Genomic DNA, 72,089 nt, shown 5'->3' with positions numbered 1-72,089 from the left:
TACGTTATCTAAGTGCTGGGTTTTTGCATTTCAGTCGCCCGTAGAGCGCGCACTGCCCTGATGTTGACAGTTTGCAGACTCAATGTCAATCCAGCCCTGGAACTATTACTTACTGCCTCCTCCAGCACCTGTATGTAGTTCTGCGGACAAGTAGATATTTTTAGAGGACAAGTAGATTTGAGAAGCAACCTGTCCCAAGGACAAATAGATATTTTATTAAATTCCACACCCCTGACTAGGGATACTCTTGATGTAGAATGCATTTCCACTACACCCTCATGAAATACGGTTAAAGAGTGAGGGATGTTGTACTTATACATCCGGTTTGCATACCTAATTCAGTCATATCTTACAGGTAACTTATTTAAAAGTGGGGTGTAAAAACCATGGAGAAGGTATTGTTTTTTTCTACTTTCTCGATGACCATTCTCAAGCCCCTCCCCTGGGACAACCAGCCTACCTAAAAAAAAAAACAAAGCAGAAATAATGCAGAAAGTTTACTGTACAGGCATATTATTTTTCACATTAAGTATCCTTGGTATTAAATGTCTGCAGATTCTCTTTTTATGAAGCAGTGGTTTATTGCTGCTTTTAAACTTTTTAGTCTGCATATTTGACTTACGCGTGACCAGTGCCTGTGCAAGGCTGGTGGACATATAAGGAGTATCAGAGCTTCAGAAGATTGCAGTCTAGCCTAGAAGCGGCTGCTGTAAGCAGTTCTGCAGCACATTCCTGCTATGTCAAGTCCACACAGCAGATTTGCCAGTTGTGTGCTAAAAGCAAGCCCATCTGCTGACGGGACTGGAGGCCTTTCATTATGCCAGTTTTAGAAGATACTTGTTCAAAAAAGTCTTGGCATTGCAGGCTTCAACCCCTTCAATCTCTCTTGACTAACAAATGACCATGAAAAGAGATGGTCTTTTTGTTGTTTCCACAGCTGATCCCAAGGCCTTAATAGATTCCCTATTTAGCCCTAAGATAAATGGAGCTTAGTTAAGCACTTGTTCCATCATGAAACGTAACATTTATATATTGTGAGACGCGACTGTCAGCCAGAGCGCCAGGATTGAACAGATTAGATAGAGGTGACTCAAAGTGAGCACCCTGAAGGTTTAGATCTTTAAAGCACAAACCTTACATGGACCCTGCAGTGATTCCTGATTACTGAGTGACAGTAGTGCCTGAGGATTTTTGGGTCAAGTGTTAGGCTGATTTTTTTCACAGCTATACATATTGAGGTTACACATATTCAGAGAATAATTTTGTATGGTCCTGAAGAAAACCTGCTTGTACTTTCTTCTGAAGGGTCATGAAAGGGCTGAAACATGTCAACCTACTTTAGGGTTGAATTAGCCTGCATTCTAGCTTTAACCATACCCACATGGGGACAAGAATAAAGATATGGCATGTTCACCATGCAGTATTTTTTACAGCCTTTATCTCTGTATACACTACATCAGGACAAACACATCATTTTATTAGGTAACGCTCTTCAAAAACATCCACTTAAAGGTTCTGAAAAACATCCAAAATCTCCGCTGTTTTGACAGGTTTGTAGCCCACACCTTTGGGTGTGTGGTGGAGCCCTTTGATGAAACATGCTACCATGTTACTCGATGAGGACTACATATAGCAACATATAATTGATTATGACCCATTAGATAGCTGTTGTTCATAGGGTACTTGTTAGAAATAGGGTCTTTGGTTGGTAGTCAGGTTACCCCCATCCAAGCAAGGACCCTCACTCTAGTTAGGGTAAGTCACACACAATCCAAATTATCTTGTGCCCACCCTCTGGTAGCTTGGCACTGAGCAGTTAGGCTTAACTTAGAAGGCAACGTGTAAAGTATTTGTGCAATAAATCATGCAATAACACAGTATAAACACCACAAAAATATACCACAGGTTTAGAAAGTACAGAATATTTATCTGATTAACTGCAGGTCAAAACGATCAAGATTTGATAAGTACACGTTGAAATATCACTTTAGAAAATTATAAAAAGAGTCTTTAGTTGTTAAAAAGCAATGTCTCTCTTGCAAGCACATAGTACCTGGTTTGCATATAAAATATCCACAAGGGGCCTCAGAGGAAGAGATGCGTGGAAAACGGGGAGGTGTTCATCAGTTTCTCCGGGTGCATACAGATGATGCATCCATATTTTTCACACAGCCAGCCGTTGATTTCCTGCAAGCGGACTTGGATCCTTTTCGGGTTGCGGGGTATTTGGACGCCCCAGGGACGATGCAGAGAAATCCTGGGGGTGCAGGACAAAGTCACAGGAGCTGCCTCGATCCGGTGGGCAATGCGTGGAAATTTCTGTCGCATGGCAGGTGCTGCATTGTTTCTTCTCGCTGGAAGTCGGGCTGCGCCGTTCTGGCTCAGCTATGCGTCGATCCAGTGGGCTTTGCATCGAAGTTCTGGTCACAACGCTGGCGCTGTGTCAATCTCCTCTTGGGGAGCTGGGCTGCGTTGTTCCGATTCGGCGTGCGGTGATTTTCTGACAGTGATTGAGGCTGTGCGTCGTTTCTGGCAGGCTGTGTTGAAATTTCGTCGCACAAGGACTACTTTGCAGAGATGAAGTCTTTTTGGACCTAAGACTTTAGAAACAGGAGGTAAACTCAATCCAAGCCCTTGGAGAGCACGTCTCAGCAGAGCCAGAGGGTAGCAAGGCAGCAGGGCAACAGCAAGGCAGCAGTCCTTTTCAGCGAAGTAATCAGGTGAGTCCTTTGGGCACCCAGGCAGCTTCTCCTGGCAGATTGCAGGTTCTGGTTCAGAGTTTCTTCACCAGCGGTATCTTGTCCAGAAGTGTCTGAGTTGGTAGGGTCAGAGGCCCTGTTTAAATACCCAAATGTGCCTTTGAAGCGGGGGAGACTTCAAAGAGTGGCTTAGAAGTGCACAAGGTCCCCTTTCAGTTCCATCCTGTCTGCCAGGGTCCCAGTAGGGGGTGTGGCAGTCCATTGTGTGCGGGCAGGCCACTGTCCTTTGACATGTAAGTGTCAGGCCCTCCACCCTCCCAGCCCAGGAAGACCCATTCAGTATGCAGATGTTGGCAGGTGTGACTGAGCATCCTGTGTTTGGGGTTGTCTGAGTGAAATGCACAAGGGAGCTGTCAACTAACCCAGCCAGATGTGGATTGTAAGGCACAGAAGGATTTAAGTGCACAGCAATGCTCACTTTCTAAAAGTGGCATTCCTAAAATAGTAATATTAAATCCAACTTCACCAGTCAGCAGGATTTTGTATTACCATTCTGGCCATACTAAATATGACCTTGTTACTCCCTTCAGATCACAATCTACCACTCAAACAGTATATTAGGGTAGCCCTGCTGTTAGCCTATGAAAGGAGCAGGCCTCACAGCAGTGTAAAACAAATGTAGGAGTTTTACACTACCAGGACATATAAACTACACAGGTACATGTCCTGTCTTTTTCCTACATAGCACCCTGCCCTATGGGTTACCTAGGGCCTATCCTAGGGGTGACTTATATGTAGAAAAAGGGGAGTTTAAGGCTTGGCAAATACTTTTAAATGCCAAGTCGAATTGACAGTGAAACTGCACACACATGCCTTGCAATGGCAGGCCTAACACATGGTTAAGGGGCTACTTATGTGGGTGGCACAACCAGTGCTGCAGGCCTACTAGTAGCATTTAATCTACAGACCCTGGACACATGTAGTGGACTTTACTATGGACTTATAAGTAAATTAAATAAGCCAATTGGGTATGAGCCAATGTCACCATTTTTTAAGGGAGAGAGCATATGCACTTTAAGACTGGTTAGCAGTGGTAAAGTGTGCAGAGTCTTAAAACCAACAAAAAAAGTGTCCAAATAGTGGAGGGAGGCAGGCAAAATGTTAGGGGTGACCACCCTAAGGCTGTCAGGTCTAACAATACTTTAGTGATGTTGCTGTATAATGGGTCAGCAAATCAGAGGAGGAGGCAGTCCCTTACTTGTCAAAGAGTGGGATGGGGTCAGCGAGAATGCTGACCCCACCCCACTCTATGACGAGTGTCACTGATAGACACTCGACCCTGGGTTCTTCAAGGCTTAAAACCGAAGCACCCTGGTCTGAGGCAATCAATGACATCATGAGTGGGAGGACCACAAAGCAGTTTGACAGGCTGAGGAAGTCGCGCCCACGGGGCTGTGACATCTTCAGTCCGGCAAAGTTCAGCTGAGGCAGCCTGGTGTAGGAAAGTACCATCTTGCCTGGCATGCTACCTCCATTTTCACTGTATGTATGTTTGTTTTAGCCCTTGTGTCACTGGGATCCTGCTAGGCAGGACCCCAGTGCTCATAGTATATGCCCTGTATGTGTTCCCTGTGTGGTGCCGAACTGTATCACTGAGGCTCTGCTAACCAGAACCTCAGTGTTTATGCTCTCTCTGCTTTCTAAATTTGTCACTGCAGGCTAGTGACTACATTTACCAATTCTCATTGGCACACTGGTACACCCATATAATTCCCTTGTATATGGTACTTAGGTACCCATTGTATTGGGGTTCCAGGAGATCCCTATGGGCTGCAGCACTTCTTTTGCCACCCATAGGGAGCTCAGGCAATTCTTACACAGGTCTGCCACTGCAGCCTGAGTGAAATAACGTCCACGTTATTTCACAGCCATTTTTCACTGCCCATAAGAACCTTATAAGTCACCTATTTGTCTAACCCTCACTTGGTGAAGGTTGGGTGCCAAGTTACTTAGTGTGTGGACACCCTGGCACTAAACAAGGTGCCCCCACATCGTTCAGGGCAAAATCCCCGGACTTTGTGAGTGCAGGGACACCATTACACATGTGCACTATACATAGGTCACTACCTATGTATGGCGTCACAATGGTAACTCCTAACATGGCCATGTAACATGTCTAAGATCATGGAATTGTCACCCCAATACCATTTTGGTGTTGGGGGGACAATTCCATGATCCCCCAGGTCTCTAGCACAGAAACCGGGTACTGCCAAACTGCCTTTCCGGGGTTTCCACTGCAGCTGCTGCCAACCACTCAGACAGGATTCTGCCCTTCTGAAGTCTGGACAGCCCCGGCCCAGGAAGGCAGAACAAAGGATTTCCTCTGAGAGAGGGTGTTGCACCCTCTCCCTTTGGAAATAGGTGTGAAGGGCTGGGGAGGAGTAGCCTCCCCCAGCCTCTGGAAATGCATTGATGGGCACAGATGGTGCCCATCTCTGCATAAGCCAGTCTACACTGGTTCAGGGATCCCCCAGCCCTGCTCTGGTTCGAAACTGGACAAACCACTCCCCTGACCAGTACCTCCCACGGGAGGTGCCCAGAGCTCCTCCAGTGTGTCTCAGACCTCTGCCATCTTGGAAACAGAGGTGTTGGGGGCACACTGGGCTGCTCTGAGTGGCCAGGGCCGCAGGTGACGTCAGAGACCCCCTCTGATAGGCTCTTACCTCTCTTGGTAGCCAATCCTCCTTTCTTGGTTGCAAACCTCCTTTTTTGGCTATTTAGGGTCTCTTCTCTGGGGTATTCTTCAGATAACGAATGCAAGAGCTCACCAGAATTCCTCTGCACTTCCCTTTTCGACTTCTGCCAAGGATCGACCGCTGACTGCTCCAGGACGCCTGCAAAACTGCAACAAAGTAGCAAGACGACTACCAGCAACATTGTAGCGCCTAATCCTGCTGGCTTTCTCAACTGTCTGCCTTCACCCTGCACTGGAAATCCCGAAGAAATCTCCAGTGGGTTGACGGAGTCTTCCCCCTGCTAAAGCAGGCACCAAACTTCTGCATCACCAGTTCTCTGGGTCCCCTCTCATCTCGACGAGCGTGGTCCCTGGAACACAGGAGCTATATCCAAGTGACCCTCACAGTCCAGTGATCCTTCAGTCCAAGTTTGGTGGAGGTAAGTCCTTGCCTCCCCACGCTATACTGCAAACATGTGTACTGCGTGATTTGCAGCTGCTCCGGCTTCTGTGCACTTCTCCAAGGATTCCTTTGTGCACAGCCTGGCCTGGGCCCCTGCACTCTGTCCTGCAGTGCTCAACCCTCTGAGTTGGACTCTGATGTCGTGGGACCCTCCTTTGTGACTCTGCATGGACTCCAGTTCACAAATCTTCTAAGTGCCTGCTCTGGTACTTCTGTGGGTGCTGCCTGCTTCTGTGGGGGCTCTCTGATTTGATGAGTGCCCCCTCTGTCTTCTCCTCCAAGGGGCAACATCCTGGCCCTTCCTGGTCCCCAGCAGCACCCAAAAACCTCTACTGCAACCCTTGCAGCTAGCAAGGCTTGTTTGTGGTATTTCTGCGTGGAAACACTTCTGCAACCTCCAGCATGCCATGGGACATCTTCCATCCAAAGGAGAAGTTCCTAGCCCTTTTCGTTGTTGCAGAATCCTTGGCTTCTTCCACCCAGAGGCAGACTTCTTGCACCTTCATCTGGGTTTTCTGGGCTCCTGCCCCCCCCCCCCATTTACACTATCACAACTCTTGGACTTGGTACCCTTGCCTTGCAGGTCCTCAGGTCCAGGAATCCGTCTTCAGTGCTTTGCTGGTGATTGTGGTTCTTGCAGAATCCCCCTATCATGACTATTGTGTCCTTTTGGGGTAGTAGGGGTACTTTACTCCTGCTTTTCAGGGTCTTGGGGTTGGGTATCTTGGACACCCTGACTGTTTTCTTACAGTCCCAGTGACCCTCTACAAGCTCCCATAGGTCTGGGGTCCATTTGTGATTCACATTCCACTTTTGGAGTATATGGTTTGTGTTGCCCCTAGACCTATGTTCGCCTATTGCATCCTGTTGTAATTCTACACTGTTGCATTACTTTTCTTACTGTTACTTACCTGTTTGGATTTGTGTACATATAACTTGTGCATATAACTTACCTTCTAACTGAGGGTACTCACTGAGATACTTGTGGCATATTGTCATAAAAATAAAGTACCTTTATTTTTAGTAACTCTGAGTATTGTGTTTTCTTATAATATTGTGCTATATAATATTAGTGGTATAGTAGGAGCTTTGCATGTCTCCTAGTTCAGCCTGAGCTGCTTTGCCATAGCTACCTTCTATCAGCCTAAGCTGCTAGAAACACCTCTATTCTACTAATAAGGGATAACTGGAGCTGGCACAGGGTGTAAGTACGACAAGGTACCCACTATAAGCCAGGCCAGCCTCCTACCCCGGGCACTTGTGCATTTAGCACACAAGTAGAGCATCAGACTGCCTGACCTGAACATGAAGAGTGTCTGTCAGGCTGACCTTTACTCTGCCTGAGAGCCTGGCAAACATTCTTTGTACTTGGAAAAATGTAGGGAGCAGGCCCTTCCATCCTTAATGATGGGTGGCTGCTGGTATTGTATTTTATTTGCTCAGAATGCACTTGATCTTTTATATGAAGGACTAATACTCAAATTTTAGTCTCCAGGCTCCCTTTCTTTAAGATATTTGTAGGCAAGGGACCATATCTAGAATTTGCTTTGAAATTGGACTTGGCAGTATAAGAAGTCAACTTTATTGAATTCTGTACTGCTAAATAATGCCTTTCATCCAAATATTTTACCGGTCAAATATTGTACTAAGACAGGAACACTTCTTTGGCTTACCAGACGCTAAACAACAGGGCACATTCACACAGTGGCGGCTGCCACTAAATGGTGGGGAAAAAATAAATAAAAAACTTTTTTTAAACGCTTACCTTCGGAGGAGACACGTTCGTCTCCCCTCTGTCCTCATCCTCTTCCCGGCTGCACACAGGCTCCTATCCATTCACGACGCATGACAGCGGTGTTGTGAATGGTCTGAGTAACCTGCTTTACTGCTCAGACTGGGAGTGGGAGCCTGGGCATGTTCTCCACTGGGCTGTGCAATACAGCCAGACAGAGAACATGCAAAGTGTGCATGTCTGTTTATCTGGTCCAGTGGGGCAACGCTCCTCCGCCTTAGCAGAGGAGCCGCCACTACATTTACATCACCATCAAGGAGCAACATATCAAAAAATGGTGTGCACTTACAAACACTTCTTCCAACAGCTAAAAATGCACAGGCGATACCATGAGACCCCACACTATCCCCAGTGCAGAGGCAAAGTCACATGCCAATGTCTAAGCAATGCAGAGCACCTTTGAGAAGGTGTCAGCCTCACTGAAATGCTGGTCTGTGCAGCATGCACACCCATACAAAACTTCAAAACTGGCAAGAGAGCACACATGGAAATAATGCTTCAGCAAATTGTTCACTCTTCACCAATTTATTATGCATTCAGATATTAAGACTCAACACAAACACCACCAGTGACCTACTGCACTTCATTCAGCAGCGGCCCGTCCTTTAGGGTGGAGGGGCCACACCCTCCCCCCACCTTTTGCTCCTCAAGAAGAGTGTTTGTCAGGCCAAGCAGCGGTCAGCCTGAGAGACTCTCTTTATTTTCAGGTCAGACAGCCAGGAGCAAGACGTGCGATTTGTGCAGACTCCTGGCTGCCTGAGCTGAACTTTGTTGGGCTGAAGAGGTCACAGCTCCTATGGGCGTGACCTCCTCAGCTCAGCAAAGGTGCCTCGTGCCCTTCCCCTCGGTGATGAGGGGAAGCGTCATCGCTTGACTTCGACCTGGGCGCTTCAGGTTAAGAGTGAGTGTCAATCAGTGACACCTCGTCACAGAGTGGGGTGGGGTCAGAAGTCTTACTGACCCCATACCACTTTGTGACAAAGTTGGGACTGCTGCCTTCCCTCTCTGGAAAGGCAGCAGTCCCAACCCTCCTGGGACCTCAGAGCTAAAGGTAAGTGTGTGTGTTTTTTAAATGAATGTTTGGTACGTGCGTGTATGTTTGAATGTTGATGAGTGTTGTGAATGGATGTGCATGCATGTGTGAATGAATGAGTGTGAGTGTGCTTCCCGCCCGTCCACCTCCCTTCTAAAATTACTGGCCGCCACTGACTTCATTCCACCAAAGCTAAAACCATCGCACATTTTGCCTGCAGAGACCAAACTGGAGACACATTCAGTATTTCACAACCATCTGTCTGCAACACTGTACCCAAGTCACAGATGCAGTCAAGCCCCAGGCGGCATGAAACATCACTTCCCCGAATCAGCACAGCACATTTAGGCAGAGAGGAACTTCTGCGGCATCAGTCACCTCCCCTCATCATAAAGCCCAACAATGAAGTATGAAAGGGCACATCAGAGGTTGCTTTCTGCCGCTAGGTATAAACAAAAGAAAATGAGCCAACAGTGTAATTTCAGGGAAGTCACAAAGGGGGACCTTTTGTACTGACCTTACCAAGATTATCAGCTAGAGAGCGAATGTCATTTTTTTTTAATGTGATTGAATAATTACAAAGTAAATAAATACTATATTAAAAATCATTCATAAAGGAAATCAGTAAAAATCATAAATGTCTTTGCTAACACTGACGTTTTGGCAAAGATTTTGTTTTCATTAACATTTCTAAAGACTTTTCCCTGAAGCTGGAAAGTTGCCTTTTAAACACTGCATTAAAAAAAAAAAATCTACAGCTACTACAATACCTTGGTAAGGCCAGTACAAACGGCCTCTGACTTATTATTTCTCTGAAAAAGCACTATTAGCTTATTGTTTCCGCTTATTCCTGGAGGCACAAATCAACCTCTCAATTGCCATTTGATGGTGTCTACTTTTGGTACTTCAGTCGATTATAAAGGATCGAATCTCATTTATCTTTTACCAAAATCACCGGGCCAGATTAAAAAAGTACACATTCTCAATAGGTTTCATTTTAGTCAAGGGTAGATGCAAATGTTATAGTTTTACTAGGAGTACTCATAAAATGCATTTGATTTTTACATGAAGCAATACACAGATTTGTATTTGCTCATTCAAAAATTACACTTGCTAACTTTTTTATCCATGAGGATTATTTTCCCCTGCAGAAAAGCCTTCCCTTATAGCCTATACCAAAACTAATTTTGGTGTTCCTGACTGTTCCCACCCTGAGGAGGGACTTATTACTATCCTTGACTGAACTAAGGCCCTCATTCTGACCTTGGCGGGCGGCGGAGGCCGCCCGCCAAAGTCCCGCCGTCAGGTTACCGTTCCGCGGTCGAAAGACCGCGGCGGTAATTCTGACATTCCCGCTGGGCTGGCGGGCGGCCGCCTTCAGGCCGCCCGCCAGCCCAGCGGGAAAGAGGCTTCCACGATGAAGCCGGCTCGGAATCGAGCCGGCGGAGTGGAAGCTGTGCGACGGGTGCAGTTGCACCCGTCGCGTATTTCACTGTCTGCGCAGCAGACAGTGAAATACATTTAGGGGCCCTCTTACGGGGGCCCCTGCAGTGCCAATGCCAGTGGCATGGGCACTGCAGGGGCCCCCAGGGGCCCCGCGACCCCCCCTACCGCCATCCGGTTCCCGGCGGGCGGACCGCCGGGAACTGGATGGCGGTAGGGGGGGGTCGGAATCCCCTCGGCGGCGCAGCTAGCTGCGCCGCCTTGGAGGATTCCAATGGGCGGCGGTACACTGGCGGGAGACCGCCAGTGTTGCCGGTCCGACCGCGGCTTTACCGCCGCGGTCGGAATGCCCATTGGAGCACCGCCGGCCTGTCGGCGGTGCTCCCGCGGTCCTCCAACCCGGCGGTCATGGACCGCCAGGGTTGGAATGACCACCTAAATCTTCAACTGTTTGGAATGAGTCGGGAACACTAATGAATGGCCACAAACGTTTTATTTGTATGTTTGCACAAACATTCTGGACATTTCTATCGTGGAACACCCACTACACCCAGGTAGGTTCACACAAAACTTTCTTCTGCAAATCTTTCTATAAGTGTAAAACTACCGTTTGTTAATGTGAAACATGTTTTTGAACATAAAAGTCTAATTTAAAACCAGTTGCATGTGTAAGCTAAACTATTTATCATTATTTTTCTACACCTATTAATGTTTCCACTGATATTCGATGGGGGATAGAAGACATGTTCCTCAGCGGAAGGGGAGGAGCTTTCCTCATTGATTATTTCCAGACGAACCTTATACCGTTAGGTGCAGGTAGAAACATAATAGAAGACTTAAGTTGTGTAAAAATACAGAGTCATCAGTTAGATCACATCTAAAAGGAGCACAATGCTAATATTGGTGTTTTTGCAGCATGAGTTGTCATTTCTGTAGGTATGCAGACTCTTCTGAACCTTTTAAGTGACAACATGTGGATTTTATAAGGGGATTGTCCATTGATATGTAGTGAACACCCCTAGAGTAATTACTTTTGAGGTATTCACAAAGACTTGAGATGCACATATATATATATCACACCTACATATGTAGTGTACGAAGTGGGGGGAAATTCGTAGAATACTCGCAGTGTACAAGGAGAATGAGTGAAAGGAATGTTTTCCATACAAAATAAAACCTTTTTAGTGAAAATTCACAAATTCCACAAACAATAGAGCCCAGATTTTCAAAAGGTTTGTGCACGGCAGTGCAGCAAGTAAAGTTGCCTTGTGTGAAAGGGAGAGAGCAAAACAGGCCCATCTGTACTAAGGTATAGTACTGTTTAACTCTCTCCATGTGCCAGTACACTTTAGGTTACCATGTACCAACACATGCCTTTGTGCCATAGTGCAACTGTGTGTGCATTTTGTGAGGAGTAGTTGTTGTACTGGAAGGCAACAAAGGCAATCCTTTAACACCTTTTCTGGTTTCAATGTGTGCAGTATAAAGAAGAAAACTGAAGAGCAATTCAAACATTTATTTTTGTACGCCTGCCTCTAAGAGGCATATGATTTTGGTGCAAATACCTGACTACGAAAGTTTGTAAATAGATATTTGTGACAAAATCCATAGGTGATTGCAAGGGAACGCCCATGTACCACACATGGAATGCCCCTTTGATGCACATGGTGCCACTTTGGATTACTTTTGTGAACTATTCAACACAAATCCTGCTTTGAATTGGATAATAAATCCAGCTATTACACTTTTAATCGGAATTGCATTATAAAAGTCACGCAAACATGGTGCAAAGTGTTTGTAAATCTGAGCCTAAGTATATAGTATAGAAACCACAGGTTTTAGCTGAACCATTATTGAAAGTATAAATTTCCATGGAGTTTTCTGATACAAATGAAATGTCGTACATCTCTTCTAAGTCTACATATGAAAGGCTTCATAACTGTATGCATCACGTTCACCTATGTCTTGCATTGGCCTCTTTTTCATTAAGCAGTATCTAGTTATCCGAAGATATTTTCATGTGTTCAAAAGTATCTGTTCCTCTGGATCAGAGAGTTTGCAAAGACAATCTCTGTTCTTGATATTTCTACATACACAAAGAACATGAAGTAGGAATATTATCAGATTCATGTATTACAAAAAAAAAATCCTGTTAATTTCTAGATTTTTTTGTAACAACTCAGTAGATTTTGGGGACTTGTAGTTACTCACCTCTTGTATTTTTGTCTTTACATTATTATCAATGACTTATTAAAGGTAGAATATACTATCACCATGATGTCCCTCTTTTAGCATACACATAGAATCAAAATTGCATAGCAAAGTTGTAAATATGTATTATCCTGACAGATGGCAGCGGGCTATTACTTAATGCACCTAACCCATATTTCATATATATTAGAAATTCAAAACAGGAAATGGAAACATATTTTATATATAATTGTTCTTATAATGTGTGCACTCATACTCACACCTGCTTCCAAGGTGCAATCCCTAAAACAAGGAGAAACATATAGCAATACAAATAATGATGATGCACCACAATCAACAGTATCAGAAAGTCCAAGTCTTTAGTGTAAATCCATTAAATTCTTCTCTTTATTCTTTTTTGTTTCTTAGAACAGCACATATTCATAGCAAAACAAACAGCCAATGCGGTTCGTCCCTTAAAAGAGGACTTTTTCAGGGCTGTAATACAACAAATATAAATCCCTTATAATATACACAAAAAAATATATTACCAAGTATGTAGTAAGGACAAAACATATGATTTAAAAAAAACAACAAAGCAAGAGAAAAACCCCAAAATTAAAATAAACAAAAAAGAAGAAAAAGAGGGGAGAAAGTTTGTTACAAACATCAAAGCACAAAAGGACAATTACGCCAACAATCTTCATTAAAAAACACCATAAAAACACATAATAAATCTGTACACCAAACTAATTAGCAACTTTAATGAAGGTTTTAATAAGAATATTCTTTAGAAAACCCAGGGTACCTCATTTGCCATTACTTATAATGTATAATGAGCAATTCATAATTTCTTCATATGTAATGGGAGGAATGTGTCTAATGCTATTATATTTTCACATTGTTTTTACATATAAGCTGTGTTAAATCATCTAAATATAATCGTATTATCCATCATACAATAAAATACTTAACACCAAAACATCATATATAACTGAACAGCAATATTACTAAAGAACAAGATTTTAACAAAAACAATATCACCAATGTACTCATAACTTTTAAAGTGACCTCTGTAGGATATAAGAATTAATTAATATCGTACCTTCATTAGCACCAAGCAAGGTAAAAACGATCCTAACTACAGTTGTCAACAGAACATAATAGGAAGCCTAGGTGCTAGCTGTACCAGATTTATAAAACCTTCACCTTACCAATTACCCATTACGCATTATCCCTAGGTATCATAATAGATGGTGGAGGCCATCTTATTGTGAAATATTTCACTTTAGTATATCAAGTGCCTGCACCCGACAACGCAGGTTGCAGACCCCACTGTCATGTCCAAGAAGGAATATTGGCAATCTCAAATCTCCAACTTACTCTTTTATATCACCTAAATGTTTAAGCCAGACAGTAATATTTTATCAACAAATGTAAATCATTAAGCATTGTCCCAAAATATCGTAAAAGATGATGGAAGCCATCTTGGAGTGTCGTGTTTAACTGATATGTATCAAATACCTACAACCAGCGAAACAGATAGCAAAATCTCACTATTGTTTATATTGAAAAATATTGAAAAATATTGTATTTCCAAAATCTCTAACTCACTCTTCCTCATCAATTATATTCCATACTGGAGGTGATTTAATTGAGCGTTGCCCATAGATACTGTAGTAGATATTAGAGGCCATCTTAAAGTGGAGTATTTCAGTAGAATATATCCAAAAACCGAAACAGGCAGCACAGATAACAAACCTTCCTTTCATTAGCGATGAAGAATGTTGCGAATCCCAGTTCACCAGCTCATTCTCCTAAATCACTTGTACTCCAATCAAACAACAGCTAGCATAGCCACATCACCAATGTCACTAAAATACTGGAACTGACAACATATTAGACTCAGTTATTTGTTGTTATTTATATTTATACAATCATACTGCCCAATGGAATATTGAAAAAACATACAAAAATAGTATTTAAAAATAAATGACACTTGTTTCTTATATTTTCACCATTTATTTCTCACTCCTCTACATCAGGTGAACCACAAAAAGCAACCTAAAGGAGGAGATTATAGTGAAATTCATAATCGGTATTGTGGCCCATTTCAACAGAACACAAATGGCAGGGAGGTCGCTTCCCTCCTCTCCGCCGTTTAACCTGGCTGCCAGATTTACCTGCTTGTTTTTTCAGATCCACTCCTTCTTTCTCCGGCTCTCCCTCGCCGCTTCCTCCCCCCGGCCCGCCCCCCTTCCTCCACCTCATCTTTCCAGTCTGCTCCTTTTTCCTTTTTCCCGCCTTGAGTCCCGCTCCCCCCACCCCCTCCTGCCCTCTCATTGGGTAGTCCACCCCATCCTCCCAGCTGGCACTCCCTCCCACCTCCCCTCTTATGCCTGCAGCAGCACGGACGCGCCGCAGGCGTGCCAAATGCAAGCCCGTCTGTGCCTATCCGCGCCAAGACCGCGCCCAGCGCCAGACCCCCTGGCCAACACGCCCCCACACCACCAATCACCATTACACTGCCGATGAACTCCACGCCCTCAATTCAGGACGCTCCTCTATCTGCTTCCAGTCCACACCAACCCGCACCAGAGGACCCTTCTCCTGCAAAGCCTGCAAATTCACCTGTAACCTAACCTCGGAACACCATATCAAAACAACAGACAGACGCCTAAGATGCATCCTGCTGAACACCCGCTCCGTCCACAAACATGCAATTGAACTCTGGGACCTACTGACCACATACTCGCCTGACATAGCATTCCTCACTGAAACCTGGATGAACTCAGCCTCGGAACCAGACATAGCCATGTCCATACCAGAAAACTACAAGATCACCAGAAGAGACCGCAGCAACAAACCAGGAGGAGGAATCGCCATAGTCCACAAAAACACCATAAGAGTCTCCACCAACTCCGACGACACCATCAAATCCACTGAGCACCTCCACTTCAAAATCCACATCAACGCCAACAACACACTCAGAGGAACACTGGTCTACTGACCCCCTGGCCCTAGACCGCAGTTCTGCGACGACATCGCTGACACCATCACTTCCCAAGCCCTCGCCTCAACGGACTACATCCTCCTCGGCGACCTGAACTTCCACCTAGAAAATAACAACAATACCAACACCACCAACCTAATCGACAACCTCGCCAACCTCGGCCTCAAGCAACTCGTCACTTCAACCACCCACTCCGCAGGCCACACACTCGATCCCATCTTTTCAGCCAGCAACCACGTCTCCTTCAGCCACACCACCGAACTCAGCTGGACAGACCACCGATGCATCCACTTCTCCTACCAGAAACCAGTCACTCACCACCACCGCACACAACCCCCTGACGCAACTGGAGCAAAATACCAACAGATCAACTGATCTCCACCCTCACCGAGCCCCCCCGGGACCCCAGACCCCAACACAGCCACCACCAACCTGCATCGCTGGATAGAAGACTGCGCCAACACCCTCGCACCGCTCAAAAAAAAAAAAAACACCCCCCACAGAATCAAGGCCAGCTGGTTCACCCCAGACCTGTAGGAATCCAAACGGCTATGTCGCAGAATGGAAAAAACCTGGCACCTTGAACCTACCAACTCCAACCACATCGCCTTCAAGGATGCCCTACGCAAATATCACCAACTGATCCGCACCACCAAAAGGACCCACTTCAAAAACCGCATTGACACCAATGCTCACAACAGCAAAGAGCTCTTTGGCATCATCAAAGAGCTCTCCACCCCCGGGACCTGCTCCAACGAACCCCCGCCATCACAGGAGTTCTGCAACTCACTTGCAACCCACTTCCCTCGAAAGATAGAAGAAATCCACAACAGCTTCAACCCCCAGACCCACCAGCTAACTGCAAACACCTACGAACCCAATGCTCCAAGCAATGCCCACTTCCTCCACACCTGAACCCCCGTCAACATAGAAGACACTGCCAACGCCATGGCCTCTATCCACTCCGGATCACCATCGGACCCCTGCCCACACCATATCTTCAACAAAGCTAACACCATCATCGCTCCCCATCTCTGCAACACCATCAACAGCTCCTTCGAGTCAGCCACCTTCCCAGAGAGATGGAAGCACGCAGAAATCAACGCCCTGCTGAAGAAACCAAAGGCAGACCCTGACGACCCCAAGAACTACCGACCGATCTCCCTCCTCCCCTTCCCAGCCAAGGTCATCGAAAAAATCGTGAACAGTCAACTATCCCGGTTCTTGGAAGACAGCAAGGTACTTGACTCCTCCCAATCCGGATTCCGCAAAAACCACAGCACCGAGACCGCACTCATTGCTGCGACAGACGACATCAGGACCATGCTCGACGAAGGAGAAACAGCAGCACTTATCCTCCTGGACGTCTCCGCAGCTTTCGACACAGTATGTCATCACACTCTCCGCACACGCCTCCACAATGCTGGAATCCGCAACAGGGCACTGGATTGGATCTCGCCCTTTCTCACGGGCAGAACCCAGAGAGTCCGCCTCCCACCATTCCAGTCAGTAGCCTCTGTAATCACCTGTGGCGTCCCCCAAGGATCTTCGCTCAGCCCCACACTCTTCAACGTTTACATGGCCCCCCTCGCCAACATCGCACAAACCTACCACATCAACATAGTCTCCTACGCAGATGACACTCAGCTCATCCTCTCCCTCACGAAAGACCCTAGAACTGCAAAGAACAACCTCCACAACGGACTTCACGCCATCTCCAGCTGGATGGAATCAAGCCACCTCAAGTTAAACACAGACAAGACAGAAATACTCATCTTTGGCACCAACCCCTCCGCTTGGAACGACTCCTGGTGGCCCACCTCCCTAGGATCCGCACCTCCTCCCACCACCGATGCACGCAACTTGGACTTCATCTTGGATTCCACATTTAGCATGACTCAGCAGGTCAATGCCATCTCCTCTTCCTGCTACAACACTCTCCGCTTGCTCCTCAAAATCTTCAGGTGGCGAAACTAGGAAAACTGTCACCCACGCCCTGGTCAGCAGCCGATTGGACTACGGAAATGCCCTATATGCAGGAATAACAAACAAACTCCAAACAAAGCTGCAAAGAATCCAGAATGCGTCCGCCCACCTCATTCTAGACGTCCCACGCCGTGACCACATCTCACCCCACCTCAGAGACGTACACTGGCTACCAGTATCAAAGAGGATCACCTTCAAAGTCCTCGCCATGCACTCAAAGCCCTCCACAACACAGGCCCTTCTCGACCAGTAGCTCTCCCCCCCAAGCGCCTTGAGACCCTAACGGGTGAGTAGTGCACTCAATGAATCCTTGATTGATTGATTGATTGAAACGGCAGATCCATGCAGCCTCTTTAATTCCCTATTGCCTCCACTTTGATCGGATAATACATGATCCATACCATGAAACCAAATTTCACTATTCTCAGAATGTTGTTCCAACATGTGTAATGACATAGGATATTTTGTATCTTTGTTTTTTTATTGCTCGGACATGTTCCTGTATCTGGGATTTCAGAGATCTTATTGTACTGCCTACATAGATCTTATTGCATGCACAGCCTATGACATACACAACAAATTTGGTCTTACAATTGATAAAATGTCTGATGTCATATCTCCTCTGAGTGTTATAACAGAAACTTTTGGTCTTATCCAACCCTAAACTGCACACATTGCATTCTTGGCAAGTAAAGAATCCCTTTACTGCTGTAGATAACCACATATGTTTCCTAACCGTGGTAACATAACTGGGACATAGCATGTCCCTCAGGGTCCTACCCCTGCGATGGGTGACTTTAGGTTTAGCAGAAACATAGTTCTTATTCCCAGGCACCTCCATAAGCAAGTGCCAATGTCATTTGAGGATTTTATAAACGTCATCACTCAACATGGAGTACTGTATCACAAAGGACACGTGTGTGGGTTTTTGTCTATTTCTCCAGGGCTTCAATTGAAGTGTCTCACCTCTAGTCATACGTTCAATACATTTTTCTGAACTCACTAAAACTTGTTCATTATATCCCCAATTTCTAAACCTCTGTTTAGCACTATTGATAAGTGCAACAAATGTGTCCCTGGTGCCACAATTGCATCTTACACGTACCATCTTGACAAAAGGAATGTTGTTAACAACCACCTTTGGGTGGGCACTAATTGCATGCAGAATACTATTGCATGCTGTGACTTTTCTGAATATTGTACTTTGTATTCTATTGTCCTCCACATAGAACTGAATATCCAAAAAATCTATTTGTTCCTTACTGTGTTGTATGCTCAGTTGGACAGTATAAGGATTATCACTAATAAAGGCATGACATACCAACAGCTGTTCTACTGTTCCCTTCCATAGTACAATTATATTGTCTATGTACCTCCCCCAAAAAACAATTGGGTCTGTCCACAAGGCGGCATGTCTGCCCCAGGCATGCTCCCTCTCATACCAGCCCATAAATAGGCAGGCATAAGATGGGGCAAACCTCGAGCCCATCGCAGTACCCTGTATCTGATGGAACCACTGACCATCATGAAGAAAATAGTTTTGGGAAAGTATAATGTTAATCATTTCAATGATCATCTCATTGTGTTTCAAATGGTCAGCAGTTCTAGTACATAAAAAGGTTTCAATAGCTCTAATGCCAAACTGTTTCTGTATGCAAGTGTATAAACTGGTCACATCCATGGTTAATAACATCAGATCTTCAGACCACTTAAATTCCTGAAATGTATTTAATATATCTTTGCTAGCCTGTATATATGCAGGTAAATTGCGAACAAAGTTTTGTAGTAATATGTCTACATATTCTGACAGTCTCTCCATAGGGGATAAAATGCCAGAGATAATAGGCCTCCCTGGGGGTAAATCACCCCCTTATGTATTTTAGGAAGGCTATATATACAAGGATTTTGGGGGTCCTTAGCCAAAAGATAATTGTATTCTTCATCTGTTAAATGGCCAATTTCACACCAATCCACCAACCACATATTAATATATTCACTCAATGACTTCATGGGGTTAGAGGAGATGTGCTCATAACAATTAGAATCCATAAGTTGCCTATTGATCTCCTTAAGGTAATCACACTTGTTCCTTGTGACCACATTTCCCCCCTTATCAGCTTCCCTGATGTCTATTGTCAGATCCGATTTCAAAGTCTGTGAGGCTGTCCTCTTGGCCATAGTAAGATTGCCACCTTTATGTGAAGGGTTAGCTGGTTCCTCTATCCACTTATAAAGATCCCTTGTGACCTTGGGGCGAAAAGAATCAATATTGGGATGTGCTCTCGATGGTATAAAATTAGAGGTAGATTTTAAACCACTATTCACATGCATATTCTCTTCAATACCTAAATCAGTTCTTAAAACATTAGTATACACTAGTTAATTATCAGACAATGACATCACGAATTGTAGATCATGTAAATCAGATACAGACTGCGTTGGTACTAATACATCCTCCATGGGTGGAACAGGTGGTATATATAAAGAGTTAAAACTATCCTTTAGTTTGAGCAGACGTGTGAATTTATACAAATCAAAAAAGACATCAACCGGATAATTTATTTGTGTAGGACAGAAGCCCAAACCTTTGCTTAATAAGTCACATTCAACTTTATTAATGGACCATCTGGACAGGTTTACAATGACCAATTCATTATCATACACCGATTGATCAGGGTTGTCATGTAAAATTGACATCCTCATACTCTCAGGTCCCTCTCCATCTAGTTCCTCTTGGAACATGTTTGGACCCTCGTCCTTCTGATACCTTGTTTTTGTTTCCATTGCTTCCCACCCCTTCTGATCTTTGTCCTTTTCGCATTAACTTTGTCCCCAAACGTAGTCTTTGAATCTCTATTAAAAAAGATGATGGACCTTGTGGTGTACAGATAGATGGAGCCCCTTTGTTCGATGTGACACTCTCTAATGATGTCACAGAACTACCACTAGCCGAATCGGACTCCAGTGTTTCCTCACGTGTCCTTTTACCCATTCCAGATGTTCTCACACTGTCATATTTACGTGCAAAGGTATAGATTCTCCCTTCCTTGTAATCCATGTCATCTCGTTTGATTTTCCGTAATTTTTTGTCACATGTGTACACCTGATGTTCCTCCATAACTTTGTCCAATATTTTGTAGTTCTTATTAATTGCATCTTTAGGGGTCATAGTATCAATATCCTTTTCCATCGTCTCTATCTCAGCTTGCAGCTTGCCAACTTTATTATCCGCATTTTTAATCAACATGCGCATCATCATGAATGACGCACTTTGAAAGTTTTCCTCCCATTCCTTCAACGATTCTTCATCTAAATCTTCGAATGATGGAAAAATAAGTATTCTCAATCCTCTCTGAATCTTTTTATTATCTAAGTATTTTTGTAATGGGATACAATCCCACCATCTAGCCATCTCTTGTTTTTTTAATCTTTCCAACTTCTGAAATTTTATTTTTGGATCCTCTTGGCTTGTCCCTTCAAACCAGTCAAGTCTTGTGTGACTTGACTTGAGAATAAATCCCTTTCCATTGCTTCAAGTTTATCCATGAAATGTGACACAATCTCAAATGTGATATCACAAATAAAACCCCAAGGTGGGGCAGTGCAAAGGAGTCCTACTAAACTAGTATTATCCTGACAGATGGCAGCGGGCTATTACTTAATGCACCTAACCCCTATTTCTTTCTATATATTAGAAGTTCAAAATAGGAAATGGAAACATATTTTATATATAATTGTTCTTATAATGTGTGCGCTCATACCCGCACCTGCTGCCAAGGTGCATTCTTTAAAACAAAGAGAAACATATAGCAATACAAATAATGATGATGCACCACAGTCAACAGTATCAGAAAGTCTAATTCTTTAGTGTAGATCAGTTAAAATCTTCTCTTTATTCTTTTTTGTTTCTTAGAACAGCACATATTCATTGCAAAACAAACAGCCAACGCGTTTCGTCCTTTAAAAAAGAACTTCTTCAGGGCTGTAATACAACAAATATAAATCACCCATAATATACACAAAAACAATATATTATTATAAGTATTTATTAAGGACAAAAAATATGATTACAAAAAATAATCAGAGAAAGAGAAAAAAAACAAAATCAAAATAAACAAAAAAGAAGAAAAAAAGGGGTTGTTACAAACATCAATGCACAAAAGGAGAATTACGCCAACAATCTTCATTAAAAAAACACCATAAAAAAACATAGTAAAACTGTACATCAAACTAATTAGCAACTTTAATGAAGTTGTTATTAAGAATATTCTTTAGAAAGTAGGACCCTCGGGACATGTTATGTTATGTTATGGTATGTTATAATGGTTTATATAGCGCCTAAACTGCCCAGAGGCCTCGTAGCGCTTATACTGCCATGGCAGAGATGTACTGTTTATGTTCATACAGGAGATTAGATTTTAAATAGCCAAGTCTTTAGATCCTTCCTAAAAGACATCTCTTGTGGATTAGATCTTATCTTGAAAGGGAGGTTGTTCCAGAGCAAGGCACCTTGATATGCTAGTGATCTTCCTCCCCATCTTGCTTTCCTCGCTATTGGTACTATGGCCAGGTTAGCTGAGGAGGATCTGAGTGTCCTGGCTGGAATGTAGACCTGTGCCAGTGTTTTAAGCATTTCAGGACCATTATCGAATATGGCTCTATGAAAGTGACAATGGGTCTTGAACTGAATCCTTTTCTCCACAGGGAGCCAGTGTAGGGATGCGATCCCTGTCCGTATCGAGTGTTGTCTAGGAGTTTTTAACAGCAGACGTGCCGCTGCGTTTTGTACCCTTTGCAGTCTTTGAATCACATATCTCGGAGAGCCTATAAACAAGGCATTGCCATAGTCAATCCGAGAGCCTATCAGTGCCTGAATAACCAGTCTTTTGGCAAAAAACTGTATAATAGTTAAAACCTTCCTCAGGGTCCTAAGCAGGGCGAATGCAGTACCTGCTATTCTATTAGCGTGTTGGGCCATTGAAAGAAGAGGGTCCAGCCATACACCCAGGCTTTTAATGAGACATTTTGGGGGTGGGAGGGTGGGCAACCCTCTCAATAGGCTAGAATTAACTAAGGGCATTTTATTTCCAAAAAACATAACCTCAGTTTTACCGTCGTTGAGCTTCAGTTTACTTCCAGACATCCAAGTCGCAACTGCTTCCAGACAAGGACCTAGTGCCGTACCCATGTCTGGGTGGGTATTGGAGAAAGAGACGACCAGCTGCGTATCGTCTGCATACGATACCAGGTTCAGTCCAAATGGCTCATCTATTCCTGCTAGTGGTCGCATGTAGACGTTAAAAAGTAGCGGACTCAGGGCCGACCCCTGAGGGACACCACAATTACTGAAAGTGCGCCTGGAGGTACATGTTCTATCGAGTACCTGAAAGGACCTCCCATGTATAAATGAAAGGATCCATTCTAGTGCAACTCCGGCAATTCCACATCCCCGCAATCTGTCTTTGAGGATATTTAAATCAACTGTGTCGAATGCCGCACTCAAGTCCAGGAGGATGATTGAGGTTTCAAGACCTTTATCCATCATCTTCCTTGCTTCTTCTGTAATGGCAATCAGTGCGGTTTCTGTACCATGTTTAGGCCTAAAACCCATCTGGGTAGGATGTATCAGTTTTTTTTCTTCCAGAAACGTAGACAGCTGAGAATGTACATGCTTCTCCGCAAGTTTGGCTATTAGAGGCAGCAATGAAATCGGTCTATGGTTGCTCAGTATCTTAGAATCCAAATTAGTTTTTTTTTAAAGCGGCTTGACAATAGCCTGTTTCCAGTGGTCTTGTTCCGTGCCAGAAACGAATGAGGTGTTAATAAGTTTCGTAATTATCGGACCTAAAACTGATGTTCCCATGGATAAGATCTGGGGGGGGCAGGATCTAGCGGCGAGCCCGATTTCGTTGAGCTCAGTAATTTAGTAACTCTGTCCAAACTAATGGGAGTGAAGTTTGTAAGGAAAATGTCCCCCCCAGCCTCCTGGTTCATCATCCCCTGATCTTTAATAGTGGAGTTGGGAAAGGCTAGATAGATGTTCTGAATTTTACTTAAAAAGAAGCTTGCCAGATCCTCTACATGTTGCTGTGGGGAGTCCCTAGTTTCTGACTCCTCACTTGGATGAATAAGATCTTTTAAGGCGTTAAATATCTCCTTGGGTGAATTAGCTGCTGCTTCAATTTTTTCAGAATAGTATGTCGCCTAAGTTTTTTTAATTTCTAAGTGATATTCTCAAATCATATTCTTGTAGTCCCTTTTCACAGAGTCATCTTGAGTGTATCTCCATTTCCTCTCTTGCTTCCTACATTCTCTTTTTTTCTCAAGTAGGCTTGCATTGAACCAGGGAGCCGACTTCTTTCGAGGAATATTTTTTGTAACAGAGAGGGGTATGATCTCATCTAGGCTATCTTCTATCCATTTGTTAACAGAGTGCGAGAAGTCTGTTATATTGCTTATATTTATATTTCCTGGTCTATTTTTCTCCAATGCGGTAATAAACTCTGTGGCTTTTAGTTTATGCCATTTCCTTCTACGTGGAGGGGCCCCCGTATGACTGCTCTTATAATGAGAGATGGATAGTTCTAATTCTAAAAGGAAGTGATCCGACCATGCTAGCGGGCGTGAGGATAGAAATTTTATACCAGGTACGTTAGAAAATATCAGATCAAGTGTATGTCCCTTAATATGAGTTGTCCCTGAATAAGCTGTACTAGGTCACATGCATTCATGTCTGCTATCACCCTCTTAGTGGAAGCATTATCTATATTTTCCGCATGTAGATTAAAATCTCCCAACACTAAGAAATTTGATTTGGTATAAATTAGTTGCGTGATATTTTCTGCCAATGAGATCATAAAATCTCCCATAGGCCCTGGTGGACGATAAATCAGAACACCAGATAGGGTGTAATGAGGGTTCACGCTGAGAGAGAAAGACATAGTCTTGCAGTCTTTAATTAGAGTGGGTGCTGTAGTGATCTTACAAGTATCTCTATAGATGACTGCAATACCACCCCCTCTATTAGGTCTATCAATTCTACTAATCTTATAGCCTGTGGGGAGTGCCATCACAACATCTGGAGCAGAGCTTTCATCCAGCCAAGTTTCTGTCAGAAATAAGGCCAGAGGTTTAATTTGTTCAACCAAAAGGTGAATATCCAATATATGAGCTCCTAATGAGCGACAATTAACTAAAAAAATTGAAAGTTTATCAGAATCCTTAGTTATTTGAGAATCCGTATGTATTTGGAAGGACCATGCACACGAGGGGCATCTATATTTGCCAATATAAGGATCTGTACTTTTAATACACAGCTTATGAGATTTAGTGTTCAGGAGGAGTAATTCTTCTTTGGAGTAGGTAATGGTTACCTTCTCTGAGGGGTCTCGGGCATAGTTTCCTGGCTCTTGGCTCGGTCTGGCACGGACAGGCGCAGACGGGCGCAGACGGGCGCAGACGGGCTTGCCTTTGGCGCGCCCTAGTTATGTTACCACAGTTAGGAAACATATGGGGTTAACTACAGCAGTAAAGGGATTCTTTACTTGCCAAGAAAGCAATGTGTGCAGTTTAGGTTTGGATAAGACCAAAAGTTTCTGTTATAACACTCAAAGGAGATATGACATCAGACATTTTATTCATTGTAAGACCACATTTGTGGTGTATGCATGCAATAAGATCTATGTAGGCAGTACAATAAGATCTCTGAAGTACCGGATACAGGAAAATGTCTGAGCATTAAAAAACAAAGATACAAAATATCCTATGTCATTACACATGATGGAACAACATTCTGACAATAGGCCGATCTGCCCCAAAGGGGAGCAGAAATGGCGTAAAATAAATTTGCCCCCCTTGGAATGACCCTTGCCTAAGGGGTTGCCCCCTTGAATGAAATTGATGCCAAAAAATAAAATCCCTGGTGTTTAGTGGTTTCTGTCCCTAGGGGGCAGAAATGGCCTAAATACAATTTGCGCCCCCAGAGGAGCGACCCTTGCCTATGGGGTTGCTCCCAATACATAACAAACACAAAGTAAACAAAACAATTATGTATCCCTGGTGTCTAGGGGGCAGATCGGCCTAATTATAATAGGCCAATCTCCCCCCGGGGGCAGAAAAGGCCTAAAAATATTTTGCCCCCCTGAGGAGCGGCCCTTGCACAAGCGGCCATTCCCCTTATGCGTAAGTGTTAAAAAAAATATTGCCTGGTGTCTAGTGGTTTTTCTGCCCCCAAGGGGGCAAAGTGGCCAAAAAGTAACTTTGCCCCTCCCGGGGAGCGACCCTTGCCTAAGGGGTCGCTCCCCACATATTAAAAAAATTATAAAAATATAAAATTATCCCTGGTGTCTAGGAGGTTTCTGCCCCCCGGGGGCAGATCAGCCTAATTATATTAGGGGCAGAAATGGCTTAAAAATAATTTGGCCCCCTGGGGAGTGGCCCTTGCCCAAGGGGCTGCTCCCCTTTTGAGTAAGTCTAAAAAAAAAATTCCCTGTTGTCTAGTGGGCATTTCTGCTAATGCGTGCAGAGACATGAAAGGAAAGGAAAGGCCTTTCCTTTCCTTTCATACCTCTGCCTGCCACCCTCCTCCTGAGCGGAAGAGAAATGTTGAGCATTTCTCTTCCGCATCCAGCGCGATGGGATGTGACCTCTCTGATGAGGTCAGCTCGTGATCACGTGCCGACGTCATCAGATGTCACTGGCTGGGTCGGGGGAGTCAGGGGTGGAAGGGGAAGCGATTCCTCTGCCAGCCCTGCCGTGAGGGGGTGGGGGAAGCCCACGGAGGGAGCCCTCTGAGCTCCAGTGCCGGGACATATGGCTATGTCCTCGGCACAGGAGCACTGTGCCGGGGGACTTAACTATTACGTCCCTGGAACAGAACCAGTTAAGCACTTCAAAAGAAAATAATGTGTCAGTGACTTTGTTGACATGTGTGCACAAGGTAAAATCAGCGTTGAAATTAACACCAATATGTTTGGTCACAGTAGCAAGGGCTGGAGGAGGGAGCACGAGCCAGAGACTCCTATATGAAGGTTCAGTTTTAAGGGTGGTTTCCTGGAACTAACACCTCCATTTTATCTTCATGAAACTCCAAAAGGTTCCTGGCAATCACACCTGTGAATAAAGCAATTCCCAGAGTCCAAGGGGAAAGTCAGAGTTACTACCAGTATGTTGTACCAAGAATTGAATACCAATATTGTAGTTGGAAAGTAAAAGCAAAACTATACTGTAAACTATATAAACAGGTAAAAGAACTCCACAAAGTGTGTAGTAATTTTTAATAAATATCCAGTATCTTTGCTATAAAACAAAAATGTACTTTATTTCAAACAAAACTAAAGACTAACCGTAAATTGGCAAGTGTACACAATGAAAACGACACCTTTCCAGCATTCTCATAATTAGAAAGCTGTGTCAGAACGTGTCTTAGTAGTAAATAAAGAATCGATCCTCCCGAAGGTTTTTGTCAAGCAAGGAGTTCGCACTAGCAAGTTATTCCTATTGTAGAGGCCACAGAGTTCTCAATGCAGTACCCTTTCTTATTTAATTTGTGAGAGAGTCCACAATGTAAATCCCTTTCTTAGTGAATTGGTCAAAGAGTTCACAATGGTCAACCTGACTCTCTGGGCATTGAGTCCGAGAAGTCTAAGACTGACTCTGAGATGTTGTGGGCTGGAAATTTCAAACTGAGCAAAACACAGCAAAAACACAGCAAAAACACACAATAAATCAATGTCCAACCAATTTTTGTTCTATAAAAATGAAAAACACTTTAACACTAACACATACTATACTCAAAATGACAAATATGTACTTGATTTCAGGTGGAATTCCAAATTGGAAGCCCTCCCTTAGAGGCCTCTCAGTTTAAACCTGTGCAACTCATGTACCCTAAAGAAATATCACAATTAGACTCCCAACCTTATAGCTATTTCGGGAAATGGTCTTTTCCTCTGAAATAGGCAGAAGTGTGCGATAGTCGCAATTTCTGGTGCAAACACCACAGAAAAATAAACAGCTCCCTTCTTTTCACTCCTGTGTGTTCGTTTTCTGACGCTCTGTTATTAGCTTTTCTTACATGATGTCATATGATGCCTGTGTGTGCCGCCCACTACAATAGAAAGGTAACTAAAAAGGACCCCACGAGCAGGAAATCTTAAGGGGCAAACGAAAGTCATAGAACAGGCATGACAACCAACTGTTTTCCTCTTCCCTATGCTGCAATAATGCATTTGTCTGCCGGGGGGCGGTGACTTCGCCACACAGCTGTATTCTATCGGCTGCCAGGCCCTCCCCTGATTTTCCGCCCCGCCATCTCTTCTGCGCTGTTAGAACCGACCCAGGTATATCGAGAAACACAAAGATGCCTGGTATAGACAGGTAAACCATCAAATAAAGTTGGAGAGATGCCGAGTCAAGTTGTGAAAATATTTGGTTTGGAAAGCTTGTAACAAGCATCAGGTATAAGCATAATAATGCCTGTTCAATTTTTTTTAAAAAAAGGTAATTTCTTAATACGTGGATGAGTTTCCCAATAGGCATGAAATTATAACACTGTAATGAGAAGTATTTATTAAAATGATAGGTTATACATGGACTTAAAATATTGCTGCCTCCCCGGCTTATAGGCAATGCCATTAGTTAACTAAGGAGCAAGTCAGTTACCATGCGTTCTGTCCTACATTCTTATTTTACATGGAGCAAGAGGCTATTAATTTAAATGTAGGAGAGGGTTTTGTACAGCTCACATCCTGACCCCAGAATGTGCTCTCATATGTGAAAATGCAGAAAAAGGAGGCTCTGTGAATTTGCCTAGGATCGCACAATTTGGTCCTCTGTGGGCTTATTTGAAAAATTAGATTCATTAAAAGAGGTTGAGTCTGCATGATTTGCCATGCGATTCAGAATGTAAAGTGAGACACCTATTGCTTTTGTCACCACATGTAATAATCTGTAAAAAAAAACTTGTTGCCTTTATTTTGAACATAAACATGATTGTCATCTCTGCCTAGAAAGAAACTTGAATTAATGTATGCAGATCAAAGATACACATTGACATGAACATTAACTCTTCCTCTGGAAATACCAAACATTTAAAATAGCCAGTCCTAAAAAGCGATATATGTACTAAACCCATTTCTATTAAATTTTTCAGAAAGTTGACAGTGTAAAATCCATTTCTTTGGTATATGTCAAAAAATTCTAAACGCAAAGGCCCTTACAATGGTGTGTGCCATGGAGTTAACAATGGAAAGCCCCTTCCTATGATTTTATCAGAGAGTTCATAACATAAAGTCCCATCCCATCGGCATTTGCTAGAGTTCACATTGTAAATCCCCACAATGCTATATTTGCCACAGGGTTCATAATGTAAAGCTCCTTCCTCTGACGTTTGGCAAGGAGATCTCAAAGCAAAATGCCTGCGTATTGTAGTTCTCAGAGAGTTCACAATGTAAAGCCACTTCATCTAGTTTTTGGCAACCAGTTAAAAATAAATAAAAATAAACACCGTTTGTCAGAGAGAGAACCAATACCCTTACCTACTATATTAATCTGTAATAATCCATGTTACAAAATGTTTGTTTGCAGGCTTTAATACAGTGAAATATCAATCCATTCATAAAGGCCTATTAGTTTTAACATATGCGTCTTGCAAAACATGATTTAAGGACACTGCCTTTGTCATACCTTTGCAACAGATCAAATAAAGACATCTGGCATAACTTTTCCCAATGAACCAGTCAGGACTAAAATCTTTTTGTGTTGTAATTTTTTATTGAAGAAACATAACAATTTTGATGTGTAGATACATTGATTTACTGAACAGTACATATGTAACACTGGTCGGGTGCTGTCAAAGCAGGCTGAAAAACTGCCTATGAAAACACCTGAGAACAAAAGAAAATAAGGGAACTTTTTATTTGCAACATTTTTTTGTTCAGAATGCAGACAGTGCAAAAGTAAAGTTCACTTTAAAACAGCAACCCCAAAACAAGTGAAAAGCTAAATATGAGAAAGAGGAAATGTATTATTTCCCACACTTTCATCGATATGTGGAGATGCCGTGCGGCCCAAGTCATGTTGAGATCTGGTCTTTTAGATACAGAGTTAAGCATTTTTGGACTTGTATTTCTGGTTTTAAGACAACATGCATAGTCTTCAAATTTTAACATTTCAAGGGACGCTGGCCAAAAACCCAGGAGTGTTGGAAGATTCTATATATGAAAATGGGCTTCTGCTTGTAGCAACTAGGCAGCTGTGCATCTGTGCCTTTGTATGTGAATTGGGAGTGTATACATGTGCGCAATGTGTGTCATCTATGTACACGATCTACTGTACCAAACATACAGTTGTAATTATGGTATCTACCCACAGACAAATCTTACTGCCCTTGATGTATAATATTTGCTATCTCATCATGCATCACTCAGTGCTCCATTGAGGTGCGTGACCCCGCTTCCTGGGATGCATACCTCTGAGGCTCCCCTGGCACACACCTACCTGTTCTGCCATGGTACACATTAAGGTATGCTTCCTCATTGTCCGTTACCCTCGCCTCAATGGTTTTTAGTGTTTGCCTACTACTGCATATCATGTGCTTTGCTGAGCCACATCTCCTTGTTCCTCCAGCTGCATGGGTTACATTTGGCTGTTGGTTTATGTGTATTGATGCATATAGGTTTGCAGGATTGTGTGCATGAGTGCCTGTATACCCACAACAGAGGCACAAAGAGGTGTGAACTATCTACACCTGGCTACGAGCAGCCACAGTAATCAGGATAGAAAGAAAAGGCTGGTCTCACCTAAACGAACCTTCTCATCCTGAACAACAGACTGCAGCCCCTTTTAGCCCTCCATCTACCAAGTCGCAGTGTTGCAAGAAGGACCTAGTTGAATTTCTATGGGGGCCTTATTTCCTTTGTCTTCACTTCACTGATACGTTTTCCTTCCTCCTGCATCCTGATTCACTTCCACTCTGGGAAAACAACTTCACCCCCAACTTGTGGACAGAAACATGCTATGGATGTCCAAAATAGAACCCACGGGCCTTCATCACTGTGCTTTGCGTACACATATGATGCAAATAGTAATATAGTCACATACAGCCACAATGTACACTTGGATGGGATTAAATGACAAAACAGGGTATAAATCTGATTTTGTATTTCTGAGACACTCTTAGCCAGTGCCAAATAACACATTTTTAGTGAGTGAGTGAAAAAACCTTCTATTTGAAGAATAATAAAGGAAGATTTTTAAATAAACACTTCTCTTTTATGCAGTGTACAGACCCTGTACCAAGGTTGAGATACTCGACTATGTTTAAAATAGCTGTCCTAGGCTTGGGACACAAAAGACTAGGGCTTTTAATTTATAGGTGATGTATACACTCAGAATCCCATGTTTAAGCTATCTGCCCCGGATAAGGAGCACTATTTATAATGTTGTTTCTTTCTACAAGTTATGTTCTCTGATTCTTTGGTAGCGCAGAAAGCCTTCTCCCACTATACTCCTAAACTCGGCATGAAAAACTGACACTGACTGACTCGCGCTTGAATGCTCTCTTTTCTATTTTCTGAGTGACAATCTTCTTCCCTTCCATCCTCTGCATATATTCTATTTCTAAGAATAGCCTCCTCTCAGTCTCATGCCTGCCTTTCTCAATCCTTCTTATTTTAATTCTGAAATTGGCCCATACCTCACTTTATAGATCACAATCTCTCCTCATTAAAACCATACTCTTGTAATCTAACTTTATCTGATCTCCACCAGCCTATCTATCTCACCAACCATTTACCTAAATCCGTATAGCCCCTACTAATGATCACACCTACCTGGTATTAATATATCACAAAAAAGTAAATGCATGCAATTTTTCATGAGAGCACAAGACCAACTGCAGTAACCAACAATAAGCACTCGATTGACCACTAACCTTGGGTTCCGGAGTAGGTGCTACTTGCCATAAAGTGCTTCAACATCTCATCTGGGCAGTATGTGGTATATAAATCCAATTACAATTACAATTACAATATGTCAGAAGTGTCTATATATTTCAAACTGTGTGAAAACGTGTGTCTGTTGGCTATGTGATGGTGAAGAGGAAAGCGTGCATGTGTATGTGCATATGTGTGTGTGTCTATAGTGTGTATGTGTATATGTGTGTGTGTGTATGTCTCTGTAGTGTGTATGGGTGTGTGTGTGTGGTGGAGTGTAAAACAGCTAAAAATACTGCTTCTCATTGTTTGTTGGGTCGAGTGATGATTTGACAGTTAAGAGAGCCTCATGGCACTTATTGTCTCTGACTCATAAAGGGCATTTGGTCTCTGCGTCTGACTGTGTGCTACTCCATTTCTGTCTTGAGTGTGAAGTGGTAGCCATAGATACAGTTCACGGCTGATTTCCTGTGTTAGATCTGTTTTCTACCAACGACCGAATCCATCCACTGATGCCAGTAAAGATTAGGGTAAAGCGCAAACTGAATACCGCAAAGAGAATCATGGCGTGGCTGTTAGTAGGCGTCCATTGTGAATATTGACCAAGATGTATTAAAAAAATAGAGCACATTTCACGCTTCTTGTACTTGGCCCAGACATAGAAAGGAATATCATATTATTACCTAATTTATGCAAATAAAATGTTCAAATCTATTTATAATGTAATTTACGCCATATGTTAGGTCGTTCATGGTTCCATGTGCTCTTGTTTGTAAAGAGTTCCATTTCAGTGCTGTTGTATTCTTTTATGTGTCTTTGCTTTAACATGTGGGGTTTGCTTTGGTGTTGTTGGGTCACATCAGCGTGGTGCAACTTGAGCCCTGTGGCACAAAAGAGCACTTGAACCACATCTGTGCATATCATTTAAACTTATGACCTCACACTGGAAGGAGAAGGGTGAAATGCTTGCAAATGTCTCAACAGCATTAGCAAGCACTGGCAAAGCCAATAGGTCTGGCATTGCCCAGAAGCCTTTAGTCAATTCTTGTTTTGATTTGTCATGTTTTTTGCAAGACTTTCTTGTTCAGGAAGCTGCCAGGTCCTCAGCAATATAAAAGGATGTTTTGGTTTTAAAAAAAACACACGTTGCCATAGTACTCCCTGGCACTGACAGGAACAATTTGTTTGTGTATGTGCCCCTCATGAAACCAGAAGTAAGCAATAACTCATAAACAAGTCAGCCAAAGGGTGAAGTGGGTTGCCATATTGCCCCCTAATCCATGCTGGAGTGGACAGAAGGAAGAAGAAAGAAAGAAAGAACAAGAGGATTGAAAGAGGAAAGCAAGACAGAAAGAGAGAGGAAGACGAGAAAGAATGAAAGAGAAAGCCAAGAAATAAAGAGGATGGAAAGAAAGAGGAAAGAAGGAAAGAGGAAGGCTACATAACAAGAACGGAAAAGGCATGAAAGAAAGAAATCAAGAAAGAAAGACGAAGGCAAGATAGAGGAAAACAAGCAAGAAAGAACGAGGAAGGAAAGAAAATTTAGAGGAAGGCAAGAAAGAAAGAAAGATAGATGAAGGCCATAAACAAATAAAGAGGCAAATAAAGAAAAGAAGGAGGAAAGAAAGAAAGAAAGGAAGAATAAAAGAAAGAGAAGGCTGTTTAATATTGGGTTTCTTGCAGAGGTATGCACCCGGTCCAAGAAGGAACCACAATTCTAGTCAGATACACACCATAAATTAACCTGTGTTCACCCTCTGGTAGCTTGGCACAGAGCAGGCTTAAGATAAAAGGCAAATTGTAAACGTTTTTGTGCAGCACTTCAAACAGTAAAACAGTGAAAACCACACACAGACAGATACTACACCAGGTTCGAAAAATAGATCTTAATTTAATTAACAAAACAAGACAAAAAACAAAAATCCAATCAATAGAAGTCGAGATATGAATTTTTTAAGAATAAACTTAGTTGTAGTGCTTAAAAGCATGCCAACCGTGGCTATCTGGGTGGGCTAGACTTGATCAAATCTGAAAAGTTAGCCCAACCATGATGGAGCACGGGTCAAATACAGGAACCAGCCTTGGCCAGCTGAAAACAATACCTTAGTTCAGAGTTGCATCGACTTCGAGAACAAGATGCGTTGAACAGTAGAGGCATTGATCCCGCAGATATAGGTGATATGTCGGCTCTGAGCTGCCCAAAGTTGGAGATGCACCAGAAATGGAGGCACTGCTTCACTTAGTCGGCAATGCAGTGCTCCTGATCCTGGTAGCACCAGCGATGCGCCGTAGTTGATACTCGCAGCAGCTGTGATGCATTGGCCTCGATGGAGATGTGCAGGTTCTGATCGGCTCAACAGAGTTGATGTGCAGGTTCTGGCAGTTGCAGCATATATACCAACCTCCAAGGGCTCAGGACATGATTGGCACCACTTGGCAGGGCAAGACTTGCAGCAGGCAAACATCGAGGGGCTGTTGAAGGATGAAGAGAAGTCTTTGATGTCCCTGAGACTTCTGAAGAACAGGAGGCAAGCCAAAAAGCCTTTGCAGTCACTTTAGTTCTGGTCTGGTGAGTTTCAGGTCCAGTCCTTCTCACTACCAGGCAAGGTGGGCAGCATAGCAGAGTATGAGTCCAGCAGAGTGACAGTCTTTTCAACAGACACAGCAGTCCTTCTTCCTGGCAGAGTAGCCACAAGTCCAGAAGTGTACTGAGTTGGTGGGGTCAGAAGTCCAGTTCTTATCACCAGTGGTGCCTTTTAAGTGTGGAAAACATCAAAGTAGGAGTGACTCCTCCATTAGAGCCGAGAAGCGTTGCTCCACTAAAATGCCCCCATAAAAGCCCCAGAGATGAAAAATAAAATGGTAATGAAGTTAATTCAATACCATTTTATTTTTCATCAACCCGTCCTGAATTGAGTGTCAGGATGGGGCGGGGCCTGCTGAGTGGCACCAGTGGTGGCCTGCCTGTGCAATAGTTTATAGTGTTTGTGTCACTTTGGCTGGCCGTCTTGTGATGGCCAGCCGACATACACACTATAAACCTCTCCACCAAGCTTTCTTAGATGGTTGACAGCCTGCAGAAGCCTATGGTGCCCTCGGGAGTGCTGAGAAAGGGTGCTCCTTCCAATCCTGCCGCATCTCTCATGCTGGTTAACAGCATGAGAGCAGCACCAGTTATTAATTGACTTATTTGCAAAAAATCATATTGGTCGTGTCTGGGACACTTTAGCTTTGAGGGGTTTCAAGGAGTTTAATTAGCAGGGGGTATTTTGGAAAGATGGAAGACAGGTATATATTTTGCTAACATCTTAGTGTTCGTCGAGTGTATGTCGTCAGAACTGGACAGCCTCCATCTGGAAGGAGTGGCCACCGATGGCTAAGCTGCTAAATAGGCTGGTAGAATTATGTAGCTGCCTAACACATGGTTCGCTACAATATCATTTTGTCTGAGACAATCTTTCAAGCATTCATTTGGGCTATTGTTATTTTACAAATAATCATAAAGTTCACAGAGCATATTGTGACAGCAGATGGCAGGATTTGGCAGAAACCTATCTGAAGTTTTCTTTGGATGTTCTGGGTACTAGTGTGTCTTACTTGGGAGTTGGAGCTATCCATGCATTTTGCCAGAGTGGGCTGAAAGGTTATGCACGTCTGAACACCGATGTGCTCCTCTGAAACCTTTCTTAGTAATCAGACATATTTAACGTTTACACTACCTCTCCCATTACACATTGTCCTGGTTTTCTAAAAAGGCCCGATATCTAGAATCTGTGCCTGAAGATATGATGCGGATACAATAAACATTGACTCTTAATTTACCACAATACACCTGAGTAATTGAAACTGGAAAATTGACTTGCCAGGCTTTTACTCACGATACACATGCAACCAGAAATGAACGGAATAACAGGTTCTTTTCTGCTACTATTTACTGCTCTGAACTGGAGGTCAGTGGGAGTTGGGGGAGCTAATGCAGGTTATGGGGTAAGGGCTGGGGATGGTATTGGGGACAGACAGAATCCTGCAATTGGAGTGTTGCATGATCCTCCTGTGCTGCTGGAAGGGATCGGCTGGGGGCTCGGCTTTGCTGGTTTCTGCAACTCATGCCAGGTGATGCCAACAGTTTCACCGGGTTTAAATCTGCACGAGTTAAACTAATCCCAGCATTCCTATAGTGGGGAATTGTGGGTGCAGGAACACCCAGACATCATAGTCTGGTGGAGCTGTATCCCAAATAGATTCATAGTGATAAGACAATGTAGGTGGACCTTCCTAAATTCCTGTCTACATGCACCACACACAGCCATATGTTTGAAATGGATAGAAACACCCTGAACTTAATACTTATATTTGTCGATCAGTTTTCAGAGTAGAACATAATGTTAAGTAGTTGGTGGGTGTTGGAAATGGCCCTTTCTGCAGGGTTGTCCCCAAACCTTTTGCTTTCCTCCTTCTATTTTTCTGACCTTCTTTTTGTTGGCTCTAGGACTCTGCTAATCAGTGCTAAAGTGTATGTGCTCTCTCCCCTAAAACTTGGTATGATTGTCTTTCTCCTGTTTGGCATATTTAGTTTACTTGTAAGTCCCTTATAAAGTGGTATACCATATACCCAGGGCATATAAATTAAATGCTACAAGTGGACTTGCAGATTTGATTAGGCCACCCACAGGCGTAGCCTTTTAAACCTGTCTCAGGCCTGCTGCTGCAGAGCCTGAGTCTGCAGTTTACTGCCACATTGACTTGGCATTTCAAACTATTTCCAAGGCCTAAGCTCCCCTTTTGCTCCACCTAAGTCACCTAGGTAGCCCTATGGGCAGGGCGATGTGTATGTAAAAGGTAGGACATGTACGTTTATGTGTTACATGTCCTGGTAGTGACAAAAAGCCTATTTTGTTTTTCACTACTGTGAAGACTGCTCCTCTCATAGATTAGCTTTGGGAATCCATGTATGTATTTTTAAGTGATAATTTCTGATCTGAAAAGAGTAGAGTGAGCATTTTTGGTATTTTTAGAATGGTAGTTAGAAATCCTGCTTACTGATGTTATTGGATCTTACATTATTGTTTTAGAAATGCCACTTTTAGAAAGTGGGCAGTTCTCTGTGCTTATAACTCTGTGTGCTTTGCAGTCTTACTCCAATCCACGTCTAGGGCAGATTGACAGTTACACTTTCTGCAGACTTCACCCCAGCTAGGTCCCTCCTCTGTAGGGGCTGCAGCATAAAAAGAAGGTCACCTCCATGACTCTCAGTGCAGCTGTCCTAGCTCCCTGAGACGCATTGCTCTGGAAACTCCGGGCAGGCACTAGACAAAGGGAGCCCTTGCTGTCCCTGCACACCCTCTGCTGTGGGTAACACACCCTACGAGGATGGAGAGCAGGAGGAACAGATGGCCGAGAACCTGCAGAAGCATCTTTCACCCTCCTTTGTGGGCACTCTGTGTTTCTTGCAGCTGCACCTCACGTTCGTGGGCAGCTGCTCCTTCTATTGCACACGTGGGAGATCTAGCGAAGTCTCCCCATTGGGCACTGCAGTGTTTGGATGTCCCCATGAACCTCACCTTGGTGGATGTGTTCTCTAGTTATTGTTTGCCTTGTGAGGGGAGTCCTCCACAGAGGTTCCCTCTTAAGCCTTGCGGGTGCGTCAGCACAGCACCAGCGAAATTCACATATACCACCTAAGAGGAGTGCAGACCCGCCTGTGCCCCGAGTCCCAGGCCCAGAACACACCCCTTTCGGTGGGGCACATGGAATCAACTGCATGTCACTTAATAGGAGCTCAGGGGTCCCAATACCCTATGATGGTATATGGGGGTTTGTGTGTTTACCAAACCGTATCGCATTATTCACTGAGCAGTTATGGTGCCATGTGTTGATTCATGTGTTGTACTGATGCATTCCAGTACTCCAGCATTTCTAGATCGCAGGATGCAAATCATGTTGCTACTTGCATTGTCATCATACTGAGTTCCATGACAGTGATTGTTTCACGTGTGCAATGTTTATGATTTCTACTGTTTTGGTCTATGATAAGTATATAACTTATTTTTTTATTTAATTCTCTTTTGTGGTGCAAGTTATTGTGTCTCTGGTGTGAGTGTGTTATGCAAATGCTTCACACATTGCCTCTGAGGATAAACATGACTGCTCTGTGCCAACCTACCAGGGGGTGAGCACAGGTTATCTTTGGTGTGTAACTTAATTGCCTTGACTAGAGTGGTGGGTTCTGTCTGGCTAAGGTGCTTACCCTAGCCAACCAGAAACTCATTTCTAACAGCGGGTCTATGATGGTTTGATGTTAGGGTTGCTGGAGGTGGATGTATTCTAGTAAAACCACATTATTAATGAGTCTGTGTTGGATTAATCATGTGACTATTTTGTAAGAAAGGGAATTTTCACTCTACCTTATCATCATGGACTACATATTGTCAAGCGTTATTGGAACCTTTTTGACAATCAGCTGTTATGTTCAACATTTAGAGTGCAGTGATGGGATGAGCTTTTTGAGAAGATGGCAGGGTAAAGGCACTACAGGAGAAAATATCCAACCAGTGGGAAACAACTTCTGTCTGAAGTGAAATGACATTGTGTTGAAGATGTACATCCAAAAACCCCTCTGTGAGTTAGGGAGCCTGAAAGGAGGGACATCTTGTATTCACATACAGTGACAGTACCACATGCCAAATTGTTGTCTAGATAATCTAAAACATAGATTTTTAGGAACAAATATTTGAATTAAAACAATATTATCAAGTGACACAAAAAAACTCAGAGTACCTACAAGAAAGTTTAGTTAGAACTCATCCAGGAAGTCATCTAAAATCTGTCCTAAAATAATACTACAAACCAAAGTATATTATTTAACAGCCAATTCATCCGAAGCTGAAAGTTCATATGGATATATAAAAAGTAACAAATGTGGATAGAAAAGTGTGAGGGAGGTTTTTGAATAAGTGAACAGGAGGGTAACCAAATGTATCTACATTTCTGCTTTGGTACAGCTGCTTTTTTGGTGATAGCTTTCATTTTTGCTTTGGTACAGTTGCCTGTTGGTTGATAGTTTTGGGTGGAGGGGGCATCCGTTGTTGGGGGAAATTGGTGTTACAAGCTTCTTCAACTAGAAACCCGGACAAGGGCAGTCATTGAATCAGGGTATGGAAAGTGTTTTTGTTTTACTTGCAGTCCACACAGTGCATTATCACCAACCATGTTAAGGATTAGACACAGAGTCCAATGGGAACCATTTGCACATGAGTACAGTTTACTTTGTATCACATTAATACAAGAGTGGTCCCTTTCAGCTAAGCCTATCATTGGTCACTGAGCGAGTTGATAGTATCATTAAGAACTATGCTAGAGTTTCATTTCAATTACCATCGATGGGATCCCATCTGGCAAGTCTCCTTTGGCAATGTCATAGATTCAAAGGGTCTGTGACAAAGGCTCTGGCGAACAGAATGACCCTTCTGCCTTGTTGTTGGTGTTTTGAAATTGATAGAATGTTTCAGTGGCAAGTTATTGGAATTCTAATGAACAAGAGTACAGGGCACGATGCCCCCTCCAGAACCAGTGGGTAAGACACCCACCAATCCCACCCTTCCCAGGATCAAGAGAACAGGCACGATGCCCCCTCCAGAACCAGTGGGTAAGGCACCCACCAACCCCAGCCTCCCCAGGAACAAGAGCACAGGGCACGATGCCCCCTCCAGAGCATGTGGGCAAGTCACCCACTTGAGAGACTGTGGCTTTGCACTCCCCAGGACCAAGCACAGGGCATGTTGCCCCTCCAGAGCATGTGGGAAAGTCACCCACTTGAGAGACTGTGGCCTTGCACTCCCCAGGACCAAGCACAGGGCATGTTGCCCCCTCCAGAACCAGTGGTTTTGTTCCATCTGCCGGCTGAGGTGCCCCCCGTTCCCCGTTCCCCATCCCCCTGAGGTGCCTGCCTATTTTCCAACTGATGCCCCTGCAGTGTTCTCTCCGTGTTGGTGCAGGTGACAAGTGGGACCTTGGACTTTGGCCTGTGGTCCTGTGGCCCACGCACAATGAGGACTGGGCAGTGTCCCTTGAACTGTACAAATGTATAAACCATGAGACTGACTTTTTGTATTTCTGCTGTGTTGTTATTATTACAGTCACTTTATCACATTCCTGTAGTCCTCGCATTATTCCCCAGGGATACATGGTAAATATGTTTTAGTACTGCAGCTGATTGTGTGTATGGTGTTGGGGATGGGGGGGTGTGTGGTGCCTCTGTGTGTCACTCTCTTTTTCCTCCCTCCGTCCTCTGTGTGCTAGGTGGCTGTACTCACCGTGGTCGTCTTCACCGGCATTGGTGTTTGTGGTGGAGCAGGACATAGAATATCATAGTGAATATTTGTAGTTCAGGCTCCATGGCAGCGTGGTTGTTCCCTGTGTTTCCAAAGGTGAGTATTTTCCCTTCTGTGCTCTGCTTCCGCCCGGCTTTTGATGTTGTTGGTACCTCCCCGGAAAAGGTGGCGGATTGATGTGTCTTAATATGGTGGGCGGAACATTGACTTCCACCTGGCTGTAGGCAGCTACCACCGTGGTGGCTGTTGTTTCTGCCCTAGCGGTCGGTGTGGTAAAATGGCTGTCCATCTGATTTCCCACTGCCATGGTCATAATTGGCAGTAGTTACCGCCAGGGTTGTGCCTGGAAGCTTGAGGGGCATCAGCCCTTTTTGTCAGTATTATCAAGATGTCTGAAAGACTGACTGGCAAAAGAGCTCCAAAAAGCTTTGAGTCATTCACCCAGGCACTTTGAACCAGAGGCAACATAAAGTAGATGCCAATCATGTTGACAGGACCTTGTGATTTGCTGATAATGTCAGAAAGAAACCTAAGATATTACCCAGCTCCTGCTGGGAAATATTGTTACCTTTCTAAGCCTTCTTCAACATTAACATCTATCAAGTCCTATGAGAACAGCTATTATAACAGTTTATAGGATCCCTTCTCATAAGCCATATTGAGTGGTTACCGTAAGAAACAGATAGTGACAAACTTCCAAAGCAGGATTTTCTTGTTGAAAATCATAAAAGCTAATTGGCGCTGACATACTGGGAAGTTTTCCCCTAGGACTTGGGAGTCATTAATCCTATTTCTTGTTCATGACTGCCAGGCTTTCCCTGGTGGTCCCAGGCATAACAAAATAGGTTGGAATGTTTACCTTCAATTGGGCGAATGGTCTGATGCTCATTGACTTGCAAACCAACATCCTTTGGCCTTTGGCAAAAGGTTTCCAGTGCCTGAAGCCACGTGGGTTCTCCCAGCGAAAACATAGCATTTGCCTGACTCTAACTAGGGTGGAGAGGCAAGGGTTTGACAGACAGAATACTCACTCACGTTTAAAGTTGATGACCACGTTGGCTGAACTCGATAAAAGGCCTAGTTTGAGGCCGAACTAGCTTTGGTTCATCCACTGTTAAACTGCCATAAAGCAATGAGTGACATGCTAATTCCAGATTTTAGGCAGTACTGTTTTTGTTTAATGCATAATTTAAAATTTAAAAACTCTGATGAACAATAAATGTTGAGATAATTTGTAAGAGTGAGATAGCTTGTGAATCTTACTTCTCATTTGAACTTTCAGGATTTTTACTGCCTCGGGTCTTTGGGTTAGGCATATGCTACAGAACGATATTCTTCTATAGTGCTCACGTGTTATTTGTTGAACATGTTCTACAGAAGATGTTGTTTGTAGTAGCATTATACATACTTCATCATAGTCAGATGTCAATTTTCATATATTACCGAGTGGCTAATCTCAGGCACATTACAGAATTTGTAAAAAAAAAAAAAAATACACCCTTCTGGTAATAGTACGTTTCCTTATTGCAAAGGCACGTGCCTCTCCCACGCAGACTTAAAAGGCTTAATATTACTGGCATCCTATAATAGAGTATGGGCGGTGACACTGCACCAGTAATGCTTTGAGGCTGGCATGACATCAAGTATTCTGAAAACGTGAGCGAGATCAAACCCCAAAGTATGTTTTGACATGTGCGCTAGAAGGGAAAGATATCCAAGCATGCTCTAATATGTGGAGAGAGCGAAGTACAGCAGATATGTTTTGTAATACAAAGGTGAGAAGTGCACCAGGTAGGACTTGGGGAGAGAGGAAGCGACAACTACGTACTGTGGGATGAAAGGGAGGTAGAACAACAGATGTGTTTTCGAATATGGGGATGGGTGCTGCTGTACAACAGGTATACTTTGAACAATGGGTATAGAACATCAGCAGTGTTCCAGGGAAAGACAAAACAGCACGCTTGTTTTTCATTTCATTGGTTGTAGAATACTACGTAAGGATAGAACTTGGGGTGAGTGCAGTAGGCATGTTGAAGGAAAAACAGAAGCCCAAGGAAGTCCTGACTTGGAATGAAAAGAGGACGACACAAGGTATATTGTGTGCTTCAGATAGGGCCAGTATTCAGGTACACTGGAGTGGAGCCCTACGGATGTTTAGATGTTGGAGCAGGACAACAGGCATGCTTTTATTGCGATCAGAACTCAGGAAATGGTTTTATTTGGCAAGATTAACTGAAGCCATTCAATGCACAGCCTAATCAGGTGCTTCCTACTCTTACTTTGAGATGTTCTTAATTAGTTTATCTTTTCTGCCTTTTTCAACAGATAACCCTTGATGAATCTACTTCTTCTGTCACTTCAATTACTTGCAGTAACAACTAGCTGTACTACCATTGAAATCTAAATTGATCTAACATTTACATGGTAAAGTTATTCACTTGTTTGTATCTAATGTGCAAGGAAATCTAGGTTTGTTCCCATGTTCCTAACGTGGTGTGTGGTACTGATTGAGGGTATTGATTTACAAAGACACAATGAAGATTTGATCACTTTGCATACTTAACAGCAACGAAAACTTTGTTGTGTTGTCATGTGGATGGAATGGTTCAAAGGATTTGTGATTTTTCCTACCGCAGAAGCATATACACCTTTTAATTTTATGTACTTATTTGAGTAATTGCATATCTTTATTTATAAACGTTATTGATATTATGCTTCATTGTTTATTGCCTATAATCTTGATGAAGGCTCTGGTGAATTCAATGAAAGATGAAATGAGTGTTGGAGCCACTAAAACCAAAACTAATCGGTGTGTTAAAAGATCATAGATATATTTTCCAAATAATTATATGATGTATGGAAACATGCAGGATTATGAGAAATCTAACATAACTTTTTTTTTATTTGTTCTATCCATAATACTATATATATATATATATATATATATATATATATATATATATATATATATATATATATATATATATTCACACACACACCACAATTTGGTAACTTCATGAACCCACAAGACCACAATTCATGATCTCATAGTCCTGATCCTAATGGTATACTGATGGAATAAATGTATACCATCTACATTTATTTCAGAACAATAACATCTGCATCAAACCTGTAAAGTAAATGAAATTGAGAAATTAACCTTTTCAGTGAAATCAACATTCCATATTTTCCACACTGTCCTGAAGCCCACAGCAGTATGTTTGTGTAATATTATTTTTTATTTGCGTCATAAAGTAAAGTACATCCATTAAATGTGCAATATACAGTAATCCAACTGGCAGAGTAGGCTACAAAACTCAGAGATGTTAATTTCGAAGGTGAGTGACAGAAGAGAGCTCTGTTGGCAGTCAGGAGGTTGTTGTGGCTCATTTTGTTGTAGCTGCCCCAGTGGCGGGGATAGTGAACCATCCCTTTTGGTGCCACTGCATGTCCCTGATGCGACGGATAGACTGCATCTGTGGCTGGAAGGCAGACCAGTCATTCCAGTGTCTGTAGTCACCATTCTCAAAGAGGTATTGGTAGCCTCTGTAGCCAGGGTACTGGTACCCAACCCAGCTGTGACAAAGAAATACAGATCGTAAACCTTTAATGATTAGCAGTGGTAGATGCTTCTTGTCCAAAATTAATTTAGCCATAACTTTTTGAGGTATCCTTCAAAGCATAATAACAGATTCAAGCTCAGCCATATCCAAACAAGATTACCTCCAATCAGTTTGTGATACCATAATAACTTTACATGCATGTTTGTAAAGGGCACCTTCTTATATGGGGTATCTTGGCACTGAGTAACAGAGGTTTATTGTTGCACAACTCAACATTACTCATTTTATCAACCTCGCAAAGACGAAAGCTGGGTGTATCCATTAGGATTCGAACTTGCGACCAGGGTGGTAAACCCACACTCCAGGCATTGATGCACTAGTCCCCTGAGGAACCAGACCCAGTATTGCCATTGTTTGAAATCTATTTCCACGTTCAAAAACATGGTTGTTCTACCCAATGTATCGCTCTTGAATCACCCATTAAACTTTTTTCCAATATTACCCAACAACAATTAATAAAAGCAAGCAAGAAATAAAATGTGAGAAACCACCTGAATGTATTAAATAGTAAACGGCCTAATGGTGCAAGAAAGTATTTTGTAGAGAAATGTGGTGTGGTTTCAAAGACTGCAGTTTCAGCTTTAGAGGTCTTCAGTGTGTGGTCAAAGCACTATTGTTATAACTAGAATGAAACTTGTGGTGAATTCAACAGACTGTGCCTTAAAAGAATCTTTCGCTCTGTCATCATGAGAGCAGAATTATTGTGGCAAATTATCAGATATGGAAAGTACTAGTAAGTGCTATTGAAGTTTACCGAATGACGTGTCGAACCTATTTGAGTCTATTACTGATTCGTGTTTTTTTTTAGAGAGCAACAGTGTCGAATCTAAGTGGCACAAACAGCAACTGTTGCTCACCAAGGTGGTTCTATGGGTATCCTTATGATACACTGACAGTGGCTGTTGCTCAACCAGGAAGTGTGGAGCCTAAGAGGAAGTAGTACTGATTGGTGCTCAGCTATGGAGTAAAGAGTATGGAACCAATGAGGCAATAATACTGTTTGGTGCAATGACACACTTAGCACGATTGGCATTTTACTAGACGAGAGTATGGAACCCCTAAGGCACTAATACTGACTGATGTTCAGAAACAGGGTGCTGGTTTTAAGGTAACCCATGAGCCACGAGTATTGTCTGGTACTCAATTAAGAAACAGAGTGTGATAATTAGGGGCTGGTATCACTGTTGTCCACCCAAGAAGCTGGTACAAAGGATACGTTTCGAGTGTTCTTCACACAATGGAGTAGGAATGGAGAGTACTGAACCTATTATCTGTGTGTTACCAATTGGATAGTAGCCACGAATTAACTCAGCTTGGTATCAGTGAGCTATGCATAAGACAGTATCCACGAGGGCACTCAGCCTAGTATCAATAAGTAAACCATTAGATAGTAGCCATGAGGATGCTCAGCTTGGTTACAGTATGTTGCCTGAACATATGGTAGCCATTAGGGTGCCAACCTTGCTATCAATGAGTTACCCATTGGCTTGTAGTCATGGGGACACTAAGTGTGGAATCAGTGAGTTATCAGACAGCAGTGATGAGGAGAAGCCCAGCCTGGTATTACTACGTGCAGTAGTCATCAAGTGATAGAAACAGGTGAGCCTTAAGTTGGTGCTGGTGAGTTATCCATCAGGCAGTAAAGCCAAGGTACACTTGACTTATTCCCTCACTATGAGTGGCCCTGTAGATGGTGTAATATTCACATCATAAAATCCGAATTTGCTGGGTTGGAATGTATCAGTATGTTAAATACCACCCAGTTACATTTTTTGGGGGAACAATATGTGGATTTTGATGCTTACAGCACTAAATTCCTTATGTTCCACTAATACTGGACATTTTCCTCCAATCAATATTGCCAGGTCTGGCTTGCCAATAACATCACAAAATTTATCATTCTGAAATCTTCGATAACAGCAGTTACCTCGTAAAGTAGAATAACGGGCCACTCTTATTCCTGTCCTCCACTCTATAGACACAGTCAAAACTAGTTCAAGTATTTCATTGCCTTCTTTTTTAAGTGATTGATTTTTACCAGTGTTAAAAGCAGCGCATGATACACTGTGAAACACAGGATGTAAGCAAGATTATTGCATGCAATGAAGAAGCAATAAAAATGATGTAGGCTTACCTTCCACTGGGGACTCTCACGCTTCCCACGCGGTCACAGAATCCGTATGCCCACAGGCTTGGCACATCATCCTCATGGATCTCCATCGTGTTGCCCTTGAAGTCGGCGGTTTCATAGAGGGAGATTTTATGTTCTTGGCTATCCTATAGAAGGCAAAGCATTCCAGTCAGACATGGGGCCTCGGTGGGTCTCTTGCAAATTCAAAGCATGTATCCTCCTTAGTATGTCTTTGGCATTGGCCAGCTACATCGCACCATTCTAAACTTTATCTCAGCGTCATCTGTGGTCAGCTAATTTGTGGTGCTGGACTAGCATTTTTTGTCTTTGGGCACTTCTGTGGTGGCTGGAGCAATTGGAGAACACTTTTGAAGCCCCTGGGTGCAGCTGACGAGTCCTTCGAGAATAGTTACACAAGGAGAGATTGGGTGAGAGTCAGCCAGAAAGAGATAGCTACAGAGAGAGAGGGAGATATCGGAGATAGCTAGAAAGAGAGAGAAAGAAGATGGATGGAGACAAAGGGATATAGAAATGAAGGAAGGTAGCGGGCTGGTTTGAATATTTTTGCTAGGACATCTTTTAATTCCTATTCTGGCCCTGCTGATCTTTTAGCAGGGCCAGCTTTAGCGCTGGTGGCACCCTGTTCAACATTTTTGTTTTGTCGGCCCCCTATATCACCATGACCACCTCCTCAGGTTCACTCACTAACACCCAGCAAATGTGCCACTCATCTCTCCATAGCCCCTCTCAAATACATTTGATTTAAAGCGCGTGTAAAGGCTGGCTTTACTAATGAACTCAGCTGTCCATATAGAATACAGACCTGTTCTTTGCAATAGACATATTAACCCTATGCGCTACTTTAAGGCGAGTCAAAGCTGCCACTAAACAAAACTCCCATCTCTCTCTCTCTCCCTAGCAGGAACATTAATCACAAGCGGTATCTTGACATTTTGTTTCCTGGCGGCTGAACGCACAATTAACTTTTCAGCAGGTGCTTTTAAATTGCAAGTTTCGTAAGTACTTGCTAAACACAGCGTCCCCTCTGAGGTCAGCACCCGGTGCTGCCGCACTGCTCGCACTGCCCTAAAGCAGGCACTGTCTTTTAGGTTATGATACTCACAATAAGTTCTTGATTTTCAAAATAAGAAGGGCAGGGGCCCAGAGATTTGCTCAGAATCCCACAGCTGGCTCTTTTAAAAGTTGGGGTAGCCAATTCTAAAGCGGCATAGTCTTGATTCACCTCACACTTTTTCAATCCACCTCAGGACACTCCCAGGCCTCTTTATCTCAATCTTACAGGTTCTTTTTTCATCCCTACTTTCTCCCTTTGTCACTATTTTTACATCCTTCTCTTTCTCCCAATTCCCCCATTTTGTGTTTTTCTCCGTCTTACTTTATATCAAAATCTGATGATGAAAAATAAGTGCTGGTCCCCAAAAATGAGTGCCAGCGGCCCTAACCTACAACCACTGGCACAATTTAACCACTGCTCACAACCATGTGTCTTCTAAAATTAGGAAGCAGAACCGCTCTATCCAGCTGTGCATGTACGTGTGATGTTGACCTAAATTGATTTCAAACCATGCTGTTTCCGCCTAGGCTGAGCCTGAAACAAATTATTACTCACAGCAGAAATACCACAGGCTCATCCGCGAGCCATAACACCAGTCTCCGATTCAAAACAAAACACTTTGAGGTCTGCAGAGGAAGAGCTACTGGGCTGCGTGCCATCCTAACTTTAGAAGCGAGGCCGCTTTTTTAAAGCCGTTGCTGTACACCAGCCAACTACATGATCTAGGCCGCTTAAAAATAATGTGCGCGGCTTCAACAATAAGTCTGCGTTTCAAGAGTCTATAGCACAGCTGTGCCAAGTAACCACACAGTGCACTTCAGAGGCGAGTAAAGCATCGACATTAAAATCTAACAAACCGCAGTGCAGCATCTAATGGGGCTTCAGTGAAGCCACTCTCACGTGGCAGTGTTAGCTGTGCACCTAGTGCAAGAAAGCACGTGTGGGCCTTCCTTTTCAGATCTTTTAAAGGTAATCCATGTTGTAAGCCAGTGGTTTAAAACTGGAAACATTTTCCCTACATATAAAGACGTGCTTCACCTTTGTTTTGATAAACTTTGTTCAAAAAGCGTGCGAGAGTCCTCAGCCCCTCCCATATATGGTCTAAAATTCAAGTTAAAAGACATCTCCAATCTCATGTGACTTGTACTCTGGTTCAGTGGTCTGTGTGTGTGTGTGTGTGTGGGGGGGTGGGGGTGTAGACGGAAGAGACAGATGTTGAAGACATCCCTTGTACATTTCACATCAAGTACAGCCTACTTGCCTCAATTTTGAACCAGTAAGAATTCTTTCTAGCGAAAATAGACAATTAAGCCTGTCTTCTGGCTGCATCCATGTTACTATTTTCAACTTAATAACAGGATAAAACCGCCCTCCAAGCCTTTTGGTGCTGAAAGGACTGCTGCTTTAAATTGTGGGACAGATTTATCATTATTTCATGTAGCGCAGCAAGCCACCTTGATGCGCTGTGTGAAAGGGAAAGGGCAGGAAAGCGCCGTATTTAACATGATACTGCACATTCCTGTTCTTTGCTTGGACTGACCCACAACTTGCTGCCTTGAGCCAACACATGCACCCTTGCACCATGGGGCACCTTTCTCCACAAAAACAATCCTTAGAGGCATTTTCATCTCTCTAAGCGGCTCATTTACAAGCCCCTTGTGCCGCCGTAGCATAATTTTTTTTATGCTATGGTGGCGCAAACAATCCCCCACATAGCGCTGCATTTACAAACTGGTGTAATGGTACCATTGCGCTAGTTTGTAAAGCCTTGTGCCACATTATACCTGTGCCAGGTTTAATGTATGCGGGGTAGGCATTCTCTCGCAAAAGGGTCGCAGAAATGGCCCAGTGAAACCTACAAGATTTCTCTGCACCATTCTCCACTGTCGCAGCATCATTCTTTTAATGACTGCTCAGGGCAGGAGTTAAAGTGACATTGTGCTATTTTCAATGGGGTGCCCCTTGGAATTGCTGGACTAGCATCAATATTTTGACACTATTTGAGCAATACTACTGTTTAGTGCCACAACTGCGTCAGATTTCAGCTGTGGACACTGTGCTCCATGGAGCACTGTACTATAAGTACAGGGGGGTGTTGTTAGGGTGGCACGAGAAAACTGGCACATTGATCACAATGCACCAGCTACTTCTAAATGAGGCCCTAGGCGTGCTGCAAAATGCAGCACACTTAGAAAGAGGAAACAACGAGGAGAAATCAAGATATTTTTGCTAATTTTTGCTCATTGACCTCATCTGGGAAGGCATAGCATTTTGGTGCATTCCCAGGTTTACCGGTGTTATCAAATCTGGGAATGCGCCAAAATCCATGCGATCCATGTCCAACCCATGGAACGCCTCCCTGGGACACAGTATCACAAGAAAGCAATTTGTGCAGCCTTGCGTTACTCCAGATTTATCAAGCCACTTAGGACCATGTAAGGTGCCGTTGCTTGGCTTGATAGAACTGACTTTGTTGTTGCGTTGACCTTGCACCCCCCTGCGTGGCACAGGGGTGACGCAACACAATGATAAATATGCCTCTATATGATTGAAAAGTATATCATTTTTGTTTAACTGTGAAGAGAATTCCAGACCCAATCCTGGCCTACATGTAGGAACGAGGTTGGACAAAGTGGAGTTTCTTTCTTTAAATGATAAAAAGGGCAGGAAGTGTCCAAGTGGTGGGATTCAAGTTCTTTTGCTAACAGAAAAAGATTCTGTGGTAGAAAACAGTCTGAAAACATTATATGACTTTTCTTCTTATTTTAAAGTACACATGGATACAAATGCATATCCCACCTCATGTGGTTAAAAAAGCAATGTAAGGTTTGAGACAGTGCTTAATTTGTGCTTGTTGTTTCCGGTGCTGAGCACCGGCACTTATTTTTGAGGGCCGGGGTTTATTCTTCTGCCTCAAGCATTTGCTGCGAGCAAAAGACACATATGGGAAAGACGGAGGAAGGGAAAAACGAAAAAGTGTCACAAAGGGAGAAAGTAGAAAGCTGCAGGAGTGAGCTGAAGGGGCAGGGATTGGCTTTATATGGATTGAAAAGGCCCGAGATGCTTCAGGATTAGGCTGCCTCAGTATTCCGTGTTCGCACATTTAATTGCAGCAGACAGGTGTTTAAGAGGACGGCTTTAGGCACCGGCACCTTTTCATTTACAAATTAAGCACTGGTCTGAGATGTACATTAATGACTATCACTTAAAGTTCTGGGATGCACGTTTATCTGTACAAAAAATACCAACATCATGAAGAGGACGAGAAACTGTAGGAGGGGATCTTGGACTGTGTGCCTGTGCCCCTAATCATGGAGAGTAAGGGCTTCCCTACATCTGAACAAAAAGGATGAAAAAAGAACGTGGCTTACCATTCTGATGGGGCGGAGGGACATGAAGCAGTCGCTCCTATAGCTGTTAGACCAGGTATCCCAACGAGGATACTCGCCCTTCTCCAAGATAAACATCTCCCCACGGAGGTTTGACTGCTCGTAGCCAACCCAGCTGAAGAGATGGCCGCCGGGAAGACACAGGCCACACAACACCATTGGGAGAGGGATACGAAGTAACAACACATTGGAAGCACACAAAATAGGAGACAAGAAATAACCTTTTTAAGACCGTTCTTTACATGCACCATAGAAATCAGCAAGTGTAATATATTTTAAAAGGAATTAGCTCACATTACAACACATCATGCAATCCCGAACCTTAAATTGCAACTGCTCTTTAACTAACATGTCTACTAGGCTTGAAAAATTAGAACATTTCTTTACTAACTCAAATAACTCAACAAAATAAGACAAAAGTCCAATACGGGCCTGGGTTTGTCTTTTACACCCATATAAATGTCTACTGGCACACATGTCCACTTGCTTGTCCAGCCAAATAAGATACAGAATAACAAACAACAGAAATATATTTTACATATCACAGTCACAGGTAAGATCTAGACTCTTTTCTATCTGAAAAATATTTTTTTACTTGAATGGCAAAAGTTTTTGAGTCCTACTTCTTGCACCCATCACACACCTGTACATAGAAGCTTGCAAAGCCTGTGAATTATTCAATGGTGTGTTTCTAAGTGAATTTGCTACCACGCTGGAGGTGAGTGTTACACTCCCCTGATAACCACAAACTTAAAAGTATACTTTAGGATCCAACATATCCCGCGGGGTGAGCACTTTCTTTCAGTGACAGCGCAGGAATAACCACCACCCCACTAGGCAGTGCATGTAGGCACATGAGATGGCCCAGCAGAGGACTATTATTGCAATGAATGCTTTGAGAAATCCTGCTAATGCTCAAGAAAGTACCATTAAAAATCACCGTTGACAGCGGCTTCGCACACGCTGAGGTTCTATAGGAAAGTGTTTTTCCTGCAGAGAAACTTCCACCATTTTCTTCATACCAGCCCATCACGTTAAAACACTATTCAAGAGTAATGAGCCATTAGCTAAAATGCTCCTTTTCCATAGTTTTTAGGCTACTTTGTGTTCTTTGTGAATGGGAGCATACCTAGTCACTGGGTTGCCATGGTATGCACGAAACAGACCACGCCACTCAGTGGAAGAGAAAAGCCTCAGAAACGGGTTAGGGCAGGAATGAGACAGGACTTCTTTTTTAATATAAATTCAATCTAAATTTTCCAGGTTTAAACATGTGCTGTAGTCATCTTGTTTGCTAGGCAACATGCAAGTGTAATTATTGGTAACTTTTCGCTGGATTTGAAACTTGTCTGTTTTCACAATTTCTTTTATATAATTGAATGAATTGGTTTGTATTACCCATTTTAAAGGTTGTTATTTTCTTAACTGGGTAATACCTGTATACTTGGCATGACTTGGTAAAACAGTAATTAAGTAAATGGTTTCTTAACTAGATATACTATTTCAAGTGGAATGGAAACACATTTACCACTTGTGAGAAAGGGTGCGTTAATCATTGCTCATTTTCATAGTGGTAAGTTCAAGGGTTATGATGTTATAAGACAATCTAATTCTCAAGACCTTATGCAGGATAAAAAACACATTCGTCATTAAACTGTATCTTTCGAATGGCCTTAGAAGATTGATAAAACCTGTCTATCCTAGACCCCATGGCCATCACTGGTAGGGATATTGTGGAAACAAGCAGCACAGTGACTAAATGTTTAAAGGTACGTTCCCGAAAGATATCGCAAAGCTAATTTGTAAACCACAGAGCTTTTTTCTGTTAGGACTCTATTGGACTGAATCAATTTCCAGCAGCACACTGGGAGGGTGCAACTATGTAAATATGTGCCATGAAATGCCAAGCCAGCCCTTTCTAGTGCATACTGGTGCAATTTATCATAACAAAGGCACACTAGTTCCTTAGCGTTATATTGTGCAACATTTGGGAATAAGCTGGTTGTATGTTTTTGGAACATGTCACAGTCTCTGAATGTTTCAAACACATGTAGAGCATGATAACAAGGAAGGGGTGGCACTATGAACAATCTTTTCCCCTTTCCTGGGATTATTCCCATGCAAAACTTAAATTGGGAGATGTCGCTTCACTATTGAGTGACAAAATATCGCCCTGCAACAAAGTGGAGTGCAAGATTAATACTATCACTATGGTGTTAAGTATACATAGGCAAGTGGAGATTTGCTATTGTTAGCTCCACATCTACATAGTTGATGATATATATCTCCATGGTGCACAGGTATGGAGTTATGAATAGAAAATCTTAACATACCTATATATACTTACCTTGTTGATATAGTAGTAGTCAATATCCTGTACCCCATAATGTTATAGAATTATATTAAATACTCATTTTTGTGGCATATCCCAGCTTGCCCACTGCAAGGATGTTCGCCCCTTGTGTAAATTAAGTTACCATCTCATCTACCCTGGAACCTGGGTCACCTTTGATGCTTTTTTGATCATCTTGCCTAACCTGTCATCTAGCACTGCCTTGTATCAGGGTAGAGGTGGCTTGGGTTTGGATATCAAATGGGCCTGATTATCAATTTATGAGACAAGTGAACACTGGTCTTTCCATTGAATGCTAACAGCGGCAATTGCAATAATATAGGTAACTACATTGGACAAACATTGAGGCATTCTACAAAAGCCCTACCATCGCTCCCACACACAGGTCACTTACGGCCCAGATTCCACAATGACACTGCGCACTCGGTCGAACCCACGGTCGCCAAGGCTGGCACACTCATTTACCAGCTCCAGGTGCCTCCCTTGGAAGTTCTCCTGCTCAAAAATGATAATCTGCAACAGGGATGTAAGAATCACAACATTAACAAATAATATATATTTGTGGATATCGTCTCGCTGCTGGCTTTATAAAAATAAACTGACTTTGATAATCTCTATAAAATTCTATAAGGAATCTTGTATACAGAAGTTGTATGACATATGCTGCAATCAAATAAGCAGTGCTTTGTTGATCAGATTCTATTCTGGGTGTTGTTTTTCAGCTTCCAAGGTAAACATTCCATAAACATTACAAAGATATGATAGGCACTGAGGGCCTTATTAAGACCTTGACGGAGGTGGTTCCTCCATCACAAATGTGACGGATATCCCGTCCGCCCTATTACGATCTCCATTGAATATAATGGAATCATAATACAGCAGACCGGATGTCCACCACATTTGTGATGGAGGAAAACCCCTCCGTCAAGGTCATAATAAGGCCCTGAGTCTGCATTCATGTCCTATGGAGCAAATAGCAATGTATATATGTATGTATGCTTATAAGGGTATTTATATAGCATGGACATGGCCGAGAAGCAACTTTGTGCTGCAGAGATTCTCACCATCGCTCGATAAATCTTGGGCCATGAGCTGGTATAAAACAGTTGTGGCAGTATCTGAGAACCTCCGTGCTATTGGAGTCATTCAAGGTTGGGTTTGCTACAAAAGCCAAAATATCCAAAATAATGATAACGATGGACCTCTCAGGGCAGCTTACCAAGCAGCAGACAACGGAAGACTGAGCACAGTGGTGTTTAGCCTGTCGCCTTGTGGCACATTATCCGCTCATCCCTAATTCACAATTGAAGTGCATTATTGACATTACATGAATGCAAACACAATCCCAATCAGGAGCTGGTAACTCGCAACAGCAGACCTTTGCATCGATCTCTGTAGAGAAGTCAATGCTAGTGTCGTAGACTAAGCGCTAGACTGTGGAGCTGCTTGGATGTAAGCATGAAAGATTTGGCTTGCTTACGCTTTGTAATACTTTTGGCGTTGTTACTAGATCATGTTTTGTGCTTGGGCACCTTACCTTGTAGGTTCCTACAGAAGAATCCCCAGTCTTGGTGGGCTTGCTGATTGGCATGGAGGGTGGGAACCCTTTTTCCTTGGAGTCGCTGCCGTGGCTGGCAGCGGCGGCAGCAGCGGCGGCAGCAGCGGCTTTGGAGGTCTGAGACATGTTTACCTTTGAAGTGGATATCTGAAAAACAAGTCACAATTGACATTTTACTTTGAGGAGACACTAACAATCAAACTTATAGTTCACTTTGCCTTGAAAGGCTGTTGGAATGTCAACAGACATTATCTAAAGCACGCATCGCCTTGCTGCCACATCACTTGACAAGGAAGACTTCCATAGATTTACACACAGATGAAGCACTTGTGAAGCGGAAACCAGTTCTATGTGGAGCAAACAAGATATAATCACAATGAAATTCAATGCTGCAGCTCCTAAGTATGTAAAACACAGAAGAAAATCTTGTATTATGAATGCATGTTGTTAATATTCTCTTATTTACTCTATCCATTGTTAAAGTTGCTTGCACCCTGAGAATCACAAGGTAGAAGCATAGGCATTTTACCGCATGAAATTTAGAGGTTCCATATGACTAATTTCAGCTTCAAAACCAAAAAGAATTTTTTGGTTTGCAGACAACAGCTTGGAAAAATACCTTTAATACTGCAGGCAGTGCTGGTCTGAACATTCGGGATATAGTGCAACCAACAGTGGGTATAGGGAACTGTGGGCAGCTTCCATGATTTATTGGGATGAGAGTTCCTCGGTACTGCCAGGCCTAAAAGCTGCCCCGAAAGAGATGTGCACTACTTTCAGGCACAGAAATAATTTCTTCTGTACACAATGAATGCACCTCAGTTTTGTAGCAGCCACAGAAGTATGGAAATATTTCAAGAGCCTCCGTTGACTCGACCCACAACCATGCTTGATTTTCAAGAAGTTTAAAGCTAATTGTAAAATAAATTGGTATCCCTATTTTATAGGAAACTTTCGAGAGAAATACTGTGACATGACTCCCCGACGAAGTTCGTTCGGTGAAATATGGGGATAGCATTGTAACAGTCTCTGGGGATGTCTTTAACTCCTAGATCTCCGTGTTGAGTTCTCCAAGCCCTCACGAGAGAAAGAAGTCTGCAAATAGAACTTAAAAACGGTATTGTACTCTTTGCTATTGGAGTAGGATGTGGTACTCCCGGGGGCCGTTTCATGATGGACTTTTGTGGCTCAGCGCAGCGCCTGAAGGGCATAAAGTCAGTTTATTTCAGCGAACATTTCTCTGAATTAAAGCTCCATTTTCATACCGCACAGCCTAGAAACAGAAATTGGCAAGCCGTGTTCATTGTTTCTGAGATGCACTGTCAGAAAATAAAGCTCGTACTCAGAGCTCAGGTTAAATTAACTAACATGCGCTCAGCTGTGCGCTGAGGCGTCGGAGCCCATCGTGAGACGGCTCCTGCATTTCTTTGCATTAGTTGCACCTAGGGTCAGTTTTTCTCACCTGTGGAGCTGTTTCCTGCTGGATCTGCTGGGCTTGTTTCTGGAGGGTCACTGAAGAGCATTATTTATACCCTGGCAAGAACAGGCCCTGCATGGTGAGAGACAATAGAAGTGACAGCTCATCAGAGTCCGCCGATGAAACCCCAGGTCATCACATATTCGAGGCCAGGCAGTCTGCTGGAAACATCCTCCATTCACTGCAGCTGAAGCAAGCATTTTGTTTTGTTTTGAACTGGCGCGCTAAATCTATACCGTAGAAATTCCTGACAGGAGTCTTTTGGACTGTTCAGCTTTAAAACTGTGTGGCACTCACCTCCCAACATTAGGCATTTGAAAAAATGGCATTTCAGAATTGACGACATAGATCATGTGAAAGTTTTACTTACCAAAAGTGGGAACGCTTCTTCTGTACGTGGCCACTTGAAAAGTGGTAAAATAAAAAAAAAAAAACATAGTGTATACTGCCATCAGGTTGTGCACCCTGAATATAAACCCCAGAATATTGATGGGACACAATTTTGAGGACAACATATAGAAAACAAACTTTGACAGGTAAGTAAGTCTAAGTGCCTCATTACGACCCTGCCGTTTTTTTGGCAAGACCGCTGCAGTGGCGGCCCTCAAAAGACCGCCATGTTGTGGTCATTCGACTGCTGTATTAAGAGTTACACTGTGAAGTCTGTCAGAAAACAGCCAAATTTCCGTAACCGCCAGGACACTGGAGGATGGAAAAGAGGCTGTTCCACCACCAGAACCGCCAGCCTGACAAAAATCCTCCCATCAGATTATGATCCACAAGTCACAGCAGCTGTTCTCCCATAGCGGAATACCATTGGTGGTGCGAACTGCTGCGGTCTCATCTCACATAACACTGAGCGCAACAACACCTTGGATAGTTTGAATACACCACACCTGACACACATCCACACACCCAACACACCCAACACACAGCACTATGTAACACACCCCTATATGACCCACAATCCTTTGCAACCAGAACACCACACACAGCTACAGACAACCTACATATTACACAGGTACAAAAAGAAAGGATAGGCACCCATTAATATTTCACTATGCACACATCACACACCTGAACGACATACACAACACACATTTTACTGCCACACACAGTCCACAACAACCATCACCCACTCACATCACAGCACCTCACCATTTACCTTTTCTCTAGCCTTTTTCTTTAAACACTACCACACCATCTTCACCACTACTACCATGTCCCCACAAAACACCCATGTTTCATGGATGATGAGTTGAGGGTCATGGTGGACGAAATTGTCAGGGTAGAGCCACACCTGTTCGGAGCACAGGTCCAGCAAACATCAATAGCCAGAAAAATTGAGTTGTGGCAAAAAATAGTTGACAGGGTCAATGCTGTAGGCACCTATCCATGCACAAGGGGGGATATCAGGAAGAGGTGGAACGACCTCTGGGGAAAGTGCGTTCCATGGCATCCCGGCAGCAGCTGGTGGTACTGAACACTGGTGGCGGGCCCCTACCTCCTCCCCCTACTTTAACATCTTGGGAGGAGAAGGTTTTGGACATACTGCATCCTGAGGACCTGACAGGAATACCTGAGAAAGTGTAGTCTGTTAAGTCCCCACAACAGTCATGTCACCCAGTTTTTTTGTCCTGCATGCTCCCTCACCACTTTACCCCACCTCCACTAACAAACCATTCACCACCCCTCTGTCCAAATGTCCTAGTACAAATCAACTTTAAGTTACAAATGTGAATCACAACATTAAGTAAACATCATACAGGGAGTGCAGAATTATTAGGCAAGTTGTATTTTTGAGGATTAATTTTATTATTGAACAACAACCATGTTCTCAATGAACCCAAAAAACTCATTAATATCAAAGCTGAATATTTTTGGAAGTAGTTTTTAGTTTGTTTTTAGTTTTAGCTATGTTAGGGGGATATCTGTGTGTGCAGGTGACTATTACTGTGCATAATTATTAGGCAACTTAACAAAAAAAAATATATACCCATTTCAATTATTTATTATTACCAGTGAAACCAATATAACATCTCAACATTCACAAATATACATTTCTGACATTCAAAAACAAAACAAAAACAAATCAGTGACCAATATAGCCACCTTTCTTTGCAAGGACACTCAAAAGCCTGCCATCCATGGATTCTGTCAGTGTTTTGATCTGTTCACCATCAACATTGCGTGCAGCAGCAACCACAGCCTCCCAGACACTGTTCAGAGAGGTGTACTGTTTTCCCTCCTTGTAAATCTCACATTTGATGATGGACCACAGGTTCTCAATGGGGTTCAGATCAGGTGAACAAGGAGGCCATGTCATTAGATTTCCTTCTTTTATACCCTTTCTTGCCAGCCACGCTGTGGAGTACTTGGACGCCTGTGATGGAGCATTGTCCTGCATGAAAACCATGTTTTTCTTGAAGGATGCAGACTTCTTCCTGTACCACTGCTTGAAGAAGGTGTCTTCCAGGAACTGGCAGTAGGACTGGGAGTTGAGCTTGACTCCATCCTCAACCCGAAAAGGCCCCACAAGCTCATCTTTGATGATACCAGCCCAAACCAGTACTCCACCTCCACCTTGCTGGCGTCTGAGTCAGACTGGAGCTCTCTGCCCTTTACCAATCCAGCCACGGGCCCATCCATCTGGCCCATCAAGACTCACTCTCATTTCATCAGTCCATAAAACCTTAGAAAAATCAGTCTTGAGATATTTCTTGGCCCAGTCTTGACGTTTCAGCTTGTGTGTCTTGTTCAGTGGTGGTCGTCTTTCAGCCTTTCTTACCTTGGCCATGTCTCTGAGTATTGCACACCTTGTGCTTTTGGGCACTCCAGTGATATTGCAGCTCTGAAATATGGCCAAACTGGTGGCAAGTGGCATCGTGGCAGCTGCACGCTTGACTTTTCTCAGTTCATGGGCAGTTATTTTGCGCCTTGGTTTTTCCACACGCTTCTTGCGACCCTGTTGACTATTTTGAATGAAACGCTTGATTGTTCGATGATCACGCTTCAGAAGCTTTGCAATTTTAAGAGTGCTGCATCCCTCTGCAAGATATCTCACTATTTTTGACTTTTCTGAGCCTGTCAAGTCCTTCTTTTGACCCATTTTGCCAAAGGAAAGGAAGTTGCCTAATAATTATGCACACCTGATATAGGGTGTTGATGTCATTAGACCACACCCCTTCTCATTACAGAGATGCACATCACCTAATATGCTTAATTGGTAGTAGGCTTTCGAGCCTATACAGCTTGGAGTAAGACAACATGCATAAAGAGGATGATGTGGTCAAAATACTCATTTGCCTAATAATTCTGCACTCCCTGTATACCTTTTAGCCAGTTGAAGTACTGATTGATGAGATGCGCCCTGGAGTCTCCTGCTTCATCCTCCTCTGGCTCTTCATCACTTGGCAAGTCTGCATTTCCACCCACAGGTTCTACTTCAGCCCCCTCATCTGGCATAAATGGTATCTGACGTCTCAGGGCAAGATTGTGGAGCATGCATCAGGCAACTATTATTTGACATACCTTGTTGGGTGTGTAGGGGAGGGCTCCTCCTGAAATGTCCAAAATCTTGATTTCATGAGCCCAAAAGCCCGCCCCACAACACGCCTTGTCCTCCCGTCGGCCTCATTGTAGCAGACTTCCCTTGGCGTGGTTGGGTACCTCACTGGGTCAACAACCGAGGATGGTGAGGATAGCCAGTCACCTGTAAGCAATTTGGGAGAACAACACATACATATATGTGGGGCATGCAACATTGTGATGGCAGGAGACATTCTTTGAGTAGGAAGCTGGCTTGGTGTGTGGTGGGTACCTAAGGTACTTACACCTTATACCAGGTCCAGGTATCTCCTATTAGTGAAATGTAGGCAGTGTCTAGAAGCCAGCCTCTCTAGAGGTAGCTGCAGATGAGCAGCCAATGCCTATCTAGGAGACATGCAAAGCTCATGCAATACCACTGTAGTCACACAGCACATACACACATGAAAGAATACACTCAGTGTTACAAAAATAAGGTGCTTTATTATGGTAACACAACACCAAAATTACTATAGAGGCAATACTCCCTTAGGAGGTAAGTAATATACAAATTATATACACTAGTTGTCAGAAATAGGAATAAGAATAGTTAGAAAACAGTACAAATAGTGTAAAACACAGTCGCGAATAGTGGACCTAGGGGTAGGCACAAACCACATACTAAAAAATGGAATGCAAGAGTATCACCCCACCCAGGTAAGTGGAGTGTGTAGAGGGTCGCTGGGGGTACCAGGAAAGCACATAGGTAAGTACCACAAGATCCCCCAGCAACCAGGAAAGCAGAAGTAAGTTACTAGAATTTCCCCAGAACACCCACTTAGATGAAAAGAAAAGAATTGCAAAACCCAGAGATGACTGCATGAAACCAACGGTGGATTCCTGAAGAGGAAGACCTGTGGAGAAAGGGAACCAAGTCCAGAAGCAAAGTAGAGTCCAGTGGGGGCAGGAGCCCTTACCCACCAAGATGAGGATTGCAGGAGTTGGTCGACAGTGCAGAAGGAAAGTCAGCACTGCAGCCCTGGAGTCGGAGTCGATTTCCTGGAAGAAAGATTGCAGTTGGGTTTGCGTGTCTGGATTCCACCAACAAGCGTTGGCAGAGGCAAAACTCGAGTTGGCGGAAAGTGGTGCTGCTGGGGACCAGCAAGGCTCAGGAACACTCAACCCAAGAAGGGGAGTCAGAGGGAACCCTCAGTGTTGCAGAGACCCCACAGAAGCACAGGCAGCACACACAGAAGTCCTACAGGTCGGGGACACAGAAGGTGCAAAAAGAGCTCATGCAGCACTAGGAAAAGGAGTCCCATGCCGCAGGAGAACCACTCAGAGAGCTGTGCGTCACAGGAAAAAGTGCTGGGCACTGGAGCTACATGAAGACTGAAGACCCCTTGGAGGAAGTGCCAACGAGTCATTTCAGCTGCAAAGGGCAAGTTGCACTGGGGTACTGCCCTGCGTGGGAAGGCAAGGGTTTACCTCCACCCAAGTTGGACAGCTGGTAGAGAGGACCGTCTGGACCACTTCTGACCACCACCCGTGTTGCAGGATCCATGCGGCTCACCCAGAGCGGGGATCCACGCAGCCTGTCTTTGTTGCTGTTGGTGCCTGAAGATGCAGGGGAGTGACTCCTTCACTCCAAGGGAGATTCCTTCTTTTTTCCTGTGCAGACTGAAGACGGGCTGTCCTCAGAGGATGTACGACCAGGGAACTGTTGCAGAAGCTGGAAGGAACCGGACAAACAATGTTGCAGGCAAAGTCTTTGTCTTTGTTGTAGATTGTTGGGTCCTGGAGAGTCCAGATGCAGTTTCTTTGGTCAGAAGTCAAAGCAAGGGATGCAAATGAATCCTGCTGGAATCTTGCAAGCTGAATCTGAGGAACCACCCAAAAGAGAGACCCTAAATAGCCCTGAAAGGGGGATTGGTCACCTAGCTCTGTGACCACCTATCAGGAGGAGGCTCTAACGTCACCTGCCTGGCCTAGCCACTCAGATGCTCCCAGAGTTCCCTCTGGAGTAACTCTAGGCACCACCCTTAGGGTGATGATGAACTGGGGAGTGGTCACTCCCCTTTCCATTGTCCAGTTTTGTGCCAGAGCAGGGACTGGAGTTCCCTGAACCGGTGTAGACTGGTTTATGAACGAAGGACACCAAATGTGCCATTCAAAGTATACCAGTGGCTTAGGGAGGCTACCTCTCCCAAGCCATGTAACACCTATTTCCAAAGGGAGAGGGTGTAACACCCCTCTTCCAAACGAAATCCTTTGTTCTGCCTTCCTGGGCTTGAGCACAGGAGGGCAGAAACCTGTCTGTGAGGTGGCAGCTGCTGGTGCTGCCTGGACAACCTCAGAAGTCTGTGGAAGCAATGCTGGGGGTCCTCTAAGGAGCTCCCAGAGTGCATGGAATCATACAACCAACACTTGCAAAAGTATTGGGGTATGATTACAACATGTTTGATACCATACATGCCCAGGTTCAGAGTTACCATTATGTAGCTGGACGTAGATAGTGGCCCATGTCCAGTACACGCATAAAATGGCATCCCCGCACACACAAATTCCAGAAAAGTGGGTCTGGAGTTTGCAGGGGCATCTCTGCTAGTGCAGGGGTGCTGTCACACACAGGTACCTGCACCCTGCACTCTGGACTGAGAGGGCCTACCAAAGGGGTGACTTACAGTGACCTGGTATTGTGACCTATAGTGAAAATGAGTGCATGCACCCGGTTCACGCAGACTGCAATGGCAGGCCTGCAGAAACCTTTCATGGGCTCCCTATGGGTGGCAGAATAACTGCTGCAGCCCATAGGGATCTCCTGGAACCCCAATGCCCTGGGTACCTAGGTACCATATACCCAGGACTTATATGGGGCACTGGTATGCCAATTATAGGATGAAATACAGAGTTTTGGGAGAGGGAGCATAATCACTGGGGTCCTGGTTAGCAGGATCCCAGTGAACACAATCAAACACACTGACATCAGGTAGAAAAGGGGTAACCATGCCAAAAAAGAGGGTACTTTCCTACATTTTGCAAACACAACTTTCAATTGTAACTTACCAACCAGCCAGGCCCTCTCTGTATGGAGTCATGTCATCAGCAGTGGGACATTGCTGTTAGGCATGATGAACGAATCATGGATAGATCCTGGATACTTTGCACTGACGTGAAATTTATTGGTCTGCCAGACACACCACTTGAACGTTGATGGAGTGGTAGTTTTTCCCATTCCGATACACCTATTCATTGGCATTGGGAGGAACTGAGGCTACATGGGTGCCATCTATGGCTCCAACCAATGTGGAATGTGTCCCATAGCATAAATCTCTGCCTTGGCATAGGCCAAATCCACATGTTGGGGAAACCTGATGTAGCTGTCCAGGTGTTTCAACAATGCATACAGTACATCCTTCAAAATCAGACTGAACATTGGATGAGACATCCCTGCTGTTAGGGCCACTGTATTCTAAAATGACCCAGTAGCCAGGAAGTGTAGCACTGACATAACTTGAACAATGGGAGGTATGCTATAGGGATTGCGAATGGCAGGCATTAGATCTGGTCCCAACTGATCACAAAGATCCATGATAGTATGCCAATTGAGTCGATATGTCTGGATAGTAAGACTTTCCTCTATAGTGTACAGGTCAACAAGTGGACGGTACACTGGCAGTTGTCTTCCTTTCCTCGTGGCAGAGTAATTATGTGAAAACATGTAAATATAGTATGTGACGTGCAGCATGCACACATCTTGAAAATGTCCATATACAAGTCACACATATCTGCTCTTGAGGTTGGTTACAATCTCTCACATCTACAGTACAGCACACAGCTATGCATCCGATGATACTCTCCTTGGTGCACATTCCCTCAAGTACTTAATGTACTGCACATACATATTCATGTGTTATAGTATTTGTCTGTTAGTACAACCGACTTGACATGCCGTACACATATTGTTGCACATTATCTACATTTGCAACGCACATGGGATCCTGACACTAGGTGTACATTGCTATCACCACATGTCCTTCAGTTAAACAGCTTTTACTGCTCACATGCACATATAGACAACTAAACATGTAGGCAGTACTTACAGATAAACTGCACAATATAGGGCATAGTTCATGACACAAATTACAAAACTCTTCCATACATGAAATGTGCACAAAATGGCAGCTGCCTGACCGACTGTACTGGACATGTGGAAGTGACCTAAGTCCACCAGCGGATGTCGTCATGGCGTGGAAATTACCATTGGAACACATTGCTGCCTTTGGGGGACTTGGGCCAATGGTGATGTGTGCTTGCGGTGACCGCCATCTTCTGAAGTATTGCTCACTTGACTCCTGACACTGCTGCCAGCAAGACCTCCACTACCTGAGCTGCTGTGTACTGCCTCTGGGAGCTATCATGCCACGTCCTGCAGGTGATAGGGCTTCAGCCTTCACCCCTGAAGAGCTGGCCAAGCTCGTGGAGGAGGTCCTGCCCCTGTATGAACAGCTATATTGTGCACCAGGGGAGCAAGTGAATCCAATAGTATACCAATGTGTGAAAGGTGTGGTGTATGATGGTGAACCTGCAATGTAAAGTAGTGAAGGTGTTGGTGCATGCAGATGCTAAATAGTACATGAGTGTGAACAGAGAGGATGGGAATGGTTGCCTGCTTGCTGGCACTGCAGTGTTCTGGTCACTTGTGTTGGTATGGTGCATGTGGACATGATTTTTTCCTTTTGTCTCTGTCATCCATGCAGGTCAACGCTCATCAAAAAAAGGGAATCTGGCATGCCATCGCCAAGCAAGTGCAGACCCTGGGGGACCACAGCCGGCGGAGCACCCACTGTAGGAAGCGGTGGGAGGACCTAAGGCGCTGGGCCCGGAAGATCGCAGAGGCACAGCTGGGGATGTCCTCCCAACGAGGGAGGAGTGCCTGTTGGACCTTGACCCCCTCTAATGGCCCGCATTTTGGCGGTAGCCAACCCTGAGGTGGATGGGCATTTGAAGGCAGCACAGCAGCCACAAGGGGTAAGTACTGCCAGAACCCATTTACATGCCTCTGTCAGTTAAGTGTATGTTGTCTCAGTATCTCAGCTGTGACAATGTGGTAAGTGCTACAGGTAATGTGTCTCCCAGGAAGACATAGTACTACAGTTGCCAACATTGAAACACAGATGAGCCATTGTATTGTGTATAGGGACATGTTGAGATGCACATGTGACTGTGTCATACGTGTAACTCTACTCAGCCATACATATGTGTAACCTGCTCTGTCATCCTTCCCACCTAGTGTTCACAAATCCATTTACCCAATTGATAAGTTGCATAGCTCTTTGGTCTCTGACCAGTCCTATTCCATTGGATCTTGCTCTATGTGCAACATTGGGTCTGACAGATGAGAAACAGGGCCAAGTAATCCTGTGTACTGAAATAGAAAGAAACTTCATGTGAGCCTGTCATCCCAATCAGGATGTAGCTATGTCAAACTTACTGCACTCCCTATGAGGTTTGAGGAAGTGTCCCCATTGTCATGTCAGATTAATGAATTCTGAAAGGTGGATATTGATCAGAGGGAACATCCTACATATTGAAAATCATGTTAGTAATATTACAATCACATTTTAAGACATAACAATGACATGCGTTCTAATACCTTTTCTTCTAATGTATGAGGAGTTGAGAAGGTAAGTGGCTAGGCTGCTGGTCTCTTAGGCCATGTATATTGTGCATGCTACATAGGTCAGTACCATACTAATACTCGTACAACATAAACTATTTTGTGCCTACATCATGTCTCAATTGATACTTTGTGCATATTGTTCTGTTGAAACCCCTTCTTTGCCAGACTTACCTTTGCTAATCTGAGGCTGTTCTAGTAATGGGTCTGCTCATTCTTTCTGACTTAGTAGTGTAGCTTGGCCTCATCTGACATACACCTGTTGGTGTTATGGGACATGTTCTCATTCAATTTGCTTGACTCTAGGTGTATGTGTCATTAATGGTCACAATAATTATTGGTTATGTAGGTGTTAGTTCTGTACTAAGGTAATAGGATTCACATGTTGCATGCGTTGTTAGTGATGTAGGTGTTTAGATGTCGTCATAAAGAGGTTTCTAAGCAGCATGTATAGTGGAATGGTATGTGGCCTTCATGAGCATTGTTTGGTGTCTGTTGTATTGGAGGTGTTGGTATGCTCCCTGTGGTTGTATCCTGTGTGCTAAGTAGACCCCCTATTGCAGGACACAGAATTGTTATATATGTGTTAATGAGTTAGACAAGTGGGTCGAGATACTCTTAATAAATCTTTTCATAGTATTTAGATTGATGTTTCAATGGCATGCTATGTCATTTTGTGAAGCACACTGTTTGGGTATGCCATGTGTTGTGCCTTCATCTGAGGTGTTTAACATTGTGAAAGATACAGACAGATTCACAAGTTAGGTATGTGTTTGCAAAAGCAACATGATGTGTTGAAGTGAGATGAGTTTACTTTCATGGAACATGACTACTGGTGATGGACTGGGCAAGTGTGGAGTAGGGGGAGGCATGATAGTGTGTTGTCAGTGAACTGCATTTCCTAAGCATGATTTGTTGATACACAGTGATGATCTGTATGTGGAGAGCCTTTAGATGTACGCAATTCATCTTGTGGATGATCTTTTTGAGTTACTGCTGAATTGATGGGATGGTGATGTAGTGGTCAGATGGTTGGCTTATGTTGTGGGTGACACTGTGGTCTTATGGGAATGTTAGAAGTATGTAGTTGTGACATCATGTAGGCTCTGAATGGTTCCTATCTGGGACTTTCTAAGACATAGATGTGATGTTATTGTTGTGTATGATGTTATGTATGTGTATGTTAGGAATGTGATGACCCTCCCTCTCTCTGTTTCTCTGCATCATCATTGTCAGACAAAGGAGACAGGGCACAACTGAGTGGGGAAGCTGCTGGCCATGGGACCTGGTGTGCCGATACCACCAACACCGAGGGACCCAATGGCCCAGAGGGCGAGGGGAGTGCCATGGGGGAGACAGGATCCTTCTCATCATCATCAGACTCTTTCTTTAGTGGACACTCTCTGGTGGCTGCAGATCCACCTGGGACCACCCCAGCACCATCTCTGTCCGCCACCCCCTTACTACCACCAGCCTCCCTGTAGCTCCCCATCCCGTTGGACCTGCCTGCTCACCCAAGAGGGTGGGTGTCTCCTTTGCTGCAAGCACCTCTGCCCCTACCCCTGTCAGCCCTCAGTGAGAAGGCTATTGATCTCCAGAGGCCGTTCTCTGTGGGTCAGTTGACCATCATGAATGCTATCCAGAGACTGGCAACTCAGATCCAACAGAGCAATGTGTTCCTGGAGGGCGTTCACTGTGCACTGTCTGGCCTACAGATATCCCTTTGGCCTCCACACTGATGGCAGCCACTCACCCTTTGTCTTCTGCCCCGCTCCACCATCTTCTTCCCTAGGCCAAACCCCTCCTCCCCGACCCAGCCAAAGCACACAGACAGACACACTTGCATCCACCTCAACATCCAAGGGTAGCTGAGACAAACCCAAGCACCACAAGACATACCACCGGCATGCACACAAGCAACATACACCTGGACACACATCAACAGTCATAACCTGCCCTGACACCCCACCACCCCCAGCATCACAGACACAACACCCGACACACCTGCAGACACACACCAACATTCACAGATCTAGCTACTACAGCTATCCTACCCACAGACAGCACCACAGCACACTCCCATACATTCACCCCAGTCACCACATCCGCAGACACCTCAACCACAGATGCCTACATGCAGCACATCAACTATAGCTGCAGTCGCCACCCTAACAGACACTAACCCACCCACCACAACATCTACCAGCACCTCCATCCCCTCCTCCCAAGACACATAAACGCCCACACTCACCCACTCAAGACACCCACCACCCCCAAGCATACCTCGCACAAACATGCACCTAAGACATCCACACCAACACCTCAGACAAGCGCTCCCTCTCCCTCCACACCCAACCCCTTTAACTATGACTGTCCCTGTGTGTCTGAGAAAGCTTTCCTTCCGGAGTTTGTCCTTTTCCCTACTCCTCTCCCACCCTGTGATACCCCTAAACGTGCTGTGTCCATCTCAAAGTCTGGCCCTTCCACCTCCATGACCTCCCCTGCTCCCCATGCAAGTTCCCATGCCCCTCCCCCTGCCAAGAAGTCTACCCCTCCATCTAAAAGCCAACCCTCCCCTGAACCTAAGTCCAAGCCCTAGCTCCCTCACAAGCCAGATCGCAAAGGACCCCCTGCAAAACCCAAACCAAAGCCACCCCTCCACCCCCCAACAAGATAACCCTTGAGGTGACTGCCTGCCTCATTGATTCCCCTACCTGTGGAGGTTACATGGCATTCAAGAGTCAAGTTCGAGACACACATATGTGCACTGTGTGCATTGAGACTTTTAATATGAATAGAAGGACTGGCGTATGGCCCTTGTTTTTCCATGATCATGGTTTTAGTAATAACTTTAACCAAGCAGTTGTTTATTTCCTCCTTACATCTTTGTCATTTATTTATTTCAGTAGTATGTAGTTGTTCCTGGCTGAAATTACTTGTGTGTCTGTATGTGTGTGTGTGTTCTGCTCACGTGTGTTGTTTAGGCAGTATGTGAGGTTGTGTCCAGTCATTTTGTCTGAAAGTGGTAAGGTAAGTGTTATCTGATGGACAATTTTGTGATGAAGGGATTACTTGTGTTGGTATTGTTTGCTGTTGGTATTGTGATGTGTTTGTTGCTGTGTTGTGTGGCTTTGTGTTCACTGAGTGTGTGAGCACTGTGTGCATGAAATGTTGGACACAGAGTTCTTTGTAGGTCCATCGGTAACTAGTATGATTGTGTATTTGTATGTGTCTTTTGGCTGTTGGTGTTATGTTGTGAAGTCTGTGGATGTGTCCCTGGGTAGTATACCCTGTGGATCCCTGCCAAGTGATTGGAGATGGTGAGGTTGTGTTGTTTTTGGGACATGTTGTGGTGTGGTAGTGTGTGAGTGTGGACCTGTGCTGTGTTTCATTGCGTACCTGTGTCTGTTCAAGATGTTTGTGTGTGTGTCGGCCGTGCTGTGTTTGTTATGTACATGCAAATGTGTGTGTGGATGTCTGTGAGTGTGTGTGTCAGTGTACAGTTACGTGTGAGTGTATCCCTTGCACAGCCTTCCCAAATGTATGTTGTGTATATACAAAAATGTACAATATACAACAGTAACAGGTAAGTGTGTGTACTTACGGTTGCTGTTGTCACAGATTCCAAATTCTTTGTGCGAGCAGGAGCGTTGGGAAGACGTGTAGTTCTGGTTCCATGGTGGCTCCGGACGAGTATGGCTTCCTGAAGTTGGGTGTCTCCTTTTATGCAGTTGGTTTCTACCTGGGTTTCTGTGATGGTGCAACCGCAGCAGAAACCTTGGCGGTGTGCAACCTCTTAATCGTTTTTATTTTATTATTTATTCAATTTTACAAACAGAAATACAACCAATGCCCAACATTAAAATACCATTGTCAAGCCAATATACTGCCACATAATCGTGAGTGAGATCAATCGACAGGCACATTCCCCCTCATATGTTCGGGCTATTCTAGAAAGGAGTTTTCGTAACTAAAACAGTTGTGTGCCCAGCAGTATCAGAGCATACCCGCCCCTGAATCAATATTCAGGTGTACATCTTTAATCTCACTTCTCACTGTAGTTATATTTATAGGGCGAATACAGCTACACTACGGTTTGCAGGCAGAAATGCAGGGAAGTTAAAGTATATGGGGGGGATGCATTCATGCAACCCATTGGTCCATCTAGCTTCTTAAAACGAACACATGCAGCAGCTCTAGTTATGACGACTAGCCAGTATGTCCAGTAACTGAGAGCACAGCATTCTCCGATACTAAGCTACCAGGAATGAACGCAGGGGAGCCCAGATATCTCTTGGACGTGATCCCGCAGGGGCCAACTCCCAGTAAGTGGTTAATTGCTCTTGGCAGAATACAGCATCTTTGAGCCAGTCAGATCTGCGCGGGGCCCGACCACGCCCTCAGCACATCGCCACTCTACGCTTGGCCAAGAGTAATAGCAGGCCAACCAGTCTCCTCAGTACCGGTGGGACCTCCTCTATCATACCAAGCAACGCAACCGCAGTGGAAAGTGGCAACTCTACGTCAGTCATCTGCGCGATCACAGACCGCACTCCCAGCCAAAAGTTGTGTACTTCATGCTGGGACTTGCTGTACTTCAGTTCTATGCCAAATGCAGGAAGTCAGCGTCCGGCGCACAGCATCTTTCACAATAAGCATCTGCGCGCAGTCCCATAGCATGAAGACCTCGGGGAGTGTAATATAATCGATGTATGAATTTAAAATGAATAAGCCTCAGCCAGTAGTTCGGGGACAGTGCCCTCATATGTGCGCAGCATTTTTTCAATTTTTCCTCAGAGATGACTTCCCCAACTTCAGTTTCCCATTTTGCTTTAGCAGACACCACAAGGGTACTCTGCTGTTCTTGTGCGCTTCTATATAGTTTAGAAATTGACTTCCCGGTGATTGTGCTGTCCATAGCACTTCCATTGCCTGATAGACCTTTGGAGTGGCAGGGAGTTCTGAGAATCGGGAGCGGAGCATCGCTCTAATTCTTAAAACATACAATCGGTGTAGCGCACTATCTGCCATCTCCCCGAGAGCCTCCTCCAAGGAGATCAGCCTCCTCTCTACAAACCAGTCTCCCAGTAGCGAAAGGTCTGCATCTATTAGAAAGTCCCTCAGCCGTTTATCCTTGAACAAACCCTCCTCAGCAATAGCGAGCACTTGCATCGCTGGATCAAAGATCTCCTTTATTCCAGAACGGCGCAATAGTGCCGCCCAGGCTCTAGACGTACTTGCCACTGTAGTCGTTGCACGGGTTCCTGCACGCGACATACTGCCAAGTATATGCAATAGTTTGTCAGGCCAGACTGCCTCGTTTCAGGTGCAAGGTGCGGCAGATATCGTTCAGTGCGAATCCAGTAATATGCAACCTGAGCTTGCGCGCAGTGATAATAAAGCTCAAGGCCAGGAGCGGCAAGACCGCCCATTTCAAAGGAAAGTGTCAGCTTCTCCCAGGAGACTCTGGGTTGTCCACCAGCTCACACCAATTTAATCAGCGCTGAGCGAACGCGTTGCAAGAAGCCGTCTGTAAGCGATATTGGGAGATTAACGAAAAGATATAAGAACTTAGGTAGCACAATCATTTTAACAATTGCTATTCTTCCTATCAGCGACAGTGGTAGCGGGCGCCACGCCTCAACTCTGTCCTCCAGCCAGGTCATCAGGCTGCCGAAGTTGGCGTTTCAGAGCGAATCAGCATCGCAGCTCAGCCAAATCCCCAAGTATCTGACCAGACCCCTTGCCCAGTCAATGGGATATCGGGATGTAAAACTCGTCAGTGATGAAGAAAGAGGCAGTACGACTCACTTTGACCAACTGATCGTGATACCGGAGAAGGTGCCGAACCTCACAATCTTGTCTTTTAGAACATCAAGATTGGTCTCAGGGTCTTGGATGTATAACGCAATGTCGTCAGCATACATTGAGATCAATATGGGCCTCTGCCGGAACCCTAAACCTCGTTCATTATGATGTTGTCGTAAATATGCCGCGAGCGGCTCCATCGCTATAGCAAAAAGCATTGGGGACACGGGACTTCCCTGTCGCGTCCCTTGTGCCACCGGAAAGGGGTCAGATACACTCCCATTTATCCACAGGCGAGATACCGGGTGAGTGTACAGTAACCGGATCAGCTTCACAAATCAAACACCAGGGCCTAACTGATTGAGCAGCGCAAATAGATATTTCCATTCCAAAGAATCGAATACCTTTGTGGCATCCAGGAACACTGCCGCTGCCTTCTCATCAGCCGCAAGCGAGCCTCTTACCGCAAAGGTTTGCAGGTTGTGCATCGTAGAGCGCCCGGGCACAAAACCCGCCTGGTCCGGCAATACTAGTCTTGGCATCAACGGTTTCAATCGAGCTGCAATCATCTTGGCCAGAATCTTATTATCCATATTGATCATGGAGAGTGGGCGGTATGAGTCGCAACTATTTGGATTTTTACCGGGCTTGAGAATTGTAACAATTAGCACCTCCCTTAGGGAGGCGGGAAGGGTCCCAACCTCCATCGCTTTGGCGTACACCTCCAACAGCTGTGGGGCAAGTATATCAGAAAATTCCTTATAGAAAGCAGAGGTTAGTCCATCCAAACCGGGGGACCTATCTCCAGGTAGGCCGCTTATTGCAGCCTTTACCTCCTCCAGGGAAAAGGGAGTGTCAAAGTAGGCTCTATGTGCATCGTCAAACCAGAGTAGGCTAATGTCAGTAAAATAGTCTTGTGCAGCCTCAGCGTTTAACCCAGAGGTCGAGGAGTACAAATCTGTAAACAATTTGATAAAAACCCCCTCCGAGCCCGTTACTCATTTGCCATCTGAATTGTCAATTTCAGTGATATAACCACTGGCCCATGGTCTGCGCAGCATGTTTGCCAGTGTTCGCCTGGCTCTGTCTCCCTCCCCGTATCGCCTTGCCCTAGCATGTTTCCCCAAAAAGCAAACCTTGCGACCCGCAGCCTCCTCGTAAAGTGACACTGTAGTTCTCAGTTCCGCCAATATATCTCCTGACCAGTCCTGTACCAACTTCCGTTCCAGGTCAACTATTTTCCCTTCTAGCTCGACTAGCTCTCGTGGCAGTGAGCGTAACACTCCATTCTGCTTTGAGAGACAAACTCCGCGAATGACCACTTTAAAGGCCTCCCATAGCGTTCCAACCGAACTTACAGAACCTTTGTTTTCATCAAAGTATTGGACAATAGCCTCTCGGACCTCTGATCGAAACGCAGTATCCCGGAGAGCGTCCTGAGGTAGCCGCCATGTGAAGGCGGCATTCAATCCACAGGGCACCGCCAACTCTAAAAAGACAGGAGAGTGGTCGGACAGTGTGCGGGCCATACGTGTAACTGTGCGGGTCCAGAATTCTACATCTTGCATGCCCAGCCAACGATCAATTCAGAACCAACTGTTATGCACGTAATTTATACATGTGCCCTCCCTTCGATCTCCGTGCCTCATCCTCCATATGTCAACCAAATCGCCATCTGTCATAATCGTAGCTAAGGCTCTAGCAGCAGCAGTATGCCTAGCCCTAGACATGTTTTCCTGATCTCTCTCTGGATCTAGTACCACATTGAAATCTCCTCCCCACATCACTGTACCCCCACCCAAAGAGCCCACCAATCGCCAGATCTCAGTGAAAAAGTCTGGGTCGTCAACATT

The 72,089-nt window shown here is 44.1% G+C and overlaps 1 protein-coding gene across 1 annotated transcript; it reads right to left on the bottom strand.

Annotated features, from left to right (window-relative positions):
• Window positions 1–42,837: 42,837 nt before the first annotated feature.
• CRYBB1 (crystallin beta B1) lies at window positions 42,838–55,312 on the bottom strand. Its single transcript, XM_069214684.1, has 6 exons — window positions 55,209–55,312; window positions 53,726–53,893; window positions 52,583–52,701; window positions 49,818–49,950; window positions 45,375–45,517; window positions 42,838–43,193 (listed from the first exon to the last, which is right to left on the bottom strand). The coding sequence occupies exons 2-6, from the start codon at window positions 53,870–53,872 to the stop codon at window positions 43,004–43,006; spliced, it is 732 nt and encodes a 243-aa protein (XP_069070785.1). The 5' UTR covers window positions 53,873–53,893; window positions 55,209–55,312; the 3' UTR covers window positions 42,838–43,003.
• Window positions 55,313–72,089: the final 16,777 nt, after the last annotated feature.

Source organism: Pleurodeles waltl, chromosome 11, assembly GCF_031143425.1.
Source record: "Pleurodeles waltl isolate 20211129_DDA chromosome 11, aPleWal1.hap1.20221129, whole genome shotgun sequence".
Classification (NCBI taxonomy): Eukaryota; Metazoa; Chordata; class Amphibia; order Caudata; family Salamandridae; genus Pleurodeles; species Pleurodeles waltl.
The sequence above is the reverse complement of the archived record's forward strand: the minus strand, read 5'-3'. Positions and strand labels throughout refer to the sequence as shown.

What these genes read in the sequence shown, in the direction of transcription:
- CRYBB1 (XM_069214684.1), bottom strand. Translation starts at nt 53,872, where the DNA reads ATGTCTCAGACCTCCAAAGCCGCTGCTGCCGCCGCTGCTGCCGCCGCT. An exon ending in GTCATTGTGGAATCTGGGCC is followed by an intron (nt 49,951 to 52,582) that starts GTAAGTGACCTG and finishes CCATCTCTTCAG; the next exon opens with CTGGGTTGGCTACGAGCAGT. An exon ending in CCCTCCGCCCCATCAGAATG is followed by an intron (nt 45,518 to 49,817) that starts GTAAGCCACGTT and finishes TGCCTTCTATAG; the next exon opens with GATAGCCAAGAACATAAAAT.